Below are 72,089 nucleotides of genomic sequence, written 5' to 3'. Positions count from 1 at the left end.
TGTTCATCTTTTAGAAGTATTCTTGATATTCTGGATTAAATATGCTTTGATAATTAAGGAATGAACATTGTTATAACGCATTAATCTATACCTGCACTTTACACTTTTAAGGAAAGTATCGAACTCCACATCTAATTGTTCAAAGTGAACCTTTCTGAATTAAAAGGATTAAAAAGGCAGATCAGATATATGTGAATAACTATTACAGGGATAAAGCCTATTATCACAATTAGATGATTTATTTAGTTGCATGAAAGAGTTTCCCTATTGAAGAAAAGTGTGCTTTTACTTTCGAAGTTAATTCTTATTTTGAAGTTAAGTTGGGTTGAAGCATATTTCTGTTCGTGAAATCTATTTCAAATTTTTGTTCACCTTTGCAAATTATTTTCTTAAGTTAGCACACTCTGTATTCTTTTATGAAAGACATTTGAAAACTTGGTGCAGGAATCTATGTTCCAGTACAAGAAACAATATCTTGATACAGGAACAGAGTGCTCTAGTCCTAAGACTTAGAGCCCCTGCATGAGGACATAAATCTTCACTACAAGTGTAGAATATACTTCTAGCATATAAACTTTGTTATGGTACTGGTGCAAGAATATTGTAGGAATACAAGAATAACAGCTCAGTTCAGGGAGAAAGATCTATACAGAAGTCAGATATCTTCAAGGGTACAATCATTAATCTGACATACAACTATACTGAAGATAGACATAGATTTCCATTTCAATTAATCAGGATTTCTTACAAGAGTTTGAAAGTTCCTTTTATTTATTTCTTCACAAAAGTACTTTCTTTCATATTCCAGCACTAGAATTTCTTTTTGAATTTAAGTATGGGGGATTTTCGCAGTGCATTATATTAGATATCATTTTTGGGATTCAACTGCGTTAAGTAAGTCATTCAAAGTATGACCATTTCCATGAGAGGTAGTCGTAAAGTGACTAATTTCTCATGATTTTTGAATAGTTCACTTAGCACTCATTGCATCGGGTGATGCTCACAGGGGTGAAGAAGTGGGATTGAAACTAGTGAAATGTGGAGAACGAATCACATAGCATCAATCATCACTTCCGGGGCTTGCACCCGGTAACCAGGACTTCCCAGGAGGTCACCCATCCCAGAACTCCTCTGGCTCAAGCGCGCTTAACTGTGGAGTTTTTCCCCACAATCAAGCCCACTTAGCTTGCTACCCCATTTGCAAAACCTTAGCAAGTATTGTGCCTCATGAACCATTCAGGTAGAGATCCCTTGACTCTTTAGTGCATTATATTAGATATCATTTTTGGGATTCAACTGCGTTAAGTAAGTCATTCAAAGTATGACCATTTCCATGAGAGGTAGTCGTAAAGTGACTAATTTCTCATGATTTTTGAATAGTTCACTTAGCACTCATTGCATCGGGTGATGCTCACAGGGGTGAAGAAGTGGGATTGAAACTAGTGAAATGTGGAGAACGAATCACATAGCATCAATCATCACTTCCGGGGCTTGCACCCGGTAACCAGGACTTCCCAGGAGGTCACCCATCCCAGAACTCCTCTGGCTCAAGCGCGCTTAACTGTGGAGTTTTTCCCCACAATCAAGCCCACTTAGCTTGCTACCCCATTTGCAAAACCTTAGCAAGTATTGTGCCTCATGAACCATTCAGGTAGAGATCTCTACCTGAATGGTTCATGAGGCACAATACTTGCTAAGGTTTTGCAAATGGGGTAGCAAGCTAAGTGGGCTTGATTGTGGGGAAAAACTCCACAGTTAAGCGCGCTTGAGCCAGAGGAGTTCTGGGATGGGTGACCTCCTGGGAAGTCCTGGTTACCGGGTGCAAGCCCCGGAAGTGATGATTGATGCTATGTGATTCGTTCTCCACATTTCACTAGTTTCAATCCCACTTCTTCACCCCTGTGAGCATCACCCGATGCAATGAGTGCTAAGTGAACTATTCAAAAATCATGAGAAATTAGTCACTTTACGACTACCTCTCATGGAAATGGTCATACTTTGAATGACTTACTTAACGCAGTTGAATCCCAAAAATGATATCTAATAGAATTTCTTTGTTGTAAATTGCCAAGTGATATTTTCTTTTTGATTCTGCAATATTGTAATTAAGGAAGTAGGAATAGATTTAGGAAAATTTCATATAATTTCTGGTGTTTCCTATGCTTTGCCTATAAGTTTAAGAAACCCCTGGGTTGAAAATTAAGTGTTGAAGGAGTCTGCTTAACCACAATTCCTACACCCCAACAAGCCCGTGATAGATTCCAGGTAGGTTTCATTCTATCATTCATTTACTTTAAGGAAAGAATTGGGTTCCTTGTCTCTCTATTGTTCTAGGTTAGCCACCAAACCCAAGGGAGATAATTTTATCCACAATAATCAATCCCGTATAAAAAATTGTTGGCTTGAGGGTGCCTAACCTAGTTTCAGCGTTAGTTAGGCAAACAAATCCCTACACTACTGGCCCTTTTGGCATCATCCCGCAGAGCGTGGACTGAAGTCTCACCTGAAGCAGTATGGGGGGATGCTTGAACCAAGTTTCCGCACCCTTGAGATGGTTGTGATGTCGATTTATTCTAACTATACCTACCTTCACATAGGTGGCTTCACTCTTTGCTCTATCCTTCAGTACCTTCACGAAGTATTACAATCAGCTTTTGCGTAGCCCTAACTAGGCGCTGCAGTCCTTTCGCGCTACTAGAGCGGCGATCTGCTCTGTCTCTCAAACTAGGTTAAGTATCTTACTTATCTTATTAGAAAATCTTAGTTAGCTTTGCGTAAACAGATGTTCTTACTTGCGTTCACTTAAAAATATATATTTATACACATTTGCACATCATATAAGCATTAGAAGTGAAATTCATACCCAATATAATAGATGCATAAACAGGAAATAAATACACAGAATGATAGAAAACTTCTCTTTATTAATGATTCCTGATGGTTACAGACTTGACTCGCCCTACACACTCAGCTGCAGGGGTCTGCACACTCAGCTGTGGACTACTAGGCCTCTGCGCACTTAGCTGCAGAGCCTCTACCTACACTATGACCCAAAACTTAAACTTACACTTCAGAGCTATCTCACATACATCTTCATTGCTTAGACATTGTGTCTCTAACTACTTAGAGCTTAGCTCTATTTATATGATCCCATGGTCTGCGGACTGTGGGTAGATCTTCTACAACCGACATTACATTATCAAAATAAGGGCGGACAACCCTATGACTCTTTAACAACTACGTGCTTCGTGCCCACAAAATGCAGAATATTTACATTGGAATTACAAAACTGGACCAAAATATGGGCTGTAAGCCCTAAAACTACCCTTGGGGGATCTCGTACCCAACAGGCCCCCAACACAAACATCGTGACTCACCCTCGAGTCATTTTGTAGGTGCAGAGATCTTAACGTGAAGACCTCCTAGCTCTGTTTGGATCACTGCAACTTCAGTAGTGCACTGAGAGGCTACCTACTAGAATTCCTCCACGCATTGTTCGGTGAATGTTGTTGTTGAAATGCTACCCTGAATTCTCTCTTGATTTTCTTGCAGTTGCGCGTGATTTGCTTCAATGGAGGCTGTAATTGCATACGCCTCATCGATCCGTGGCTGTAGGTGTGCTTTTAAGACCGCTTATTTGTGTTGAGAGACATCCACCTATTCCTTGAGTGCCTTTTCCTGCAGCATCCATGCAAGCCTTTGTGTAAGGGAAACCATTTGTGCAGTCCCTTTTACCTCATCGTATTTCTGTTGAAGCTCGCACACCTCTGTCTCTAGGTGCTCCACATTCAGGTCCTCCTGCAGGGTGGTTAGGACCTCGAATGACTGTTCAAATAGCTTCATCCACTCTGTCACTGCACTGTCAACCACCGCGATCGTTGTCATAACCGCGGTGGTGCATTGTTCCTTAAATTTCGGTGGGGTTGAAGGCTGAGCCTTCAACTCTAGTTCTGCAATCTGCAAGTTTAGCTCCAGCTGAACCCTGGCCATCTCTGCTCTACCATTGCACACCCCTGTGAGAAATTTGCGGATGCACGCCTCCACCAGTTCTTCTGCCTGAATGTCCAACTACAGGGCCATCTCTTCCTCTATCACCTTCATAATCTGTTGATTCTGCTCGACTTCCTCATTGCGCTGCAGGCCCAACTATTCAATGTTGATGTGTTGATAGCTCATCACCTGTAGTGCACCACTCTCCCTAGCTCGAAGTTCTATGGTGACTCCATCCTGTCAGAGGTAGAGTGTCTCCCGAGGGAGCGTAGCCATGTTCAACCCTACCCCTTTCAAATTGCTCACCGTGGGTCTGTTGACCTCTTTCTCTATAGTAAGTGCCCCATCTGGTAGCACTATCGTGTTGGTCATCCTAGTGTGCAACATTTCCTCGGCAGCTAAAGTGCCGACTGCGAAGCTGGTGGACACTGTGCCAGCCTGTGGAGTGTGAACCTGCAACTCCTACAACTCTATCCGAAGAGCCCCCAATACCAATTGTTCTTCTTCAAATTGTTCAAGGGCCTTCACGGTGACATCCCTCATCATTTCGCCGATATCATGCAAATCCCCCTTAGTGAGGGTGATTGGGTTAAAGGACATTTTGGATGCCTTGGTCTTCTTTCGCGCACTGTCTTATCACTTGGTCAAGGACATTTGAGCTAGGTGGATGCCATCTGCAGTTCCGAGCCACCTTGTTTTGTGTTTGTCTCTGGTTCGGGTGAAGGTGACTTCTATCCTTTACGCTCTTCTTGTCCTATTTTCTGCTGCTATTTTGCCAAATTCACAGCGTCGCGCCCTACTTGGGCCTTAGCCGCTGCTTCTTCCTTTCTGCGCTTCTTTGACAACTGCGCCATCCGAAGTTTTTTTTCTTCTTTCTTTCACTGCGCAATGGACTTCTCCTTTTCCACCGTGGAGCCAGCTGGAGCATACCACTCCAGCGGCCAAGACTCAAGGACTACGAACATTACATCGTCGGTCACCAGGTATAATAAATCATGCCATGTCTTCATAAGGTCCTTCTGTGCCATGTTAAAGACATGGTGGAAATTTTCTTTGAACTCTACAAAGCTCTGCAAACTGTTGTAGACTGTGGGTGATAACTGCAGCTTGCGATTGATCCTCATCCGGATGTTCATCTCCATTATCACCCATAAGATCTTGCTTTCTCTAATCCATTGCATGTCCTTGGTCGCCCACAGCGAAGTGTACTTCGCTTCCTCTAGAAGGTCCGGCGTGACCAAAGGGAGCTGGCTATCTTCGGGCAGCTCCCATGCCACCAGTACAATTGACAACAGGAGCCATGTGTAATGAAACATTTTTCCCTGCTCTTGTGCCTCGCGACAGTTCGCAAGGAACTCACCACATAGAGACTTCACCCAATTGAACTGGACCCCTTCTGTGCACTGCACCATTAGTGCAACCACTGGCACGGGCACCTCATCCACACGACACTTCCACATCACTTTCCCTGCCAATATTTGTGTCACGACCTTAAATATAGGGTTGTTAATGCTAGAGATGACATACCCTCGCTTCTTCTTCTCCAACCTAAAATATTTTTCATTGCTTCCGCGAGGGCCAACTTGCCACCTTTTCCCTCTGAAATGTTTGTTGGGTCCTCTCTTGAGCAAGGTAGCCATGTAATCTGGTGAATTAGATGGTTTGTGATGGGGATGGGCTCCTCCAGCCACAAGCACCCATCATGCACCAAGTAGAGCAGCTGCCTGATGATGAAGACGGTCACTAGGGAATGTTGGTAATGAGGCACCCAGAGCATTTTTAGCAACAGGGCCTTCTCTACACCTTTGAACCATTTGCACGGCTCCAATTCAATCATTCCAGTCGTCATGTCGATCTTTTGTCGCATTAGCTTCTCAGTCACTAAATACGAGAACTTCTCGTGGTCTGTGAGGTCCCAATCTTCAAATTTGAACACAGGAACCTGCCCTAAGTGCGGTCCCTCAAAGATAATATCGTCTGCGAGCAACAAAGTTTGCGGAGAGCTCTTGCCCTCATCTATATCCTTCGACACCTTGGATTTACCCTTTTGTGGAGGAACATATTCAGGTAACCGGGTAATAGGGTCCACACCCTATGTTTCAACTTCCATCTCTTCATCATGCCTTCCCCTTTTCCTGTAATGTGAGTTTGGTCCTTAGTGGATTTCTAGGTGAGACACGCACCGGGATCATGGCCTGCTTATCCTTCTTAGGTCTCAGTGTTCATGATTATTTAAGGAACTCAATGATTATTCTGGCGCTCTCTGGGGCTTCCACTTCTGAAATTTCCTATGTGACTTCCTCAACTGTCACTACTCTTGTGTCCATGGCTTCTTTGGGCGCTGACATAGTGCTACTCCACAGTTCCTTCAGTGTCTCGAGTAGTTTCTCAAACAACGAATTTGCTTTCAGAGTCTTGAATAAGTCTCGATTCATGAATACTTGAGTGCGCAACAACTCAATTCTCAAATTGCCAAGTGTTGTTTGCTGGACAACCACTTGTAATTTATAGCGCATTTTGAATTTGAATTCAACCATTCCCCCTCATTCGATCCATTAATGCTAGATTGGCGATAGATTTCCAAGAATCTAACCCATAAAGTTCACCTTAAATGCCTGTCGCCTGCTCCATTTGGCTTCAAACCAACCATCAAATCATGAATAGTGACTTTAATGGTCACTTTTTGGCAGACCCACGCACTAGCGCAGCTATCTTCGCGCTGTCGTGGACCCTATGAAACTTAGCTACTGCGCGCAGTCCTGACATCGTGCAGTTCCCGGGCAGAGTAGTTTATAGTCATGTGCCTCCTTTCAATTGCCTGGAGTGCTAAGACTATGCCGTTTTCATATAGTCACATCATTGGATCACTGGTGTATGGCTTCAAGTGACTACCATTCACCTTCCTGGGAAGGGTTCTCCATTTAACTTGATCGTTGTACCGCACCTCCATCGGTAATATCCTTAATAAGATATAGCCTAACCAGTGCATCCTAAACTTTCTGGGGAATTTATCAAACTTACTATATACAACAAAACCAGATCATTTACCTTGAATGTGCACAGCGTGATATGTTGGTCGTGCCATGCTTTTTCACGCTGCTTGTGGACCTGCTGGTGAAATCCAGCCAAAAATCATTCTTCTTCAAGCTCATCCAACTACGTGAGCCTCTCCTCTAGGGCTCTGTGATCCGTCATACCTATGAGCACTGTTATGCGCAGACTAGGCATGATGTATTCCATAGGCATTACGGCTTCCACTCCATAGACAAGCCTAAAAGGTGTCTGTCCTGTTAGTTTCTTGCATGTCATCTAATAAGCCCATAACACTGCAGGTATGCATAGGTCCCAATCACTTCGTTGCGCATTGCATACCTTGGTCAAAGCATTTTCAAGCACTTTGTTGAACACCTCCACTGTCTCGTTAGCCTATAGGTGATAAGGTGTGCTCTTTTGATGATACACCTAAAATGCCTCCATTAGTGCGTTGATCGTCTCATTCAGGAAGTGTGTACCACGATCACTCATCACAATCTTTGGGCATCCAAATCACGTCAATAAATGTTCAAATAGAAACTTCGCGGCAATTGTTCCCATGCAATCCTTCACCGGCGGCGCTTCTGCGCAATGAGTCAAATAATTTGTCGCAGTGATAATATACCTCGCTCCTATCTTTCCTTGAGGTTTAATAGGTCCTACAAAATCTATTTTCCACTTTTCGAAAGGTTACAACATCATTTGTGGATTCAAAGGCATTTCATCCCTCCGCAATGGCCTTCCTATCTGCGACAAATGGTCTGGTCCCACGTTTAATCATCCAGGCTTCACAACAACTTCAAAGTCATACTCTTGGAACAATAAAATCCATCTGCAAATTCGCCCCCCCAACACAGGCTTATTGACCAGGTACTTTAGCACTAGGTAATCCATATACATCTTAAAGTGGCCTCCTAGCAAGTAGTGTTGGTACTTTTGGAGTGCATAAACCATAGCTAGCCCCTTGCGCTCAGTGGTGGAATAATTCTTCTCTACTTTGGATAATCTACGGCTTGCGAACACGATAGGGTGATCCAAGCCTTCTTTGCCATCTTGCATCAGTACTGCCCCCAACACTATACATGACGTGTCGACATGTACATGAACTCTTTCTTCCAGTTCAGGAAGACTAGAATCAGCGCAGCAACCATCTTTTCTTTCAATATATCCAGGCTTTTCTTACAGTCATCATTCCAGCAGAACGTGACATCCTTCTTTAACAGTTTTTCCATCAGTGCAGTGATCTAGGAATAGTCTTTGATAAACTCTCTATAATATCTTGTATGTCCCAGAGTAGCACGCAACTATTTCACACTTCTTGGTGCTTCCAAGTTTAGAATCACCGCGATCTTCGCGGGGTCTACTATCAGCCCTTGTCTGGAAACCACATGCCCCAATAGGTTCCCAAATGGAACGAGAAACAAACACTTCTTGAGGTTGAGTGCAATTTGGTATCTTCAACAGGTATCGAGCATCAAGCGCAAGCTCATGACATGGCGCTTAACCAACCCACATACAGCCCCGTCATCAAAATGGACCTCCATGAACTTATGAATATATTCCTTGAATGCCGCAACAATCACACGCGACAAGATAGAAGGCACATTCTTCAATCCAAATGGCATGATAGTATATTGAAAGCAACCCCGCTCAGTCGCGAAGGTTATCTTACTCCTATCCTCCAACGCGATTTTGATCTGGTGGTACCCCAAGAACCCATGAGTGAAAGAATAAGCTTCCTAACCAGCTATATTTTCCAACACTTCATCCGTGAGCGGAGTTGGGAAAGGGTCATGCACATAGGCGTCATTCAGTTTTCTGAGATCCAAACATATCCTTATCTCATCCTTCTGCTTCTTCTCTTGCACCACAATCAAACTTACCCAATCGGTTTCCTCCACAGGCTCAATGATGCCTGATGCAAGCATTTTGTCTAGATCTATGTGGACCTTCTCCTTGTATTTCAGATTTAAGCGGTAAGGCCTTTGCTTAACTAGCTTCACGTCGTGCTTTAATGCGATCTTCATCACTCCTAGATCTCCGATTATTCCTTTCAAATCCGTAAACTTGGTCGGGAATAAGCCTTGATATTCGCAGAGTAATTCAGCGACCTTATCCACCGTCGTGTCGTCCTAGTAGTCTCCGACCTTCGTGAATTTGGGTTCTGCCTCTGTACCAATGTTCAACTACTTAGTTTTCACCGGCGCGGTTTTATCAGGGTTCTCAATTTTTGGTCCTTGAACCTCCCAGTGGCCTTCTATTTTCTGGAATGTTAATATTCTGCAGATCCTCATCCTCCTCTTCAATAGTTACATTATAACATTCCAGCATGCGACTCAACTGAGTAGCCCATTCAGGCCGAATCAAGTCTAAAGGCTCCTGCGGTATCCTAAAGATGGTTGTTTTCACCTCTTGTAGCACTTCATCAATACTATCCCAACCATCCTCAAAACTGAAGGTCGTCATGAATCCTTCATGCAGGATATCCCATTCACCTGTCCCATGGCGAAGCTCTGTTTCTATATACCAGTTCATTGGTATGACATCTAGGGTATGACTGAACAAGTGCACCCACTCAAGTTTTATCTTTTGTCCATATTCCTTCATCCACTTGGCTAGATGCGCGCATGGATCATCTTGCCCATCATACTTGTCTATCAGTCACACCTCAGGCTTACCAAATCTTGTTCTCATCATTCTCCTACATTCGTGCCAATCATCAAAGCTTCTTTTGTGCGTGCCCGACCATCTTGCGGGCGTAGCGTGCAGTACCCAATCTAAGGCCTGGAAGCGTTGCTTTTCTAGCACCTCCCTTTCGAATGCATCCAAGAAGGTATCTAACTCATTTAGAACATCATAAGTAGGTATATCTCTTACTTCTGTTGACACACAGCGTAGCGACCGGGTCATCATGTTGCAATTCAACGTAGTTACTTCGTGTAACTGATTCTTCCATCGTTCTACTTCTTCATCAGAATCCGAAGTGCAATAAATCTCGTGCTCCCATGTAATCCATCCATCCTTGATGGGATTCACCCAGTCTTGGTCTCACGCTGTTATCTTGTAGATGCAGTCCAGATCATCATCACTCTCATAGTCGTGGACCAGTTCCGTATAGCGAGATCCCTCAGTAGGATCCAAGGGTATTATTACGTGCAGTGACTTCTTCTCAAAGATCATCTTCCACTTCTTTAGATTAATTACCTTGTTCATATTAGTAGCCTAGTCAATTCCCAAGGGCGCGGGGTAGGGATTTTTGTCATCAACAATCTCTATTACTTCAAAATCTGCCAACGTGCTTGCTCCCTCAATATCCACGGTTACTCCCTGCAATCGCCCCATGGGTATGATTTTCTAATAGTTCACCATTCTTAGCTGAATTAGAGACCATTGTAGCATGGGTCTCCCCATTCGCTCCCATGTCTGCTTCGGTAGAACATTCGCATCTGATCCCAAATCCAAAATGACTTGATTTATCTTGTATTCTCCGATCTGCGTGGTGAGTCTCATTTCATGCCCCATCCTTGTTTTATGTTTTTCGATCTTCCAGACTATGCGCGGTTCTCCTGGCATGGTCCCAGCACATCTGTTGATGAGTTCTTATAACCCTTTCACAGCCTTATTGTTGTGTAATACAAGTTTCCAGGAAATTTGTGAGCATGGAGGGATCCATCTCCAGCTCAGGCTTATCTTTGCTTCCTAATGTGGAGGCATTCGCAAAGCTCTTCTTAGCTTCCATGAAGGTTTCCCAAGTGCACTCCAAATCAAACTCAGCTTCTTTTGCCAGGGCTTTTCGAACCCAAGTAATGTCTTCTGGTTGTTTCCCCTTGTCATCTCCTGTTACGATTCCACTTCGGAGCACTATATTTACATTTGGATCTTCCTCACGTGGCTCAGACCTCATCATCTGCAGGTTCTGAGTCGGGGGAGGTGGTAACACTCCTTTGTCACGGACCCTAGCTATTAGCGTAGGACAATTTTTTGTCTCATGATCAAACAGTGTGCAATACTTACACGACGGGCACATTGGATCAGTGCAATAGCCGGCATAGTGTCCTGGGCCTCCGCAATTATAGAAAATCAATTGTCTGTGACCGCTACCAAGTCCTCCTCCACCTCGGCCTCTTCTGCACCCCTGAAATCTTGTCCGCGCCGTTCCTACATTCTGGTCAAGGGGCCTCATTTTGGCCTGAACTCTGTAGGTGGGCATTCTATCCATCATCAATTCATAGCTCCTGCAAGTACAATCATCATGTCCCAACGACCTAGAAAAGCTATAGAACAATTTTTTCAGAGTTTGTGTATACTTCTGTAACAAGTGGCAGTTATCTATGGCATGCTTTCCGGCTACTTGACAAATAACGCACCACAAAGCAGGTGCCACGCTAGGTCGTGCTTGAGCTTCCGGCCTTAGAGGCATCAGTCCTCCTCCTGCAAGGTAATTTGTAAATACTGGGCAGTGGTATTTGTCATGACCCTGACTCTTACATTTCATGCACCATACTTCTTCGTGCACTTCTGGTCGAGCCGTCCTATCCTCCTTCAAGCTTTACATCTCAAGGCACAGATTCTTCAGCTATACAGGAATCTATTGAACTCCCAGACTAGGATCTTGCATTAGGGTCTCATGTAGTCTCATGAAAATCTCTAGGGCCTCCACTTGAGTTGTTATCTTCTGCTACAATAGCACACTCCTCAAGTGTGGTAGTAGCGAAGCTACAAACCACTCGTGATGCTATCCATCCGTCAGATTCATGTTTGCTTCGTGAATCATACATTTCAGCCTTTGATCTAGTTCCCAAGGCATCTCACCTAGTAGCATCGTGATTTCCTTGAATCCAACAATCGACTGCGCCTCAGATTTAGGCCTGCTAAATTCCCTATTCAGTGTTGCTTCGATCTTCGCTACTCTCACATTCGGGTTATCGTTGGAGCACTTAATATACCAAGTCAGTGCGCGATCCTGTAGGGTGCTAACCAGTGTTGCTTTCTTTATATGGTCATATGTAACACCTTGAGCTTCCCATACAACCTTCACTACGAACCAAAATTTGTCCGGATCCTCATTTCCCAAGCCTTTGAACAAAGGAAACTTCACTATGCTCACCATACTGAATCACAGTGGTAGTGGAGGTGGTACAGGTGAAGTTGGAGGTGATGGAGGTGAAGCCAGTGATGGTGTAGGTGGAGGTGGTATTCGCGGAAATCCTTGCCTTATCAGATGAATATCACTTCGCGGAGAGACCTTCGCATTCCCTTTCTCATCCCCTTGCAGATGTGAAATCAAGGGGATATTCTCTGGACCCTTATTTCCTTCGTTTCTGTAAATTTTTCCACTTCGCGTAGACTCGAACATCAAGGTAACTTCATAACCTGTTTTTCACACAACAACATTTTAATCCAAGTATTCAAAGACTTTATGTACTTACCTCACGGTCCTTTGAGAAAGAGTCACTCTACCTTGTTGTAGCTAACTGAGGTGTCAACCGCAAACTCAGTAACAAATCCTCCTATAATGCAATCGAGCCAATGATCGACGATGCATGTGATCTTATCCTCCGATGCTTCCAATCTTTGCACTAGCTCCGGGGTCCACACAATAGGACCGTCAAGTTTCTACCTTCCTTGGCTAGATGTTATCTTTGTGATCCACTCGTATAACTCAGTAGGGAAGGACGCGAAAAATATTTCATGGATCTTCGTATATAGGTAGCTATCTAACCACTGTTCTTTTGACAATCACGTGTTTCTATTTTCCTGTGCCGTGAACTTGTGAATTCTTAGTTGGATTTTAATGATATGACATCACACATCTCTTATGCAGATTCTAGTCCCAGCAACGGAACCACTTGTTGGCTTGAGGGTTGTGACCCAGGTTCAACGTTAGTTAGCCAAACAAATCCCTACACTACCGGCCCTTTCGACATCAGCCCATGGAGCGTGGACTGAAGTCTCACCCGAAGCAGCATGGGGGGATGCTGGAAACAAGTTTCCACACCCTTGAGATTGTTGTGATGTCAGATTATTCCAACTATACCTGCCTTCGCGTAGGTGGCTTCGCTCTCTTCTCTATCCTTCAGTACCTTTGTGAAGTATTGCAATCGGCTTTTGTGCAGCCCTAACCAAGGGTTGCAGTCCTTTCGCACTACTAGAGCAGCAATATGCACTGTCCCTCAAACTAGGTTAAGTATCTTACTTATCTTATTAGAAAATCTTAGTTAGCTTCGCGTAAACAGATGTTCTTACTTGCATTCACTTAACCAATATATTTATACACATTCGCGCATCATATAAGCATTAGAAGTGAAATTCATACCCAATATAATAGATGCATAAACAGGAAATAAATACACAGAATGATAGAAAACTTCTCTTTATTAATGATTCCTGATGGTTACAGACTTGACTTGCCCTGCGCACTCAGCTGCAGGGGTCCGCGCACTCAGCTGTGAACTACTAGGCCTCTGCACACTCAGCTGCAGAGCCTCTACCTATGCTACGACCCAAAACTTAAACTTACACTTCAGAGCTATCTCGCATACATATTCATTACTTAGACATTATGTCTCTAACTACTTAGAGCTTAGCTCTATTTATACAATCCCATGGTCCGCAGACCATGGGTAGATCTTCTATAGCCGACATTACATTATCAAAACAAGGGCGAAAAACCATATGAATCTTTAACAACTACGTGCTTTGCGCCAACAAAATGCGGAGTCTTTACATTGGAATTACAAAATTGAACCAAAATCTGGGCTCTAAGCCCCAAAACTGCCCTTTGGGGATCCCACACCCACCACAAATTGATTACCATACTGGGGAACGGTGTCTTCGCTTAGTGGTTCCTTTGTCCTTTGCATTTGATTACCTCCTTGATAGACCTTTTCTTCTCTACCTAGTGAGGAACAGATCTAGGAAGTGATTTCAAAGAGTCTCATTTGAAATTATTGTGGGTGAATCCTCTATCGCTGGACCAGCGCACCCTTTGTGCCTCCGATAGAGCGGTTCACCTCACCTGGGCCCATTATGTGCCTATGTTGTAAGGCACTGGTGCCTCTTCTGCACTAGCATTGACCCCTATTTGTGCACAAAACTTTCCCTTGTTTTGAGTGTCTCTTTGATCAACCTACTTCCAACTAACGTTCCCTGAGTCTTGATTGTCTTGTAGTCTCTCTAAAGCCTCCATTTGGTTTTCATTTGTGTTTAATTTTCTTTGGTAATAATTGATTTTGATTTTTCTTTGTTCTTATCATTTTGTCATTTGCAAACTGATTTTGTTTGGTCATTGAACGCTTGGATGACTTGTTTATTTAGTCCTCATTCTGAAAAGTGCATTTAAATCAGTGATTAAACATTTTCATCTTAGTTTTCTCCATTTCGAAAATTAAGTGTGTTGAAAAGATTTTTTTTTCCATTGGCATTTAGTGTTTTGTATGTGCATTGATATAGGAATAGTCATATTGAAAGGGAAATTACATCTTGCATCTTTTTTTCTACATGTTGTGTGTTGCATACTAATTGTTTCTTCCCTTCCTTAGCTAGATTTTCATTGAAAGAGAAATATTTCCATTTTCTCATGCTAGATTTGCATTTTAAGATATTTAGGTGACATCCATGGCAAGCCAAAAACTGAAACTTAATCAAAGATAAATAGTAAAATTTATTGAATCAACCTAAGGATCATTTGTAACATTAACGCAAACATTTAGAGGTCTAGGCTAGAGACTTTTTCTGGCATCGTTAAACGTAAGAGTTGTCATTTTTTTCCAATGTTGTATCCCCGGGGTGAGATTTTGTTCCATGTATGTGAGTGTATAGAATCGTTCTCCACGTACCTTTGGGTATATTGGAAGGTGAACCATGCACATAAAGTATATGGGAACGCTCTCATCGAATGCTTATGCATTAGACAAATCTACTACAGACTGTGGTCCCACGTACCATCGAGTATATTTTGGGAGCCCCCTATAGGTTTCTATCCATCCATAGGCAACGGAGTCTGTCTCCTTGTATACCCTGATACACTAAACAGAACATTCAGGGAGATTGGTTGTTGTGTCCTAACTCCTTGGTTCGCCAAGGTGCATATTGTAGTTCACGGTTGCTTGCTAAACCTTTATGTCTAGTTACCCCTTTTTTTTTTGTTTTTGTCTTTAATTTCTAAAATCAATTAATTGGCCATGGAACAACTCCTCAGTGGATCTTAGGTTGAGACTAATGGTAACAGTTCCAGAGTCTACCAATCAAGGGAATCCCTCTAATGAGAATCTTGTTCCTTTTCCTTATTTTATAAATATTGGTGCTCCATATATGGCAACGTTATCCCTTCCAGGATTTATCTTTGTTTTTCCAGTTTGGTTATCTTCAACCCCTATGGTTCTGAATGTCCAAAATGCTTCTCAACCAATTTCTCCTCCACCTGAACAACATCAACCTCATGTTGATCCTAGAGTTGACCCTTTTCCTTCTTCACCTTTTGTGTCTTCATCCCTTTCTTCCTCTTCACCTGGTGAAAGTCTTGATTCTAGTAACTAGGAAGCTAAGAAGAAGAAGAAACGGAGGAAGAAGAAGAAGCAAAATAAGCAGGGGGCAACCAGAAACCATTTCTACGGACGCAACTAGTATGGAAAAATTTTCCAATCAACCTCATAAAGATAAATTCCCTTACATGTTATGTAAGGTTAACCACCTTCTTAGAGATTATCCTAGTATTCCCAAGGTATTAGAAGTGTGGTCCACAGGCTCACATCGACCTTTTTCATCAGCTTCTAGATATCATGCTAGTGAAAAATCCTCAACTAAGGATAGTAAGGTCCATGGGAAAAAGGGTAAATTCAAATATACCTGTAAGTTATGTGAAGGGAATCATCCTATTCACCTTTGTCCTTATATGGATGAAGCCTCAAAAGTGTTGGAAAAATTTACAACTTCTCAGCTGTGAATTCCAGTTGGTTACCGAAAGATTTCTCCTAATCCTCCACTAGTTGATGAAGTGATTGATCATGATCCAACTCTAGTGAATCCCACTCTCTCTGAACATCAATCCCATGAGTTTTTTCCTCACTAACCATTGGTTAAGAAAATGGTTGACTCGATTCCACCTTCATTTGATCGTACCTTTCCCGTAGAGAGTGAACTTCATACAACTCAAGTTCTTCTTGTTTCTTCATGTTCCAATGAACTCGGAGATAGTTCTCCCATTCCCATGGCACAGAGAGGAAATCCTCCTATTCCCAAAAAATTGGAGAGCAGTTTTCCCGTTCCCATAGCACAAGGGAGAAATTATCCCATTCCCACGACCACCCCTCCAAGCAATATGGTCACTTCCTTTGATTGGAGTTGACTGACAGGATATCATCTTCCTCCTTACGTGCCCTTCCAAATCATGGTACAATATTATAATGTGGTTGTACCTAGAAAACTCTTAGATGAAGATGCATATGTTAGTATTCTATCCTGCAATTTTTGGAAAGATTTAGGTTCTCCACAACTTATGCCTATTACCCAAAATTTGTTGGCTTTTGACAGAGGAACCTGTCAACCATTAGGGATCATTACTAAGTTTCCTATTACTTTGGGAGGAAAAATTGTCTATATCAATGTGATAGTAGTCCAAGGCCCTTTGGATTTTAATTTACTCCTTGGGCATGACTATGTTTATGTCATGGGAGCTCTTGTCTCTTCACTCTTTCATGTGATATGTTTCTCGCATGAAGGAAGAATCATGACTATTGAGCAGCCTTCATTCGTTGGTCCTAATTTGACTCCCATTCAACCAACTTCCCTAAATGGTATTTATATGCAAGCAATATCTCCCCTGCCACAGATTAATTATGTCGCAACCTGTTCCATGCCAACATCTACTAATGATATAATAGGTGATGTAGTGAATCATTCATAGGGGGCATTGGAGTATGATATTTCCATTCGATCCTTTGATATGTATCCCTTCTAGAGAATTTTTCTTCCATGTGATGCAAACCTCTTGGAATCCATGGTCTCTTGGAGGCTACGATCAAGATCAGAGCAAATTTCCTTTTCTTGTGTCAAGCTCCTTAAAAAATGAAACAAGCTCCTATGAGGATAGTTCTTTTACTATGTCAGCCTCATTAGAAAATGAAATAGGTGCCTATGAGGGTAGTTCTTTTACTATGTCAACTTCGTTAAAAAATTAAATAGGTTCCTATGAGCATAGTTCTTTTCCTGTGTCAAGCTCATTAAAAAGTGAAAAAAATCCCCTTTCAATTAAAGTGTTTGATTAGATATCATAAATTCCTAGTAAAGTCTTCCACTTGATCTTGTAAATGAACCTTCATTCTAGCCACTTATTAGTACCTAGTAGTCTACTTAGGTGCATGGAATGAAGCTTGGGGGGCATGTACCTTGGATTGAGTCATTATGTTGGGGGCATGAAAACTTATTTCAAGCATAGTTTCACATGTATCAAGATTGTGTAAAAAAGAAATCAATTTCAAGCATAGTTTCCCATGTTTCAAGCTTCTGTAAAAATGAAACCATTCCCATTTTATCCCTCGTGATTTCCATTTTTATCATATTGTTTTTTCCAGATGAGCCTTGGTTTTTCCATTCCATTGTCACCATCTTCTTGGTTGATCATACGCTTTCACTTGGTTTTTACCCTTTCTTGAGAAACCACTGCGATGAGTGGAATTATTAGCCATCCTCTTGACCTTTGCATGTTTTGAGCAGTTTCGTCATGGTCAGAACTAGTTTCTACCCTTTCTATCACTCATTCCTCAAGGAGTCATCTTTTAGCTCTTTTCAGACTCCCATAACATGAAAAGATCACCGAGAAATTTTCTTTTCGAACTCGTAAAAGTAAATGAAAAGATGTATACTCAGTATAAGTTTAACACTTTTTTAGGCTGAGATAGACTATTTATGAAAAATGAATACCTTAATCGAACATGACTAAGAGATTATCTTGGGTATTTTTAAGAACCTTTTCAGACTTGAGAGACTATCTACCAAAAGGGACATCTGGAGTCTTCTTTTTCGCCTCTTTTTCGAACTCTCTAAACATGAAAAAGATGTCGAGTTTTACCTTCGTTGGACTCATTAAAACATCAAACAACGATGGAATTGCTAAACATGACAAGGTCAAACCTCTTCTTCTTAGGTTTTGTTAAATATACTAGAATGGATTTATCTGAAGGGTGAACTTACATATCAAGCATATGTTATCCTCCTCAAGCTTGTTAAAAAATAGAGAGGTACTGACCAGTATGGTTGGGGAAATTGGGAAAACAAGGTATTCCATTTGCTAATGGTAGTGTGTCACTCTTCAACACGAAACTCTTCCTCTTCATCATACCATTTTCACAGCCTCCATTTCAGTTTTGGTTCAATGCTGCCAACTTTGTTCAGTGTCACCAGTGTATTCAAGATAAGTCATTCAGTTGATATCTGTTACAATACTCTTATGCCTTCATTCCATGTTTTCCTTTCCTAATCTAGTTACGTATTAACATCATTCTATCTCAATCATAATATCTATTTCATGCAATTGATGGGGGATACATCAATGCCCTCCTGCAATGGGTCGCTACCTGTCGATATCAGAAAATTATCCAGGAAGTTGACTTAGAAACAACCCTTTGGTACCTTGGTTCTTGTATACATCAATGGAAGGTTTCCTTGCTCTCCAGGACAGGTTTACATCAATGGCCTTCAACCGAAAGAATCTATGTCGTGTTTGACATCAACTTAGTTATTCACACCATACAGATTGTACTATAGTACCTTAAGAGCCATTAACGTCATCGGTGATTTCTCTCGCATTGGTTAATGACTTACATCTTCCACCAGTAATCATATCGTGTGTACCATGTTCGACCTCAGCTCATTGATTCACATGGTTAGAATTGTACGTTGGTTGGTCATATGAAGGATATAGAAGACCCCGATCTAGTTTCATCCATTCGGGCTGCAATTTCAAGAGTTATACAGAGATCACAATGTATGATCGATATGATCATATAGACAGTCATCCATTCATGGGTCCATCAGTTATCATCAACGGATGTGTCTTTTAATCATTGTACATGTTATGATTAGCTTATGTGCTGAGTATGGGTATGCCTCCCTCAACAACAAAGACGTCATGATGAAAATGTATTGTAACAAATTAAGCTTGTCGGTTTTTCTTGATCCCGACTTGTCAGAAGGTAAAGCACTTCAGTCATCAGTCATCATTTCTTACTTTTCTCTTTAGGGTAAAATATATTATAGGACATTTTGTCACATATAATTAATATTCCTCCTAATGGGATCAATTAACATCCTATTCCCCCTTATCGTCATCTTTCACAAAGCCCTAAGCATGCCTCTTTCATTCCCCAAAGTTTCTGCCTAAAACTGCATCATTTGAGCCAGTTTTAAGACCAACACTCCCTGACGTCTTGTCGGAAAATATTCACCTACAAATTTCTCCAATTTGGCTTGCGTTAATCACCTACAAGTTGGTCCACTTTGCACCTGCGTTGGTTCTAGAAATTTGGGAAAAAGAGAGAAAATATGGAAACCTCCTCTTCCAGAAGCTTCCATAATTTGTTATAGCCATTTACCTCAGATAAAACATTTGGATCCTATCCTATCCTACTTTGGAGTTTCCATCATTTATCCTTTGATCCCATCTTCCCATCAAAGGTGGATCTAAAACCTTAGATTTCTAATTGGATAATAACTTGCAACTTACCCCACTCCTCTATATATTTACAGCCTTCCATATGCAAGAGGTTGTCTTTTGGAGAGTGATTCTACCCTTATGATGTTTTTTGTGAGAGGTTTCATTTCATTCATTTGGGGTGATTGGAGGTGCACATTGTGACAAGGAAAGGACAAGTCATCCTGGAAGAGCTCTTCTACAAGATCAACACCTATTTATGGTTGTAAACTCCTTCCATTTATATTAATGAAAATAATTCTCTATTTTCCTATATGTGATGTTGTTATTTCATGCATTTCAATACCATGTTTATCTATTGATTAGATTATTTAGATGATACTGCATAGATCTCATAGTTTCTTAGATCGTGTTATCTGACCTTCGAGGTGCTAATTTTGGCAATCGGAATTGGAATTGGATAATTCATTCCGTCATCTATTTACTTTAAGGAAAGCATTGGGTTCATTGTCTCTTTGTTGTTCTAGGTTAGCCACAAACTTAGGGGAGATACTTTTGTCTACTATCGTAAATATCGTATAGCATAATAATATATGGTAGATAATATATTTTTTTTTCCCAAGAATCACTGAGCTATATCCTATAAAAGTTATGGTTTTGGACTATCTATAAAAATATTATCAAATAGGCGTTATGGGTAAAATAGTCATATCTACTTGTTTAAAGATCAAAATTAAGTGACGCCAATGGAACTGAAAATAAGAAGGCCTAAATTATGTTAGGGAAACAAATTTAGAGGCATATATAAAATATTGGACATTTAGCATTCCATACAAGTTCACTCCTTATGAAAGGCTGAAAATGATCAATTTTTGGGAAAGCTACGACAACTTTATCTTGGCACATAAAATTTTCTTACACATATTGCACTATAGAGAAGACATAGAAGAGTACCATAGAATGAAATTTTAGACTCATAAAGGCTGAAAATTTAGAGATAGATTAGGAGGAAAATCAACCAAAGGGATAGTCTCCAAATTAGGGTTTTCAAATGTAGATAGCTTATGATTGGTAGAAATTTTAATTGGAAGATATATTTTTGGTGATTGAAAAGTTGTCATAAAAAATAGTATTATTATTCTCATATGGAAAAAGGTTCTATTGGTACTAAAATTAAAAAATCAAACATGAAATTCGAAGAAAGTGAAATCTTAGAAAATATGTTAACTCATTTAAAGAACCAAGTTGATGAAATGAGTGGTAGTATGTTGGAACAAGTGGATTTATCATGTTATTGTGAATAAATTAAAAAAGAAATGGAAGATCAAATGAGAAAAAAATATGGATGAGATGGAAAATAAGTTGGATGAAAATAAATAGGAAATGAAGATATACAAAAATACATGAAGGAAGAAACACAAAAATCTGTGAATTTTATAGAAATGATTCTCTTATAGAGGTTCCATAGATGGGATATGAAGATCCAAGGAAATCATGAAAATAAGAAGAATAATTATGTTGACACTTAATCACATATGAGGAACATTTTATCACATTTGGAGAGCACAAATATTGAATCTTAGTGTTATGAACCAAGCACCTAAATATGATAAAATATCAATGAGTAACAATCCACTTCGAAGAGAAAACCTCCTCTTATGACCAATCCAATGCACAAGGCAAGATCTAATATCTATCTATATATATATATATATATAATAGATAATTTGACATGATGTAACGTAACACTAGGCCAACCTAACCACTATTAGACCAAGGATCACATTGATATAGAGGCGGGGTGAATCATTGTAATGGAAAACTGGTCATTTCAAAACATTTCATCAATATTTAACCTTGTAGCAGTGTGTCATAAAAATGTGCATTATGACAATGAATGAAACTATGCATCAAGAAGCCATCATCACATCAACACAAGAAAACACAATCTTTTATGTGGAAACCCTTGTGGGAGAAAATCAAAATTTCTTTTTTCTTATTCTTTAATTCATTTACATAGATTTGCAAGCACCCAACTACTAGAGGCACTCACCCCCAAGATGTACAAGCAATAAATTGCAATAGGATACAACTTGATTAAGGCACCAACCTTGAAAATGTGTAATAACCCACTTGCAATAGGCTACAACCTAATTAACACAACAACATTGAAAATATGCAAGCTTCGACTTGATGTAGGGTTCAACATGATTGAGGCACCAACCTCACAGATTTGAAAATTTTGACTTTCTATAGGCTTCAACTTGATTGAGGCACAACCTTAGTGGAGGCACCCACCTACTTCTTCAACTTCATGTGGACTATTTTTCAAAATATTTTAGACTAGATCCACATGCACTTCAAACAATATAGATATTCAAAAACTAATCATTTTTTTGTTGTCACAATGCTATCATATCATGCTCATAGCCTACTCTTTTCATTACCAATCTCTTTATCAATTTGGTACTGTGACATGTTTCCTTGATCCTAATTTGGCTATACATACACAACCTGATGCAACCTACTCATAAACTTTGAAGCATCCTAAAATCAAGAGTATATATTTTGGACAACAAAAATACATCACCAAGGCTCTTCAAGTCTCTTGGACTAATGGGAACTTAATTTTTTTCTTTAGTGATCGGAGAATCCACAGTAAGAACGATTTTCTGCCAACGTTTCGAATCCCAACCGGGATCCATCATCAGGACAACATGAATGCTTTGATAGAAGAAGAGCAGACTATTCTGGAATTCATTTTGGCTTCATAATGACCCCAAAAATGATATAAAGCCAAAAATTAAATTAAAAGTTCAATGATATAGCACAATCCAGGTGTATTCTACAAATTCACATTTTTTTGTAGGATATACAAAACGTACTCTTTTAGCCTCTTAACTATTCAAAAAAATGTACTTAGGAAAAACAAAAACAATAAAAAATCATTTTTGACCTAATAAATGACCAGATTCGAACCCATGATCTATTCCATATTAATCAAGTGCATTACCAATTGTTCAACATATTATCCCTTATGACGCAATGCTTATAAATTGATTTTGGTATCACATGGTTGAACTAGCTCCATAGGGGGGCATGGGACTCGATCCTCCACTTACTCCATGTCATTTTTCAAAATGGATTATGAACGTAGCCCTTTTCCTACTTGATATTAATTCTTATATTTTATTCTCTAATGCCTGCATATTATTGTATACATTATCTCCCCCTTTTACATCAATGGAAAAGAGTCATGGTTTCCTACCAATGCTCCATGAATTTTCTTGAAATTTCCTATGGTATAGATCCTATTGTAAATGAAATCTCCCCATGAGAGTTTGATTTCATATCATGTGAATCTGTTCCTATCAATAACATCTATTCTTTCATAAACTTGTTGGTGTTCATGTTCTTTGAAGTTAACCTTGACAAAAATTCCAATCAATTTTTCTTTCAATTGTATAACGTTTTCTGATGGTGGACCTGCTTCCTTTATGCATAAGGTGTCTACCAAATCTCTATAACTATTCCTAAGAATTAATGTGGACCTAATTATTTTGCAAATGAAAACTCCCCCATAGACCATGCTTTGTTTTTATGTGAATCTCCCCCTATTGAATGATTTTATGTCACTTCCATCATATCAATAATTGTTTCCCTTATTTCTTCCTATTTCATTCTCAACTGTATTTGGAGTCCATTTTTGTCCTTTCTTCAAATTTTAGTTTCACATCATCCACATCTAGAGCTTCGTTGGCACTATCTACGTCATGCTTATTAGGGATTATCTCCTTCTGGGAGGGAGCATTCCAATCATACTATACATTTTATCTTTGAACACATAACTTCTTCATTAGGTAGAACTTCAAATAGCAAAATCATGGATTCTATCTTATAGAACATAATTGATCAACAAATCATATCAATGCCTTGAGTACTCAAGGAAAGTTCATGATGATCATTTTTTGGCCCAACCTATTTTCTTCTCCACATCATAGTGTGACTTTCTCCTTGCATGGTAAAACTCCTTTCTTCCCTGGTTTTCTCAAGTAACCTCTTCATGTTGCATTCTCCTGAAATATGACCAAGATTATGGCATATGAAGCATTTTTTATTGTACTTGAATGAAGGAACAACTAATGTATAATTTCTACGGTTGAAGCCATTTGGATCTTTCCTACCTACAAAATTGCTTCTAGAGGACTAATAATGACTCTTATAATAATTTATGTCATGGCCTTTGCAATCACTAGCCTTATGCCAAAAATTTGTACTAGAATAGAAATAACCAAAAAATATACTTTAATACTTAGATGAGAAAGATTCCCTTGAATATTGTTTGAAGATATTTTTCCTTGGAGGAGGTTCGATCCTTTGTTGATGCTTATCCCTCATTACATTTATATCTTATTTCTTATGGGGCTTCTTGAGAACATCGACATAAATTTCTGGAGTGATAGCACTTCTAATATTTCTCTGACGTTCACTTTGATTTGGATTTTGAAGAATGCCAACTTTTTCTTCTAGTATAACCTTTGAAGACTTGGAGCTTGAGTATTTTTTGCATGGAGACTTACATGTATAACCAAGACCTATTTTGCTACATGGTGATCTCTAACAACTAAGAATGCCATCCAATACTTGTGATCTCCTCAAGTTCTTGTAGAGCTTGTCAACTTCAACCCTCAATGAAATAAATTATTCTTTAAGATTGAGTCATATATTCTTCTTCTTTCTTCATTATCTTAATATTCATTAGTTCCATTCCTTTTTCTTCTTCAAGCTGGGATTTCAAGGAGATGATTTATTATTCAAATTTTCTTTCTTTTTGACCAAATTCTTCTTCAAGTTTCTTCAAGTCCTCAAATATTTTCTTAGGATGACTTGTCAAAATCTCTTTTATCTTTCCTGCTTCTTTCACCTCAATCTTTAAGAAACCAACTTCTTCTTCCACTCTGATCAGTTTGCGATTCTTCTCTTTAGAGCCTTGCATTTTTCTTTCAATTCATTCACTGATGATCCAATTGGATATTGGTGGCCACCTGTTTGCACGAAAATGATAGCAGGGTTGAGACCCTGGGTTCAGGCACAAGGGGCTAACAAGCCTCAGTTGTATTCTAGAGAAACACTAACATTTTCACCTTACCCAAAGAGGATAATGAGCCTCACCAGAGGTGTGTCACGACTTAAGTTAGATGAGGGTGGAATTAGGCACCAGGGGAGTCATATCGAACAAAAGATACCAAAACATAATAGCTTAGCATCTATATTAACCCGGTCATAATGATATATTCATGCTATATCGAGAAACTATATAACCATATGCATTCATTAAAATTTTTAAAGAGTCAACATAATGCTTAAAGACACAAGGTGGGTCTGAACTGTCTACTCCATTAACATAACATAAAGTAGTACATAAGGCTCAAGGCCTAATCATCAACAGTAGGAATAACATAACCATCATAAACAGATATGAACAAGACCATGGAGTTGTTCACATTACTCTATAAGCCAGGAAGACTATAAATATCACAGGCTCACTCGACTGACCATCAATAACCATCATTCGCTCTTTCTTATATTTTATCCCCTTCCATTCACTCGGACTACGAGTTATGGCTTCCTTTTGCTTGGTTTCCTTCATTCTCGGTTGCCTTTTCTCTTTCCTCACTCAGTTGTCCTTGCTTCCTCCTACCACCTTTCTGGGACTGCCAGTCATATTTTAATTTCTATTCTTCCCTCAACTGTCAACTCCAATGGTCATCTTTGCCACCCATCATTAGCTTCTTTCTCCACGAGTGTTGCTTGCAAGGGGTCGGTGATTGCCACGAATTGTTTGATGAAATATATCGTCATGCTAGAAGTTGGTTGGGTTGGTTGATTACTCAATAGGGAAGCCCACTCCTCCTCCATTTCTTCACTGAGCTCTCGCATGGCGTTGACATGAGTTTAGACCAGTGGTCAGAGATCGCAGATCTTTTATTTTGTCTTTGTGATCCGGATTTAGACAGGAACGCAACAAATTACAGAGATAACCATAAATATAGAGATGATATAACCATAAATACTGAGATGCGGCGGAAATAATACTTCATTTCATTACTGTAAAAATATTCTTACAACCAGAAATGGAAATAAACCAGCTAGGGCGATGGTAGCTTATCTCTGAGAAGAGATGTGGCGGCTACATGCCTCTGAACTGTTCCGAACTGAGTTACAATGAGGCTCCAAGGCCTATTTATTGTTGAGAAACAATGGAAAACCCTTCACATCCCGAAACCTAACCCTAGAAGATGAAACGCCAAATTGTGGGCCCCGTTTGGGTAAATTGGTACATCAATTTCCCGGGGTCGTAACTTTGGCATACGATCTCTGTTTGACACGTACGATAGCTCGTTAGAAAGATCTATCCGAGTACTACCACTTTGGGAGGCAACATCGGTCCATGGACCCATGTTGCTCCAGATTCCAAAAAAAACGTCGTTTAGGGCCCCAAAACGGCTCTGGAAGTTTAGGACCCAAAAAACCTGCTAAAAATAGTAAACTGTGCTGCAATTTAGGAAATTGAAAAGACTGAAAGAGACAATTGTGGGGGTCCAAATGGGATAGATGGGTGGCCACCAACATCCACCTGGATCATTCCTCCCCCCTTAGGAAGCAATGGTCCCCATTGCGTTGAGTTCCTCCATCTGCTGAACTTGGTCCCTGGTGAGCTGTTTTGCAATCTCTGATGTGTTCAGAAATGGTGGGAAGCATGGTCGACAATGGTCCACATTGAACATTTGGTGCAGGCGAAGGAATGGAGGAATGACGTGCTCCAAAGCATTGTTCCCCATAGCCTTGGTACTGCTGTAAGGACCATGTCGGAGTGGTCTGAGCTTCTGATGGGTTCTTGTAAGGCATTCTTTCTGACGATGCAACCAGACTTTGTTGCCCACCTGAAACCTGTGTGGTACCCATGTGGGTGAGGAGAAGTTGTTCATGTGTTTTTTCATGACCGTGTCCCTTTTCTGTTGCTGCTGCGTGGAGGAACCCTTTGCAGGGGTCATGGATGTAGCAACGATCTTCCCCTTACTTTGGGAGTGAACCAGACAGATGAATTTCCTGGTCTGTGATATGAGCTTGTTGCCTTTTTTGGTAGTGATCAAAGATGTGGCGGTAGGTGGGGCTACCTCCGGTATCCTGTATAATGAATTATTCAAAGAGAAAATGACAGCACGAGGCCTTGACTCATACACAGCATGTCGCCTCCACAAGTATGGTTGGCCTAGTAATACATCACAAACATCCAGAGGTGTAACATCACATAATACCTCGTCTGTGAATGGTTTGATGCTATAGGGAAGGCGGCACTGCTGGCGAACTTTGAGATCTCGTCCTTCATGAAGCCACTCGATACTGTATGGCTGCGGGTGTGGTGTAGTCGGTAGGCCCAACCGCTTCACGACCTCTGCTAAAATGAGGTTCTTTTGGCTGCCACTATCGACAATGAATTGCAGCGGTGAACCCTTCACCCACATCTGTGAGTGGAAAAGACGCTCCCCCTCGTCTGGATCTGTAGGTTCATTCTTCTGGATCTTAGCGGTGGCAACAGTGGCACTGGGATCCGCATCAATGATCTGCTTCCCTTTTCCATTCCCCTTGTCGGGTTCTGGCTCAGGGTCAGAACATGCATCTGATTCGGAAGCCTTCAGCTCAGCCACCAGCGACTGCTTGGTCCGACACTCACTTGTGTTATGAGTGGGACTCTTGTGGAACTCACACCACTTCCCTGTGTCCTTCTTCGTCTTCATGGTGTTGTTCTTTTCTTGCGGCTTCGATGGGTTGTCTTGGGTCACCCCACCTTGGCTTTGTCCTTTGGGCTTCAGATTTGTAGATCCAAAGTCTCGCTTCTTCTGTTTGAACTTTTGCTCGATTTTGACAGCGTATCGGTATGCTATGCCGAGCGAGGGGATGTTCAAGAACCCCCATCTCTTCCTGGATGTATTTGTGTAGGCAGCCGTGGTATTTGAGTACCAGATGCAGCTCAGAATCTTTGATACCCAACTGTGTGCAAAGGGTATGAAAAATGTTTGTGAACTCTGGCACATCTTGGTCTTGTCCCTGCCGCAGTGTGGTCCATTTGATGTATTTGTACTCATAGCTTCCAACAGGGTAGTACTGCTCCTTGATGGCATCCCGGAAGTCATTCCAAGTGGGTGCAGCTGAAAATAGTGAGCCTGTACTTTCATCCTTCTGTTCACAGTAGGTTTCCCACCAGTCCTTGACGTGGGGTGCTGCTTTGAGAAGGGCAAAACAATCTTTTCCCGACTTGAAAATTCGTGAACAGAAAAATACCCATCTAGCAGATTTAACCATTTATCTACGGCATCTGCGTCTATTTTACCCTCGAATATGGGGATTTCAAAATTAACTTGTACCTTGAAGGGTGTGGCATTTCCAGAGTCGTTGTTGGAAGCCGATGCGTCACCTCTGGGTAGCCGTTGAAGGATCTGCGCAAAGCTATCCATCATCGCGTTCCTTTGCCGCTTGAGCGCTTCTTCGAGCAAGATTTTGACAGGATCTCCTACCCCCTCGTCTTTCTTCTCATCCGCCATGGGAGGCCGTCGGGATTTGCGAGGCTGGTCTTGCAAAGGTTCGACCAGTTCAAGCCCTAACTCCTTATATCCCGACCTCGTTGGGGACATGCAAAGAAAAACAGAGAAAAATCAGACCGCTCTGATACCACTGATCCGGATTTAGACAAGAACGCAACAAATTATAGAGATAACCATAAATACAGAGATGATATAACCATAAATACTGAGATGCAGCGGAAATAATACTTCATTTCATTACTGTAAAAATATTCTTACAACCAGAAATGGAAATAAACCAGCTAGGGCGATGGTAGCTTATCTCTGAGAAGAGATGTGGCGGCTACATGCCTCTGAACTATTCCGAACTGAGTTACAATGAGGCTCCAAGACCTATTTATTGTTGAGAAACAATGGAAAACCCTTCACATCCCGAAACCTAACCCTAGAAGATGAAACGCCAAATTGTGGGCCCCGTTTGGGTAAATTGGTACATCAATTTCCCGGGGTCGTAACTTTGGCATATGATCTTCGTTTGACGCGTACGATAGCTCGTTAGAAAGATCTATCCGAGTACTACCACTTTGGGAGGCAACATCGGTCCATGGACCCATGTTGCCCCAGATTCCCAAAAAAACGTCGTTTAGGGCCCCAAAACGGCTCCGGAAGTTCAGGACCCAAAAAAACTGCTAAAAATAGTAAACTGTGCTGCAATTTAGGAAATTGAAAAGACTGAAAGAGACAATTGTGGGGGTCCAAATGGGATAGATGGGTGGCCACCAACATCCACCTGGATCACTTTGCCAACTCATGCTCAATTAATTCGACACGGACTTCCAGAGAGGCTACCTTTGCTTCAAACTTATTCCACAAATCTTTGGCCTTAGAGATCCTGATGTTGGAGAGGAGCGACTGAACTCACTGGCAGAGAGAGTAGACTGGTTGATTTTTCTTTGTTAGACTGTCAGACTAGTCATGGACCTGTTGTATCAGTGCATACCCATTATTTAGAGCATCAAAAATGGAGGCTTTTAGAGCGACAAAAATAGTAATATTTTGTTCAATATCATCAATATAGGTTGTAGAAAGATCTGGCAATGCCTTCCTTATAGCCTCGATGCTCTGTTTGAGTTCTTTGTTGGATGAGATCACCCTATTGCATGCAACTTGGATTTGGTCACAACATTCAACCAGGGTGCAAGTGGAAAATTCCTCCGGAGCTTCAATGAATACATTATAAATGGCTAGCCAAAGAATTTAGAAATGTGAAGTGATCTAATAAACCTATGCCTATAGTTTTTTATTGCTTTGGCAGAGATGGTCTCATTCGGCCGTAAGGGAAGTGATTTGTTGTTGTTGCTTCTCATGGTCAGTGACAATGTCATTGTGAATTTATTCAACTCATTGTGCAGCTTGTTGTATGAAACTAAATAACTATTCTGACGACCAGGTCTAGAGGTTATCATGCTGCATAATTGATGGATTCAGGAATCACCTCTACAAAGGCTGCCCACTAGCAACAAACTTATCAGAATGGCTTTGGGGAGAGGTGGATTTTTGTGAGAGCTCTGCAAATTAGGTTGTTGCTGGTATAGAAACTAGATTTAGAACAACGGGGAAATTTGAAGTAAAGGGGACCACAAAGGGCTCGATAGTTGTAAAAATTGGTTTTGAGGTGATGGGCATTGCACTCAGTAGTGGGCTCGAATCTAATAGCAGGGATATCATGGAGGTGGTGATGTTTTCTCCACTAGGGGCTATCAAGGCGGCATGAACGACAGAATCAACCTCCATATCCTCTGTGCCTAGCCATGTCCCCGAGGGAATGGTATATGTCAGGGTTGCGGAAGTGGACGCAGTACATGGGGATGGATCATGCAAGTTTAATGAAACGATGGAGGTCGAGGGTGGGAGTTCTTCTACGATTAGGGAGGTCGTGGCATTCTAGGATCCGTCAATGGTGAGGTCGACTATTGGCACTAGAGGGTATACCTTTTGCTTCTCGGTTACCACTGGAGGCTTGGCGCTTTTGATTTTCCAGGGTTTGGGGAAGTCAGCTTAGACTGCGAATGAGGTCCTACATGTGGTATGGAAACAACAAGGGGTGTGGTGATCAAAGGCATATGTTGCATAAGACCTTGCAATTCAACAGAGTTAGGAATCGAACCTGATGAATTAATTATGCTCACAATGGTTTTCTTGAGCGAGATCATTTTCTTCTTCATTTGAGTGAGGATCGACTACAACTCGTGCTCCGCGAGCCACTTCCTAGTGTCCATAGATGTTTCCCCTGGTAACGACAATGGTACCATCCCCTCAAAGAAGTATAGGTACTTCCCTTCTCAAATTTCCCCTACAACCCTATACCATGACCCGACCTCTACATGAAAAGCTTCAGCTAAGCACAAATTTCTAGGCCAGCATCTGAAAGGTGTGCGAGTGAACGCAGTATGACCTAATGAAGGTATTCCTGTAAGTAGGCCCAAACCAAATTGATTCTAGATACTCATCTAGCAATGACTTGGGGATTCTCTCGGTGACTCTGATGACCTCGAGCATTTTGGCATACCAACCTCCAAAGGAATCTTTATTGATCTCCTTGCTGCTCGAGTCTCCCAAAGTCCTGCATTATACATACTAGAGAGATAAGGGTTGGTCATCTGAAATTGGCGCCAGGTCCCTACCCTCTGGTGGGCACCACTTCCACATCACTAGAGCCACCACCAGATAGCCATAGATGAAGTTGGTGCTCTTCTTGTAAACATATTTGCAGGCCTCAAATAAATCATTAAGTATAAACGTGCGCCATTTTAGTTGGGTGCCCTCTACACAATGATCCACAACTGATATTGTGTCTAGCGTGCACCCATTCCTTGAAAAATGGTGCATCAACTTCCCTGCGATGATGTACCCAGAAAACTTAATATTTTCCTTGTTGATAAGGTCGATTTTCACTCCCTTCCCTCCTCTCTTGGTATTGTACTTGGCATAGTAGTCGACATCTCCCTCATTCTTTTCTCTTTTTGAGTTCGTCTAGAACGCTGTCAAAACCGCATCCCCCGTTGTTGATAGACCTGTGAGCCTCTGAATATCAATCACATGAATCAAGTACTCCTTGTCTAGCCAGAGTGACCCGCCATGCATCCTGCTGATTAAGAGTGTAGTGCACTACATTGCCGTGACAATCATTCCAAACATGGGTAAACTCCTCAAATTTAACACTGTCGATCATTGAATTCTCCTGTATACGACCTTGGCCTTGAATGTTGTTGTCCCATCATCCTTTGTGACCATCTCTATATATACTTCCTGCCTCAGGGTTGGGAATTGAAAAGAATCTGACAAATCATTGTCAACAAGCATGGCCTTATCATATTTTCCATAGAGCGGATCTGTAATTGAAATCCTTGCATCCAACCTGACTTCAAGAACAAAAAGAATTGGCTTTCTCATACTAGAACATCATTGGTAAACTGAAATTACCAGTGGCTGGTAACGAATTCTTGGGTGAAAACACTAAGAACTTGACTGCGACTTGAGTGACTCTATCACCTTAGCTTCAAACTCTGAGAACTTCGACATATCCATGCAAAATAAGTATACCAACTCGACACAACGTTTCTGACGAGACTCACTAACTAATTACTACAAAAAATTTCCCTATGTAGACTCAAACATGTTAATCCATCGTCGGCTCAGTTGGAGCTAACTTGGATGATGTACTTCTGGAAAATACAAGGTGGAGTTGATGGGTAATTATGCTAACATAATGTTAGAAGTTTAGGAATTGTTTTTTTATATAATGGGAAAGATTTTACGGAAATACGAGCTGACAACAACATTATTGTCTAATTATTACAGAAAATAATCCTAGCACGTATGACTTAAGCCCCTCGGCAACAAACAGTTGCGGTGTGATGACATGGAAGCCGCAACTGAACTAACATCCCATATTTTTTTAGTGGAAATATTTTGACAGCTGGCTAACTAACTAACTAAACTTATCCTAAACCGATGAAATGACTCCTACTGACTTTCCTAACCCTACCTACGATCTCTTTTGATAGACCCAATCACTTTTCAAATTCAATATTTTATGTGTGGAAGATTTTTAGGTGTGTGCCATTCACCCAACCTAGTAGCAGTACTCCATTCAGTTGCACGAGCTTGACAGCTCCAAACTCCCTAATTTCCACAACTATGAACGGCCCTAGCCAATGCATCTGTAGCTTGCCCAAAAACTTCTAGAACTTGTTTTCATATAATAAAACATGCCTCCCAACTATAAATTTTTCTTCTTGATGTGTCTATCATGCCATGCTTTCTATCTTTTCTACTCAACCGACTAGTGAAAATCTGCTAGGAACCTTGCTTCATCTAGTTCCAATAGCTCCTCCAATCACTTATGGAGTGATGCTTCCTCTGTCATTTTTGTGGCATGGGCGATAAATATGCTTGGGATGACGAACTTTGCCTGCACAACGGCTTCTCATCCATACACCAATTGGAAGGGCATCTGTCTGTGTAGTCTCTTTGCTATTGTGTGATATGCCCATAGCGTGGTTGACACCCTTTCATCCCAATCATCTCTATTGGAGGAACACACCTTGGTTAATCCATTTTTTAGAAATTTTTGAATGCTTCTATAGTTCCATTGGCCTGCGGGTGATATGGGTTGCTCTTGTGATGTTGTATCATGAAGTTTTGCAACAAAGAAGCAACTGTTTCATTGATGAAATGAGTTCCTTGGTCATTGGTCAGGCTCCTGGGGCACTCGAACTATGAGATGATATTTTCAAATATAAACCTTGCAGTTGTATCTGCTGTGAAGTCCTTCATCAGTGATGCTTCAGCCCATCTTCCAAGATATTATGTCATTGTGATTATGTACCTGGCCTAAGTGTGACAAGATGGTGGATTGATCGGCCCCATATAATCAACTGCCCAATTTTCAAATATCTGCAAGGCATGTACCAACTATAATGGGAGATCTTCATGATGTGATGGTTTCCAGACTCTCTGGAACACATCACATCTCTTAGCATACTCTTTGGCATCTTTATAGACTATTGGCCACTATAGCCCTGCCTACAACAACTTCTGTGTAGTGGCTTTCCCTCCTGTGTGGCCACCCACAACTCTTGAGTGGCATTCCCATAAGACGTCTTATCGCTCGTGATGGAGGAAATAGAAATGTAACAACTCGTCTAACCCCATTTTGTAGAGGTGCCCTGCAATTAATTAGTAATCAGTTGCTCGTACAACCATGTATCTTTTTTCTTGCACGTGTACTCCTCTAGACATTTCCTTGTGGCTAGGAAGGTTGCGATCTCTTTTAAATAATCTGGTATTTCTTCTACTCTAAATAAATCGGCATAGAGTAGCTGGTCATCCAGGGAACCCCCGCTTTCTCCCAATTCCAATTTTGAAAGGTGATCAGGCCTAATGTTCAACCGGCCTGGTTTGACGATTACTTCAAAAGTAAATTACTGAAACAATAGCAACCATCTACAAATTTTCCCCTCAAGTACAGGATTTTTGACCAGGTATTTCAATGCAGAGTGGTCTGTAAAGAACTTAAATGGTCCCAAAATTAAGTAGTGTCTAACAGTTTGAAGAAAGTAGACCATAGATAGTGCTTCCCTCTCGGTCGTGATGTAATTATTTATTAGAGTTGATAACTTCCTGCTGAAAAATAGATTGGATGGTCCAGGCTTCCTTCTCCTGGTTGTGCCAATACTACTCCCAAAGCAATACTGGATGCATCAATATGGACATGGAATTTCTTATTCTAGTTGGGATAGACTAAAATTAGAGCACTTACTAGCCTCTCCTTCAATATGTTTAGTGCGGCTTGACACTCCTCCGACCATGCGAATGCTTCCGCCTTCCTTAATAACTTCTCCATTGGCACAGTGATGGAGGCGTAGTTGCAGATGAATCTTCAGTAGTATCCAGTGTGCCCTAATGTCGATCTGAGCTACTTAACATTGGCCGGTGGGTCCATGTTGACAATTGCCGTAACCTTGGTAAGATCTACACATACCCCATCCTTGCACACAATATGGCCCAGAAGTGTGCCGAATGGAACTGCAAATATGCATTTCTTTAGATTCAAAGATATTTGTAATTGTCTGCAGCGATCAAACATTATCCTGAGTAGGCTTGAGTGTTTCTTTAGCAAGCTGTATACTATCCAATCATCCATGTATACCTCCATGAACCTGTGGATGTAGTCTCAGAATGCCGCAATTGTAATTTTGGAGAATATTTCGAGCATATTCTTAAGACAGAATGGCATCAAACAGTAGGCATACGACCTCCACTCTATAGTAAATGTAGTTTTCTTCTTGTCTTCTTCAACTATTCTGACGTGATGGTAACCCGAGAAGACATCTGTGAAGGAATATGCCTCACTCCCCACGACATTATCTAGGACCTCATCGCTGAATGGTGTGGGGAATGGGTTGTGCACACAAGCATTGTTAAGGCTGCGATAGTCTACACAGACTCATATCTCTGTAGCATCATTTTTGTTCTTTATATCTATTGGTCTTAACCATTCTGCCTTGTCCACCGGGAAAATAAGTCTCGTCTCTATCATCTTGTCTATTTATTTCTTTGAATTCTCTTTGACCCTTGGGTTCAACATGTATGGCTTGTGCTTCACCGGCTTTGCATCGGGCATTAGTACAATTTTCATTTCTCCTATGTCTCCCTTAATCCCTTTTAGCTTTTCAATTGATGAGGGAAATAGATCTTCGTACTCCCGTAGGATATAGAAAATTTCTTTTGTCGTATGTTCATCCCAATAGTCTTCGATTGATGCCAACTTAGGTTTATCCTCCATGCCAATGTTGTGCTTCTGCAACTTCACTGGGAGCAAGTGCAGAGCATCCGTTATAGGTACCTCCTATATATCTCTCTCCCCTTTAGTTTCATGGAATGTCAAGTGTCGTAACCCTTCTAGGTCATCCTCATATGGTTCTTTGTCCACCTTCCCATAGTTCATCACCTCCGGATATAAGGAATCATAGAAATACTGTAATATTCTTTGGTCTATGCATCCATCCCAAAGTTGGCCTGATGTAAGGAGGACATGTTTGATAGCATGAAATGCCTTGGTTAGCCTTCTATCACTATCCCTGAAAGAGAAATTACTAATAAATTGTTCTGCCAAGGCATCCCAATCTCCCGTTTTCCTCCTTATTTATTCTTACATCTACCAGGCTTTAGGAAATGTACCCAATGTGTGTGAACCCATGCACCAAAGTTCTTTCAGAACCCCCTCTCAGTTTCATCTTTCCTTGTATTTTTCTATGTGTTGCCAGGGATCAAATTTCCCCCTATATTTTACAAATCCCTACGGGTATTCCCCCAACCGTTTTAATATTTCTTTCATAGCTCTCTTGATTCTTTTCCAGTATCAGAGATAGTTGTGGTGGAGCCCCACCATCGTGTTGGGGTCGCTTGCAACGCAACATCTAATAATGGTATTCTTTGTTCCTCCCTTACGGTTACATCAGCTTTATTAAGAAATAAATCCATTGAGTCTATACCATTGAAAATGGTAAATTTTCTTACCTCTGTTTCGATCCAATTGATGTGGCATACCATAGCACAATGTATGGTGTCGACCTCATATCTACCTTGCTGCCAAGCATCCCATGCAGCTTATGAACCAACATAAGAGCTCTAGATACTCCTCCAGCTGACCGATCCTTCAGCTATTGGGTTTATGTAATCTTCTCTCTAACCCTCTGTTAATCTGTAGAGTTGATCTAACATCCTTGGATCTTCTCTATCATCTACAAGTTCTATGAATCTGGGCCCCTGGTACAAGTCTAGTGGTTGGATGAATCTTACTCCCTCTACTTTAAATATTATCAACAACTTCTTTAGATCTATAATGTCATATTTTTCATAGGCTCAGTTGATACCTAGCAGTGCTGGATAAGGGTCTTTGTCGCCCATTATATTGATCACTTCAAAATCTGTATGTATCTTTACCCCTGCTACATCCACCTCCATGCCCTCTAGCCTCCCAATCAGAAGTATACAATATTGATTAGCCATCCCAGCTAGATTGGTGATAATGTTACTTGAGGTTTCCCCATTTCCTCCCACGTCTTTCTTGGTAGGATGTTGACGTCAAAACCTAGGTCTAACATAGTGTCCTTGATTTGGAATTCGGCAATATGAGCATCAATTTTGAGTTCCATGTCCATTCTCTTCTTATTTCTCCTTACTCTCCTGGTGTGCCTTTCGGGAAAGTTGGTAGAGATTTCCCCCCCTTCAGTTTCTTCTTCTAGTATGGTTTCCCCCAGGATTTTCTGTAGTTGCCCCAACATCTGCTCATCGTTGAAAATTTGTAGGAATAGCCTGAACCATTTCTCAAAAGTCTAGCATTGGTGGATTTTGGAAGATCTGAATAATTGTCCTTACGAGACTCTATCTATTCTCTTAATGGTCTAGTGCCTTCAGTTAGATTGTCAAACAATTTGGTTGCTTCTTTGTAGTATCATTTTTGTTGCTCAGATTTATATGGATGCTTTGGGGAGGTTACTCGCATGAATGTGGGTTGGTCTGGAGCACCCTGGTCAACTCCAGTCTTCTTGTCTTCATGGGTAACTATTTTTATGTTGGACAGTGGGGCTACCTCTATACTCCTGGGTTCTTCATTGATTAGATTCCCCCCCCCCCCCCCCGGTTTTTTGTTCTGCTCCTCCCACCATCGTGTTGGGGTCGCTTGCAATGCAACATCTAATAATGGTATTCTATGTTCCTCCCTTACGATTACATCAACTTTATTAAGGAATAAATCCATTGAGTCTATACCATTGAAAATGGTAAAGTCTCTTACCTCTGTTCCAATCCAATTCATGTGGCATACCATAGCACAACATATGGTGTCGACCTCATATCTGCCTTGCTGCCAAGCATCCCATGCAGCTTCTGAACCAACATCAGAGCTCTAGATACTCCTCCAGTTGACCGATCCTTTAGCTATTGGGTTTATGTAATCTTCTCTCTTACCCGCTGTTAATCTGTAGAGTTGATCTAACATCCCTAGATCTTCTCTATCATCTAAAAGTTCTGTGAATTTGGGCCCCTGGTACAGGTCTAGTGGTTGGATGACTCTTACTCCCTCTACTTTAAAGATTATCAACAACTTCTTCATATCTATAATGGCATAATTTTCATAGGCTCAGTCGATACCTAGCAGTGCTGGATAAGGGTCTTTGTCCCCCATCATATTGATCACTTCAAAATATTCATGTATCTTTACCCCTACTACTTCCACCTCCATGCCTTCTACCCTCCCAATCAGAAGTATACAATATTGATTGGCCATCCCAGCTAGATTGGTGACAATGTTACTTGAGGTTTCCCCATTTCCTCCCATGTCTTTCTTGGTAGGATGTTGACGTTGAAACCTAGGTCTAACATAGTGTGCTTGATTTGGAATTCGGCAATCTGAGCATCAATTCTGAGTTCCATGTCCATTCTCTTCTTATTGCTCCTTACTCTCCTGGTGTGCCTTTCAGGAAAGTTGGCAGAGATTTCCCCCCCTTTAGTTTCTTCTTCCATAATGGCTTCCCCCAATATTTTCTGTAGTTGCCCCAACATCTGCTCATCGTTGAAAATTTGTAGGAATAGCCTGAACCATTTCTCAATAAGTCTAGCATTGGTGGATTTTGGAAGATCTGAATAATTGTCCTTACGAGACTCTATCTATTCTCTTAATGGTCTAGTGCCTTCAGTTAGATTGTCAAACAATTTGGTTGCTTCTTTGTAGTATCATTTTTGTTGCTCAGATTTATATGGATGCTTTGGGGAGGTTACTCGCATGAATGTGGGTTGGTCTGGAGCACCCTGGTCAACTCCAGTCTTCTTGCCTTCATGGGTAACTATTTTTATGTTGGACAGTGGGGCTACCTCTATACTCCTGGGTTCTTCATTGATTATATTCCCCCCCAGTTTTCTGTTCTGCTCCTCCCATCTTACAATCAGCTCTATGAAATCCTCGATCGCGTGGGCATTGACCTTGTACAGTGAGCACCAAGGTCTCCTCAATAGAGGGTAGTGCTGCACGACATGTCCCTCCTGGACATAGTTGTAACAGTGAACGGGTCCCCTGCCCATAGTCATTCCTCCTCTCGTTCCTCCTCTTCGCCTTCCACAAGCAGTCTCATTGACCCTGAAGGTCGAGCGTCTAGCCGATCCACTAGCACATCCAACGCTTGGCACTGGATAGTCATTAGGAGAATTGTGAGGTATAAAATGGGCCTCCTAAGAAAAATGTACAACCAAAATAAAATTTATAAGATCCAATAGGATTCAAGATGATGATGTCAACCATGGGGTATGATTCACCATTTTTGGAGTAAAAAAAATAAAAATAATAAAAAATAATAAAACTACTTTTTCAACTTGTATTTTCAACTTATCTCCCTAAGGTTTTACTCAAATTTCGTGTGGGAGTACTCATTGGATGCAAAATTTAATTCCTCATACAAGGAGTACCAATATTGCATATTTTTTATGGACCCCGCTACACGAAAAATGACAAATACATGAAGAAAAAAAATTGTGATTACAATAACGTTTTTCATTTATTTCTCATTTTTCGTGTAGCAAGGTCCATCGAAAGTATGCAACATGGGTATTCCTTGGATGAGGAATCAATTTTTGCATCCAACAAGTGGTGCAACTTGAAATTTGAGTAAACCCATAGGGAGATAAGTTGAAAATATGAGCTGAAAAAATAGTTTTTCCTTTTTTCCCTCTAAAATTTGATGATGTAATATAATCTTATTTTATTATTTTCACTATTATTTTATAATTTCCTTAGGAGGCCCATTTTAGACCTCAAAAATCTCCTAATGATGGTGGGTGGTGGATGCACAAAACTCACAATAGTTGTTATTTGGGACATTCGAATACTTCTGCAATATCAAGAACAAACTTGGTGGGTGTCCATACCCCCTACACACTTTGCGATACTCAGGTTGGTTGCAGCTTGGATATGTGCCTTGAGACCCTACCTCTACAACTCTTGCTATAGGCGGGGCCCCCAATTGTCCTCCGAGCCCTGATGTGGGACCTGCGCCCCTTAGCCTCAGGCACTCTATGGCAACGTGACCCTCCACTAGGCAGTTGGTACACCACACATTCGGTCTTGCTGGAGGGTTGGTTGTAGATCTTTCAACTTCTCCATTAAACTTGAAATTTGGTCTATGGTATAACAGAGCTTACCAATTGCATATTTAAACCTTTGCATTACTTCTCAGGCGGTTTCTCCCTCCCACTGCTTGATTTCCCACGGTTCTAACAACCCTTGTTGATCCATCTTGGGAAATTTGAATTCTTGTACAAACTCTTTTTTAATCTCATTCGTTGTTGCATTTTGGTGTACCTCTGACCACTTGATGAACCACCTCAGGGTCCTTTCCCTGAGAGTGGCCTACGATTCTCTCAGCTTTTCATTGTTAGGCATCTGGAGAGCCCTCCAGATAACCTCACATAGGTACTAATGTTTCTCTACATCTTCATTCCCTATACCAGAGAATTTTGTATATCTTGTAAAAAACCCCACCATTATAGGCTGGGTTCGCACTAAAATCACAAAACCTTATGATCCTGGCTATTGATATCCTTGTAAACCCAAATTAATCTTACTACTATTTCCACTACTCCATCAATACCAATCTTATAATTAGCATGCACACTATGCACTCTTATCATCTTAAGCAACTTAGAAAGAAATTTACTATGGTTGTTGTAGAGTACCAAGATAAGGTTAGGGGGAATGCTACTTGAGCCTCGTGGGGTTGTATCTTTGATTCTTCCAAATACATCATCCTTCGCGAATAGTCTCTTCATCACAAAGAACATCTCATTCTCCACGTCTTCCTCTGAGCCAACATGACCAATTTCATTCAACCCCTCCTGTGCAATTGGTGAGGGAGGGCTGCTATCACCCCTTAGAATTCCAGCAGTCCTAGTTGTCTCTATCCCTTTCACTGAGTTCTTCTCCATCCTGTCTTCCTCTTCCAGGCTCCTCAACATTGTTCCTGCTTGGTGTAGGTCCTCTGGTTTCCTTTTAATTTCCTACATGGCCCTTTCCCACCATTTCTTTACTATTTGTGCCCCCCTCTGCCCTCTCACTTTTCTGGCCCTTTGTGAATCCTCTGTGTCCATCCTTCTAATGGCCTCATGATCCCCTACTAGGTAGAATTCATCCCCTTAGATCCTTCCCCCATTATTGGGGGTTTACACTCCCATGCTTGGGCTTTGTAATATAAGCAAGCCTTTTTCCACCATTAAGACTTTAATCCAGAGAGTTACTTCTTTCAATAACTTCCTTCTTAACCCTGCTCGAAACACAACATTGACTTTTGAAAACGACTGGCAGCTCTTTACTGTGAACTCGAAAACGTACCCCTCTAGTGTAGTCTACACCCAGAAATCTACTACTCTTGTCAGATCCATTTTAAGACGGTAGAGTGTCGCGAGATCCGCTGGAGTCCAATCATGACGAGGCAATGTTTGTCCTCCCAACCTACCCTTCACCTGCAATCTCCGCAACCGGTTGTAAAATTCTTCTCGGAACTTACACCAGAAGATCATGTACTAATCACTTGCAGCCTCTGAGTATAGAACCTCATCTTTCAGTTTCGCAACAACTCAACAATGAAGTAGATCTTTCTGAGAGACAAACCGATCCACTTGCTTGTCCCAACGATTTCGTATTTCCTTCTTAAAAATCCTTGATACCATATTCTGAATCCTCCTTTTTTATTTCAGGTCCCGGAAACAAAACCATTTGTTGGCATGAAAATGACAGCAGAGTTGAGACCCTGGGTTCAAGCACAAGGGGCCAACAAGGCTCCACTGTAGTATAGAGAAACACCGACATTTTCACCTTACCCAAAGAGGGTAAGGAGTCTCACCCGAGGTGTATCATGCCTGAAGTTAGATGAGGATGGAATTAGGCACCAGGGAAGTCATATCAAACAGAAGAGACCAAAACATAATAGCTTAGCATCTATATTAACCCGGTCACAATGATCTATTCATGTTAAATCAAGAAACTATATAACCATATGCATTCATTAAATTTTTTAAAGAGTCAACACAATTCTTAAAGACACAAGGTGGGTCTGAACAATCTTCTCCATTAACATAACATAAAGTAGTACATAAGGCTCAAGGCCTGATCATCAACAACAAGAATAACATAACCAACATAAACAAATACAAATAGGATCGTGGAGTCGTTCACATTACTCTGCAACCCAGGAAGACTCTAACTATCACAAGCTCGCTCAACTAACCATCAACAACCCTCATTCGCTCTTTCTTCTACTTTTTATCCCTTGCCATCTGCTCGGACTGCCAATTCCACCTTGCTTTTTCTTGACAACCTTCATTCTTGGTTGCCTATGCTCTTTCCTCGCTCAGATGTCCCTGCTTCTTCCCACCACCTTTCTACAACTGCCAGTCATCTTTCAGTTTCTATTCTTCCCTCGACTGTCAACTCCGCAACTCCAATGGTAATCTCCACCACCCATCATAGGCTTCTTTCTCCGCAAAGTATAAAAACGAAGGCCCCAACACAAACCACTTATTCGACCTAGACCTTCAGTTGGTTTCATCTGTTTCCTGGTTTATTATAGCATTTACTATTTTTAGTCTTTTTTCGGATCTTAAACTTTCAGAGTAGTTTCGACCCCCTAAACGACATTTTTTTGAGGTCTGCAACAGCCCGTAGCCATAAGCAAAGGTCTGTCGCAGATCTTGTGGTATTCGAGGAGATATTTCCAACAAGGTATCGTACGCGCCAAATAGAGATAATATGACCAAGTTACGACCTTGGGAAGTTGACTACCCAACTAACCCCAACGAGGACCACAAACTCTTAGTGTTCCATCTCCTGGGGTTAGGGTTTTGGTTGTTTAGGGTTTTCCCTTGTTCAATAATAAATATGCCCTTGAGCCTCATTGTAACACAATTTAGGGGCATGTAGCCACCACAAATATTCTCAGAGAAAAGCTACCATCGCCTGAGCTAGTTTATTTTTATTTATGTATGTAAGCATATTTCAGTTCTTTGATATTAATGAACTGTAGTTTAATTTCTGCCACATCTCTATGTATATGGGTATTTCTATATTTTGTTGCATTCCTGCATAACTCTAGATCAACTAAGGTATCCTTATTCCTTTTAGATTCTTCCAATTGTATTTTTAGAGAAGTAGCTTCATAGTCCCTGATTTCCAATAATTCTTATTTCCCTTTTCTTTCATTCATCATCTGATTGTCTCTCAAGGAGTTATTATCAATTTCTAGAATTTTATAATGGTTTTCTTTTTATTTCATATTTCTTTGCCACATTTCTTTTTTCCTTCTTGCTTCTTCTAGATGTGCCTCCATAACTACTTTTTATTGATCTTAATTTTCATACTTCTTCAACATTAGCTTTTTCTTTCTATTCAGAATTATGAGACTTCTTATTTCTTCTAGAGTAGAAGAGAGCTTATTTTAAATAGATTTTTGTAACATTACCTTTCTCAACACCATAAGTTCCTCTTCACGATTTTCTCACTGATCCATCAAAGCAACTTCATCTTTCCTTGCATTTTCCAATTAAAGCTTCAAATTGGTGACTGATTTCTTTTCAGGGTTTTCTTCTTCAATTTTGCTTCCAACTTCTTCCTTTGAGAAGGTAACCTTAACTTGATGGGGAACATCATCTCTATTATCTATAATAGTACATGGACACATAGAAGTGTAATGAGTTTCATTATAACAATTGAAGCAATATGCAATACTTGATTCCTCGTTTTGGTTATTTTTTACATTTATGACCATGAAGAAGATATCTTCTTTGGAATCTTATGTATTTCTCGCATAATCACAACCCTTCCTCTTCTAAGACAACTTCTTTTTACTCTTCCCCTTACTGGAAATAGCTCCTTTGATCTACCTTCCAACAGTTAATTGTTCCTGAAGGAACCTACTCTGATACCACTTGCTAGACCAAATATCACATTGAGAGGTGGGGAGGTGAATCAATGTAATAGAAAACTTGATATTTCAAATATTTCATCAATAATTAACCATGTAGTAGTGTGTCATAACAATGTGCATTATAACAATGAATGAAACTATGCATCAGGAAGCCATCATCGCATCAACACAAGAGAACACAAACTTTTACACGGAAACCCTTACAAGTGAAAGCCACAAAATCATTCGTCTTCTTCTTTGATTCATTTACATAGATTTATAGCCACCGCCCTGGTGGAGGAATCCACCTCCAAGATGTACAACCAACTACTTTCAATATGCTACAACATGATTGAACACTAACCTTGAAAATGTGCAAGCACCAACTTACAATAGGCTACAACCTGATTGAGGCACCAACCTTAGAAATGTGCAAACTTCAACTTGATATAGGCTTCGACCTGATTGAGGAACCAACCTCAGAGATGTGGAAGCTTCAACATGTTGTAGGTTTCACCCTAATTTAGGCACCAAACTCAGTGGAGGTACCCACCTCCTTTGATTTCATGTGGACCACTTTTCACAATATTTTAGATTGGATCCACGTTCCCTTCAAACAATATAGGTCTTAAAAAAATGATCATGCTAATGTTGTGACAATGCTATCATAACCTGCTCATAACCACTCTACTCATTACCAATCTCTCCATTGATATGATACCATGGCGCATTTCCCTGATCTTGATTTGGTCATACATACACAACCTGCTCATAAACTTTAAACTTTGAAGCATCCCAAAAGAATTATTATAGATTCTAGACATCAAAAACACATCATCAAGGCTCTTCGTGCCCCTTGCACTAATCACCACTGAATTTTGGTCATGATGCTTCTTTCGAAATACAATTTGGCTTCATGATATCCCCAAAAACCAAAATAATAGATTAAAGATTGAAGAGAATAGCACAATTTGTGGGCATTCTGCAAATTCAAGTTTCCAGGTAGCAGATCGACAAAATGTACTTTTAACGGGAAATTAACTATTAGACAGAATGTACTTTTAACGGTAATTAAAAGAAATAAAATTTGATGTTTAACCTAATGAGTGATCAGATTCGAATCGGCCATCTCTGTCATATCAATCAAGTGCATCAACATTTTACCACAATGTTCATAAACTAATTTTGGTCTCACATGGTTGAACTAACCCCATAGGGAGAGCGCCGGACAAGATCCTTCGCTGACTCCGTGTCATTACGATATATATATATATAAACAAGGGAAGATCATAAACGAGGATTAGATTATGTAATTAGACCAAAAACACGAGCAGAACTCGACCTCCGTTATTGTAACCATTCCATAAATAGATCAGACTTTCGACCTCCGTTATTGTAACCAGTCCATAAATAGATCAGACTTTCGACCTCCTCTGCTATAAAGCAAGAATATTGACTTCGTATATTCTAATGCACCTTGTCACATATCGTGGAATATTTTGGAGCGGAACCCTCCGTAGCTCAATCCAAATCAGGTTTTAACCTCAGAGGGACCACGCCACACTACCCCTGTGATATCTAATGATACCAACTCCATAGCCAAATGATAACTAATGACAAGCAAGAAGAGTTTTGACCTTATAATCATGCGGTGCAGAATAAAATAGGCGCCATTCCGACTGACCGAAGCACCTTGTCACATCGAGGACGAATCCTTTCGAAAACCAATAATACCAACGAATAAGAACAACGAAACCAAAGTTCACTTTTGACACCTTTACAACCGGATATCTCAGAATCTCATTCCTTCACCCGAGTGTTGTGCCTATCTGATTGAAACCACATCATAGGACAAACCAAGATCTCCACTGCAAGATAAGCCAACTACCGAAGCTAGACTTCGTTTCTTTTGGTACAAAAAAATTGTGTATATAATGGAATCATGGTCATGTATATATATATATATATACAGAGTTATGTGGACCTGGGTGCATAGGGGCCGGCATTGAAGCCAACCCAAGACTTAACCAATACGACTTCTCTTAATCTTTATTCACGGGGATTCCCATGTGACCACCTTTGCTGAACAAATGGTCGTTGTCTAAGCCAAAGACAAAAAGGAACTTAGCCCTTTTCACCATATGGCCATGAGACCCAATCCTTAGGGGTTCGTGGCCATCGACATGCTAACATTATCATGTCATCATCATGCCACATGGTGGCCCTCAATTGGTGCCCTATGTCATACATTTTCAATCGTTTGATCAATAAAAAATCGTCAATTGTACTTGCCACTTGATGATCCCTAGTGGTGCCATGTCACCCTATTGATGTCATCCTAGTGACATGGCATGACACATCATCACCACATCATCCTTCATTGCCACATCATCATCTTAGATCAACCAGAACTTGCCATGCGTTAGTGTTGCCACATCACAATTGACTATGAAGGGCATCCACATGGCATTTGATTGAAGGGTTTATGTGGTGTTATGGGTCTGTGCCAACATGGAGGGGCGACCCTTCTTCTATCTTTGGCAAGTTGAAACATCATCTATGATTTATGAGAATCTCAATGACCATGTCCTTTAGAAGATGCTCAATTGTTAATGGGTTAACCAATGTGCATGTTGAAATAAAATTTTCCTTTCATTTCTTTATACAACTACCATATCAGTGAAATTTGTGCACAGTTGCACAACCTTTAATGATTTTAAACATCATGCAAGTTAGGGCACTATTCTCCATCAATCTTCAAAGGACCTTGATCCACTCTCGAACATGTGTGATGTTTAAAAAAATTGGGATTTGTGGCTTTTGCCCCATTGTTAAGGTCATTTTCCCAATATCGATATTCAAATGGCCATAACTTCTCATATTGGAGGAATTTTTTAGAGTGTGATATACCATTGGAAATGTCTCAGAGATGAATATCTAAACATACCACCCATAGACTCATTAGGCTGACATATCTTTGACAAAAACTCAATAAACTTCAAACCTCTTTGACTTCCCTTGATAAGGGCATGCAAAAGATCATGCTATCACACCACTTCCTTTTATTCATGAATGACACTACTACTTCTTTATGCATCCCATTTGACATCAACGACAAATTTTGTCATGAATGACAACATAATGTGTAACAACCATAATTAATAAAATAGTAACGAGTGCTTGTTAGGGCCTTGACATAACACCTATCTTTAAGAAATCATTTCCCTCAAATCTTGTAATTGAGGTTGGTTCTTCATGAATTGGTCATTTCCCATGTAGCAAATTCTATAGGAATATTCCTACTTGATTAGGTTTGTCATAATGTTTCTATTCCAAAAAGATAGAAAACATTAATATATAACTATTTTAGTTCATAAATCAACTTCCCTTCTTCATCTAGTTTGAAAAGTTCTATTTGCACTAGTATTGTTTATCCCCAAACCATATTTTGGAAAGATGCGTGAAAAACCTTATGAATGTGAGATGAATGAAAATATAACACATACCTTACTTGTCCAATATTTCAAATAATCATGTAGGTCCATAAAATTTTGGAGCTAATTTTTGAATCTTTTTTTCTTTGAATGTAGATTGTTTATAAAGTTGTAGTCTCAAAAATACCCAATCACCTCCTCAAATTGTGTTTCATTTTGATGTTTATTTTCTTGTTTCTTCATCATGTTTTATGTTATTTGAAGGTTTTCCCTAAGAATTTCCAAAGCTTATTTAGTCGTCTCCATATGTAACTCTATTACATGCACTTTGGACTAATCTTACAAACATTATGAGATATTAGGTCATGGATATCCATATAGGGTCTCAAGTGGGGACATTTTAATAGATGTGTGATAGGTAGTACTATACCATCACTTTGCTAGAGAAATCCACTTGATCAATGAGATTCCATATATGAATAATAACATAATAGACAACTTTATAGACATTTGTTAACTATTTTTGTTTGACCATATGTTTGTGGATGATATGATGAACTCATAATTAGTGTTATTCTACTCATCCTCCATAAGTCTTTCCAATTTTTTCTTGTGAATTTTACATATTTATCATTATTATTCCCTTAGGAATTCCATGAAGTCTATGAATTTCGTTCATGAACACTTATACCACTTGGATTGTTGTATATGTAGTTTGAATTCTACAAAAATGTGAATATTTTGTGAGTCTATCCACAACCACAAAAATAACTTCCTTACCTTCAAATTTTGGTGAACTTGTAATGAAGTCCATTGGTATATTTTCCCATATTTGATTAGGAATGTGTAATGACTAAAATAAATTGCTTATTTTGTCTCCTTTATTCTTTGGAAAAAAATTCAATCTGCTACAAATATTTGAATATCTTTCTTCATTAATCTTTTTTTTTTCTTTGATATTTTTTAAGGAGCCTTGAATGTCCTACCATCAAAGGTTCACGATATTCCATTGACATTTGTTGCTTCAACTTTTATTGAGGGAATACAAATATTCTACACTTGTACCAAAGTATATCTCCCTTCCACTCCCAAAGTTGCATAGAACTCATCCCTTCTTTTATATATTGTATTTCATTTTTCCATTCATGGTGATATTCTTCCAACCACACAAGAATAGAAGATGTAATAGAATATAAATTTGAAGATTCTTCCATATAAAGGGCGTGCACTCTTACATTCTACTTCCCTTTTTTGTAGATTATTTCAAAATCAAACAAATGTGTTTTTGCTGCCAATTTTTTTTGTTATTCTAATGAAAATCATTGCTCCAAAATATACTTTAAGTTATCATTGTCTGTCTTGAAATTTAAGTGTCTCCCAATGAGATACAATCATGATTTTTTATTGCATTTAAATTAACTTCCATTCCTTTTTAATATGTATATTTCACCAAATCTTTTCCATTTTAATTATTTACATTCAAAATAAAATGATCTCCCTTCTTCCATCAATATCACTCCAATTCCTTGTCCTGATACATCACATTTTACTATCAATGTTTTACCAAAATCAAGAGTAGTCAATATGGTGTAGAAGACATGGCATCCATTAAGAGAGAGAATGCCAAGGTAGAATCATCATTCCATACAAATGAATTTCTCTTCAAGAGATATGTGAGTGGACCTACTATGTGTGCATAATTCTTAACAAATTTCCAATAATATCCTATAGGACCCCAAAATCCACTAAGACTCTTGATGTTTTAGGAATAATCCATTTTGTAATAACTTGAGTCTTTTGAGAGTCCACCTTAATCTCCTCGAAATAATGTGACCAAAATACTCTACTTGTTTTCGAGAAGCATATTTGGATCTTTTTACATATATTTAATTGTCTTTGATAGTTCACGAGACTTTATCCACATGTTTAATGTGGTATTCCCATGATTTGCTATAGATAAGTATATCATTAAAGAAAACCAACACAAATTTTCTAAGATGGGATTGAAAAAATTTGTTCATAAGGCTTTGAAAAGTAAAAGGAGCATTTGTCAACCCAAAAGGTGCGAATAAGAATTCATAGTGCCCCTAATGTGTTTTAAACGATGTTTTAGGAATGCATTATTTTCTTAAGTGGATTTGGTTATATCTTAATTTAGGATCTATCCTTGTAAAACAAGTCACTCCATGAAGTTGATAGAATAGATCATATGTAATGGTGATTTTGTTTAGATATTTACAATTAGGACACAACCTCCAAGAATTATCTTTTTTTTTCTCACCATTACTATTGGAGCTAAAATTGGGCTCATAATAGGTTGAATAATACATGAATGGAGGTATCCCTTTAAGAATTTGTTAGAAAACCCTACAGTGATTTTCCAAGTTGTCTTTTATTTCTTGTAGAATACTTTCATCTTCATGCTTTACCCCACATAATAATGTATAACCACAAAGCCCTTGCTACCCTTTTTTATGAGCTTTTCCAATCTATGAGAGATGACAACTTGAAAAGATGTATATTTTAACCCTTTGAGTTCATACCAAATTCATTCCAATTCAAATTATATATATATATATATATATTCATGAGATTTGAATTGGATATATATGGGCCTTTTATTAGGAGGAGTATTTCCAAGTATTCAATTTGAGTTTATAATATCTAAATGGATGTATCCCTTTAAGGATTTGTTGCAAAACCCTACAATGTTTTTCCATGGTGTCTTTTAATTCCTATAGAATACTTTTATCTTCGTTCTTTGCTTCCATAGAATAAAGTATAACCACAAATCCCCCGCTATTCTTTTTTATGAGCTTTCCCATTCTATGAGAGATGACAACTTGAGAAGGTGTATATTTTAATCCTTTGAGTTCATAACGAATTCTTTCTAATTCAAATCACATGAATAATTACTTATAATTTGTAAAAATAATAATTATCATGGTTTTAATTGATATATCAACACATAATCATAAATTCTTAAGGGTGAATTTACTCCAAACACTCAATCATGCTCACATGACTATGGATGGATGATGTCCTATGATAGTAAACTGCGATTTGGATTTAATTTCACATTCATTTATGGTTTATGATCTATGTGATATTGGAGTAAATTAAATCTAGAATGTAATCCTAAAGATAACTCAAGTTTTTATACTCACTTCATCTTTAAGGATCTCTCTCACACACAATATTGTGCCACCCATGCTAATTGTACACTCTATTTTAAATAATTTTCATCATTGTATTAGGAATAAATCCACACTTTAACCACATTTGTATTCTAGTACTTTGATGTTTATTTTACTTGATTAATCAGATGTATGGGATGCCTCATTAATTTTAGGGTTATATTCAATACTTCTAATCCGTGGTGGAGATGTTCTATTTTGCTAAATGTTCATTTTTTAGAGTTATTAATTTTGAGTAACATTATGGCATAAACAATCTAAACTTTGATTTAATTTAATGGAAGGCATATTTTTCATGTTTTAACTTAAATGTGTTAAACACACATTTAAGGCTTCTACATTTGATGAGTCAAATGTCTATCTTTATTGATTAATCATTTACTTATTCATGGGCATATTTACCTTGTTGTATTTTAATTTCATGTTGCATGGTCAAGTTGAATCTCTTCTTAAACAAATCACACTTACACTTATTCACAACACATAGTAATTTGCAAAACTTGAATGAACTAAAACCTAAGCTTTCACTAATTATATAACAATTGCTCTTAATTGATCCTTTAAGGGATAACTCCCCAAGCTAGGGATCCTTTCCTTTCTATAAAGTGAGGAGGAAGGCCATTGAGGTAATAGTGGGTGGCTTCTACAATAGTTTCCATTAGGTGCTTCCTAATTGTGATTGAGACTTTCACGCCTAGAAATTTGAGCAATAATGGATACAAAACGCTTAACTTCTTCCATAGCTCCTTACGACTAGCTTCTTTTGAGACATTCAATAACATGAAATCTGAAAGGCATAATTGAATAATATCATTTTCCTTTCAATCCATGTTTTTCCAATCTTATTTTCATACCCATAACTTTGTTTTCAAGCACAGCCCCACCCACTGATCTTTGTCTACAAGAAGATCTTCCATCTTAAGTTTCCATAAGTTGAATCTTTGGCCATTAATTTTCCTTATTACTATTATTGAACTACTTGTCATTTTTCACATACAATTCAATTATACAACTCTCCCATTGAGAAACTTGTTTACTACATATATAAGACATTCTTTCTATTTATGAAATGAACTAAATCCTATCAACAAAGATTCCCGCTAAAACTATTAACCTCATTTCAATACCAAATGAAGAGTTTCATAAACTTGTGTAATGAAAAAAAATTCTAACAAAATCTAAAAACAAAACAAAAAAAACATAATGAACCATACATAGTATATACAATATTCATTTTAAAAACCCTTAATGGGAAAAACTAGTTTTGTTAGAGCTACTCATTTCTCTATTTCTTTATATTAATTCAATCATTTTAATTACCATATTTAAATATTATACAACTTTAATTCACCATAATCCATTAAGTCAATTACAACTTTAATCTTTTAATCAAAACTAAATAACAATATAAAAAAACCATTAACTATAATAATAATAATAAAAATACAACCCCCAACGGGGTGACCCTCCAGGATCACACTTGTCATATGAGTGTCCATTGGGGCTTGTCCCACCTCCACGCACACATTCAATTCAAGATCATGTGTCGGCCCCACATTCATTTCAGGCGAGTGCCGAGACTGCTCGCACACTCTGTAGTTAAATACATAGGAAGCCAAGTATGGTTCTTCAATTATGTTGTTTGGGCGATGAATTTTGGTAGAGAGGAGAACAGAGGTGAGCGCGTTGGGTTCCATGGCAACTCAGTGGGGTCACGACCTTGGTTAAGAAATGGTGTGGATTCCTGCACTAGGTTGGTTTGGGTCAGAGTTGGATTACTGGTTTGCCCCTGGGATTTGGGAACATGAGAGGTTGGGGTGTTGTATTGTATTCACGCCTTTAGGACTCCATCGAGGAATCTAAAGCTCTAGGAACTCACGCTTGCTATTTAGGTAAGGTTTATGTGTATGTAACCTCTGTTGCTTGCCATCACAAGAAGGGGGTTTCGTCTGTCTATATCTGGGCTCGCCCTGTTGTCTATTCACTACAGGGAATTATCTTTGGTTCTTGTCCATGGGAGGGTGTTATCCCAATTTTTGGTCAACCCTTCTGGTGGTTTGGGTTTCCATTAGTGCTAGGGGTTACTGTTGCTTTTTATTTGTCCTCTTGGGGCTGTGTTGTTGTATATAGTGGGTTAAGTGGGTGGTGGAAGACATTTACCTTACCCAGGCCCTGAGACTGGGCTGATGCAGGCTCTCCCTGTGCTACTGATTGTGCCTTCTGGTTACTGGTATGTACTCATCTGGGGTAGCAGATTCATGGTTTCAGTTATAGTTCTTGTTATTACAAGCGCAGTGAGGTCTCTTCTCCGACCCTCCCTTTCTGTCGGTGGCTTTGTCGTGTCACTCTCAGCATGCCTCGCCAACGGGGTCGACCTCGTTGAGGGGGGGGGGCATCTTTTCCATGTAGGGCATCCCAAGCCAGGACATATCTTATCCTCAGACAATTCAGCCAGTTGAGAGACAGTGGAAGCTGCCACTATCTCTCTAGCTCGCTTTCCAGGTCACATTGTGTCTCCTACCACCATGGAGTCCATCGCTGAGAAACTTTGGAATATCCAAATCAACATGGAAATTCTCAGGGACCACCGTTATGAAGACCACAATGAGCTCGCGGCATACATAAACAACACCCAATACGGTCAAAATGAAATTATGGAACAATTGGATAGCCTTCATTGTAGCCACTGTTGCACCAACGACCACCTATGCAGCCTACAAGCATGGGGGAAACACAGATTTTCATATGCATGATCATGTAAACTACTTTACAGCTCCCCCTCCTTGATTGTTGCTCTCACTACTAATTATCTTTTTGTCTTTTCCCAATATGCTAAGGCTACAATACCTCTCAGAAAAATCGAAATGCGAGAAAATCCTATTAAAATGATGTACGCACTGCTTTTCTAAAAATTTAATAAAAAAAAAATTGAACAAAACAAAAAATACAAACCAAATTCACATGACATATTAATACCCACAAACAATAATACAAAGATGTGACTAAATCTACCACAAATAATATGATAACATATCCGACAACACCTGCAACAAAAAAAGAAAAAACATTATTAGGTCGATAGGACTTCCTATTGAATCAATTCTGTCGTCAACACTTTCATTCTCCTATTGACATCTAGCATGGTTTCTTACTTGACATCTGGTTGATCGTCAACCTTTTCAGTTTAAACGTGACATTTGTAAACCATATGAACCTGACATCTGTCCAATTCAGTTCTAACATTTCGCTCTTCCTATTACGCTTGCTAGGGCCGATCCCTGCACCTTTCAAGCAGATCCCTGCACCTTTCAAACACATTTCAATTGGGATAAGCGGAGCAGACACTACTTAAACATCATCATCCTCCATAGTACCGATTGGAAGAAGCGGAGCATGCAACTTTCAAACACCCTCGTCCTCGCTAGACCTTTCAATTGGCAGAAGCGGCGCAGGGTCTTCGTCTTCGCTAGAAGGACTGATCCCTATATCCTTAACCGAGATGGAGATTGGGAGAGTCTAGCAAGGCCAGGTGCTCTACGGAACTCTCTGCATTTATGCCTTCAAGACAATCCTGGTCATGACCGTGCTAGAGAAGGATAATGGCCTTGCCGTCAGGTTGCACATTCAATATGACCGTCATTTGTTGGCACAAATCAATATGATTTACCCAATGGGAGCGAAGGTGGGCATCTGGTCATGACTGTGCTAGAGAAGGATAATGACCTTGCCGTCAGGTTGCACATTCAATATGACTGTCATTCGTCGGCGCAAATCAAGATGATTTACCCAATGGGAGCGAAGGTGGGCATCCGGGACCCTTATTTAATGTGTGTTCTTGACGGTACCCATTTGATGCAATGTCGAAATCCCAAAATACAGTTGTTGAATGATGAAGAAGTTCACAGGAAATGAATGAATAAGAATAACAAATATTCGACCCATTTGATGCAATGTCGAAATCCCAAAATACAGTTGCTGAATGATGAAGTTCACAGGAAATGAATGAATAAGAATAACAAATATTCGAAGTGTCAAGGTCACTCGGAAAATTTACTATGTACTGTGAGTGTATGAACATGACAGTGTAGATTTATGGATCTTGATTTTTATTTTTGAAATTGTTTGGTCGATGGATTTTGAAATTGCTTGGTTCTCTGATCTTATTTTTAATTTTAAAATTGCATGGTTCATGGATGCTGATTTTATTTTTGAAATTGTTATGGTTCGATCAAATTTACTGGGCAAAAGAAAAAGATCAATCGGAAAACTAGCCAATTCTTTGAATACTGGTATTTGTTGTTTGTTGTTTTTCGTATTTGTTGTTTTTATTGAAAAATGATAGAGATCTTTCTATCTTCTATGCCAAACAGTCTGTTAAATGGATTTGTCAAAAGAAAAAATAATAAACCTAAATTCTATTTTCTAACATATATTACAAGCAGATGGCTAAATAGACAGTCAAAAGGAACAAAACTCTATTCTCTAACATTTATAATATTTCAATATAAAAAATATTAAAGACAAATCTATGCCTCTATCATTTATAATATTTCAATATTAGAAATATTGAACACGCTGCATAATCTCGAAGTTTTCATTGATACTTATCACAATATCTCAGTGTAGCTTTTGGAAGTTTTCATTGATACTTATTACAATATCTCAGTATAGTTTATGCAAGTATGCAAACAATTTTATATATTTACATGAACAAAATTTATTTAAGGATAAAAATATGAAAAATCTAGTAGAATTTTATTGTAAAGTTAATCAATTAATGGGTTGAGATTGCACTTTTCATTTACTACTGGAAGTAGTTTGGGCAGTTTAATTGTTTTTTTATTAATTGGTGTTGTATCCCCTTGAAAGGCTGCTAATATCTAATATTTAGATGCTGAAATTTAAAAATATTGAATCAAATGTACATGTCTTTGAAATTATCGCAATTTAAAAATCTTATCAGCCTCTCTTTGCACCTTTTGAATCAATTGCTACATCCTTCAAACATTCCATAAAAGACAAATGACCACAAAAGGAGAAGGATTACGCAAGGGCCAAATGGCCCGTGTCCAGGAAGGTGAAAAACAATTGCGAAGACGTAAGTGTCTGTGATCGTCTATGATCAATGATGTCTCCCAAACCTTTCTCGCTGATTGGGCTCTCATTTGCAAAGTTCTAGACTACATACATGGAGCCATCACATAACCAGAGCCTAGAAGTTCTGGCCAGTTACATGTCTCGTACTCATAGCACTGGAACTATATAAAGTCAACATTGGTATATCAGGAAAAGACTGGTATTCGGCGTTCGCTACAGAGAACAAAAGTTATGGTGCTGTATTGCACTTTTTGCTCAAAATAATGACAAACCAGAAGTAGAGGCCAGTTGTATCACTCGGAGTCAAGTCAACATTGATCAAGACTCTGCTATTCTCCACAAACAACAAACGTGATGCTGCATCATGTCGCAATTCCATCCTGCCTGTAAACAAGCACACAGAATATCCAAAAGATAAGTTTCATTCCAAAGTGAAAAACCTAGCAGGCGGGATTCCCCTTTTATTTAAGTGCCCAGAGGTGGAGGAAGGAATTTATAGGATGACACAAGAACTGCGGCAACAAAAGCAATTTGTCATTCTCTGGTGGCGGCAAGCAATCTGTCAGTCAGTTCTGGTGGGTGGTTACAGATCCAATGAGCAGTGGCTGGAGACCATTTCCTTCTCTTTTCAGGCATTCGAAAACAGCGAAGCCACAAGAATGGCCGGATGAATTCATTTGCCCGATATCGAAATTGCCCATGGCCGATCCTGTGATAGTGTGCTCTGGACAGAGCTACGAGAGGAGATGCATAGAGGCGTGGATGAAACTGGGGCAAACCCGCTGCTATGTCAATGGTACCCAGCTCCTCAATTCCGCAGTCATTTCTAATCTCGCACTCAAGACTGCCATCTTCAATTGGTGCCAGGCCGCTGGGCTTGCCAAGCCCAGCGCCCCTGATCCAGAGGCTGCCATGAGTTATGCCCTGAAGTTGCTCAATCGCAACACTTCCTTCAGTTCTGCAAATGGGTACCATTCAACATCTCTCTTGAACGTTGGTCGTTCTCAAGCTAGGTCGGAAAATAATGATGATGCCAATGTGAGGGTTTCAGAACCGTCCTCAGGGTCATCACAAGACATTTCTGTACCCTTTCCTCTGGCCACCAAACCCTATAGTTTTTCATCTCAGCCCCCAGAAGCACATGAGGTGAATGAGGTCTCTTGTGATTCTGAATTGTTTGCCAAGTTTGCAGCAAGGCTTCGGCAATCCCAGGCTCTGGAGCAAGAGGAGGCAGCCTCAGATCTAAGGAAGCAAACTAGGACAAATTCCGAGACTCGGGTTGCTCTGTGCCATCCTCTGCTGCTTTCTGCACTTTTACCTCTGCTGACCTCCAGATACTCAGGAATTCAGATAAATGCTGTTGCTGCATTGGTCAATATTTCACTGGAGAATGAGAACAAGGTGAGTGTTGTGCGAGCAGGGGCAGTTCCATGTCTAATTGAAGTTCTGAAATCAGGTCATCCAGAAGCACAGGAGCATGCAGCTGGAGCGATCTTTAGCCTTGCCTTGAGTGATGAGAACAAGATTGCGATTGGAGTGTTGGGCGCCATTCCCCCGTTGCTTCATATTCTGAGAACCAATGAGGAGAGAGGAAAGCAGGATGCTGCCATGGCCCTGTACCACTTGTCATCTGCTCCGAGCAATGGAAGCAAGCTAGCGAAGGTGGGTGCAGTCCCAATTCTACTGGGTATTGCTCAAGATGAGAGATCCAAGATTGGCAGTAAAGCTTTAATAACCCTTTGTAACATTGCTGCCACTTCTGAGGGACGCAAGGCGTTATTTGATGCCAATGCCGTCGCCACTTTAGTGGATATTCTTGCCAAACACCAAAAGAACAGAAGTACAGCCAGCGAGGAAATGCAGGAGCAAGCAGTTGCAGTTCTTTTGTTACTCTCTCAGAACAATCTCCGCTTTGTTTCTCTAGCGATGCAAGCAGGTGCTGTGGACCTGCTTGTTTCGCTCTGTGAACATGGTAACTCAAGAGCAAAAGAGAAAGCCTCGACTCTGTTAAACATAATAAGAGAAATATCCTCAAACGAAGAGGAATGCTCAGATTCTATCCTTCCAAGGGCTCAGACTAGAAGATGGGGACGTGCTGGTTTGACTGGACCAAATTCAACAACATTTTGATTTTTCTTTTGATTGGTTCCCTATAGGCTACATGGATTTTGCAGCTGCAGTAGACATGTCCATGTCCCAGGTAGTGATGGACACTGTATTTAAACTAATTCCAAGTTCCAGCATAAAAATTATTTTGAAAAAGTGCAGTACATGGTTTTTTTTTTTCCTTTCATATAGATATCGATTCTTCACAGGCTTCAAACAAATTTTGAAAAGCTTCTGAGTACGAAGTTTTAACTAGATTGTATATTTCATATGCCCTAGAAGTTGGGCCCTTTTATAATGCCTTCAGTTAAAACACACAGCGTTTGGCTTTCTAGGATGGGGAACTCCTTGTAGTCCTGTTTTCAGATTGATCATTTGATCTCACTCTTTGTTCCATGATATAACACTTTGTTCTATGAAGTAACATTCTCAGAATAATTGAAATATTAAGAATTAATACTATGTCATGGTTGCATTACTCACAGGTTTGCAGCATATTTCATGCTGTACTACTACATTGGAATCTCATCTGTGCAGGCATGCATGGACACTTATCTAGACAGTAATAAAATTCTAATTATGGTGATCCGAACAAGATTAGGCAGCATTGTTGGTATATATAATCTATTTATGATTAGGCAACGTTGTTGGCATATATAATCTATTTATGTTGATCTTTTATGCCAACTCAACCTTTCTCTTATAAATCACAGCAAGTGCAAGGCTACGCCAGTGCACAGAAAGGACACCAAAACTAATATGTTCCATTTTGTAACAGGAATTGTCGATTGTAGAGGCTGGGTAAATCTATCCAAATCTCTGCATAGCATGTTCCCCAATAGAGAAATTATTTGTTTTTCGTGCCTGAAATTGTCAAGCAGGGATGTAAAGTTGAATTTCTTTTCTAACGAGTGTATTAAGAATATAAATGACAGTTATAGAGCCCTTGCTATCGCATTTTTGACTGCTTGATACCCAATGATTTTCTCATGAGAAGCGATGATGCGAGTAAATTGGGACACGCAAGAAAGGAACATCTAAATCATAAAATACTTTTACTCATGCCTTCCAAACAATACAGAAATATCTCAAAGAAAATAGTGTTATGTGAGAGTTAATGTGGAAAGTTTTGTAAGTGACAAATCATGGACAGCTATAGTTTCTATGTACAACTTATTTGTCATGCCATTATAGGGTTTGTACAGATTACAATTTTTGGTCATCTTCTATTATCATAGTCTATATATGATCTATAGACTACTGTGTGAATATAGTATAAATGATAACTTTTTTAGATTCAAGTTCTATTATTACTGATTTAGTTGTTATATATGCAATATATAAAATGTGGAAAATAGAGAATAGTGCAATACAAAAACACACTAATCACAATGAATACCATGATATGATTTGGGAATTTTTTTTGGGAAAAACCCAATCAGAAAGTGAGATTACTTTGCTCTTTTTTGTCTAGAATGGAAATTGTGCAAATACAAAGGAGTAAGCAATCTCTATGGATTTACTTGAATCATGTGGCCCATTGGATGGTACAAAATACAAACCCCCTCTGTTATGCTCTCTATCCACTGTCAGCTGCTCTACTCTATTATGGAACAAAATGCACTCAAATAGAACGGAACCCTTTTTCCTTCTAGTAGTCAATTTATATTATAGCCTAATAACCAACTAGGGGTTAAATTTGACCCATTCAATTGTCAACGTAAATTACAACTCGATGCTTCTCGAATTATGTTGGTCAATCATGATAGGTCAACTTTCTAGAGGCATAACTTTCTCATATGAACTCCTATTGAAGTGATTCTTACATTGTTGGAAATGTATCAATGTGTATATTATGGAATCTAGATCCATAGTAAGTTTAGGACAACAAAACATGGTCATTTAAGGCTTCAAAATGGCTCCTAAAGTTTGTCACCAAGTTTTTCCAAAGTGGGATTGTTGGTAGAAATGACCTTGCAAGTTTATTCCTCTAATGTTTCCACTCAAAAAACATTGAGATGGATGACCATAATAAATGATCCAATCCAGATCAAACCTCCCAATTTTGGGACATTTTTGGTCCCCAGAAGCTTTTACAAAATAAGGTGAGAAAAAATTTCTCTACCTTCTCCTTAGAGTACCATTTAGCCTTGTCTGGAAGTTAGCCTTTCAACCCAATCTGCCAAAGATCATGCCCCCACTATCTTGTAGTTTTGGACCTATTTTGCAAAATTGTATCCTTTATCAACTTTGTCTAAGCATTTGATTCTAAATCCTCTATAGAAGATATAACATACTCCCCTTCCCAACCTAGCATGGAAGACTCGTAAAGTTTCAAATTTTCCACATTCATCACCAAGTAAATGTGCATATGTGGGGGTAGACTAAGTTTATAAGCATTATCTCCCACCTTTTCCGATATCTCAAAAGGGTCATATAATAAAGCCTTGATTTTCATACCAGGACCATATAGTCTCTCCTTGTTCAGTGATAACTATACTATGTCTCCCACCTTGAATAACTTCTCTATCTTTTTGTTAATCATGCCCACCTTTGTACTTTTCATGTGATTTCTTAAGTGTCTCACGTATTTTTTTTTTCCCACTAGAAAAGACCAGAACACTCTTATATTAATAGGAATGTTTTACATATTCGATCGGTCTTTAACCAGTGGTGACAACACTTCTTACTAATGTCCATCAGAGCAAGCAACAAAGATCTTCAGTGCCAACAAAAAATACCCTGCCTCTCAATGAGGCATACATTGCAAAGAGTAACAGTGACAAAAGAATAGAGACAAAGAAACAGAGGAGTGGCTTCAGCTCATGCAAAATCCTAATGGCAAAAAGAAAATAGCAGGGGGCAGAGCTTATAGCTCAAACAACCCCTATCCGCAGATCGCTCCACTTTGAAAGACCTCGAAGAACATATACCCAGGAAGCATGGGCACCCCATGTTTGGAAAGAAGGTCTGCTTCAAAGTTTTGCTCACGGTAGATATGTTGGAAAGAGACCTCCATGAAGGCAGACCTCAGCTCCGAGATCATTTGTGCCCAGTTGCAAAGTGAGGGGACATCTAGAGTATGTCGACCTTGAATCCATCTGATCACCGAGAGGGAATCTCCAACAACCAGAAAATTGTCTAAATCCAGCCATTTGGAGCATTGGAGGGCACCCCATAATGCCAACAACTCAGCCCGACAGTTATCCCCAACACCAACAGACCAATAGAATTTGTAGTGGACAAAGGGATCCAATTTGAGTAAGACACCACAACCACAGTCGCCATCTGAGGAAGCACCATCAAAGAAGCAAATCGGGAATATGCCATCCAAATCAATGAATGAAATGGATCTGGATGGGGCTTTGGGGTACCAAGGCCGACTTCCATGAAAAGGGTCACGATCCAGAGGGAGGCATGCATAGTGTTGGAAGGCATGCCTTCGAAGATCATCTTATTTCTAGATAACCAAATGCCCCACAAGACATAAATGGGGACAACTCTATAAGTAATGGCTTGAAGAGACCAAGACTCAAAATAGGCAAGAAAGGAGGAGCAATCATAATGAATATTGATACCAAGGAGGAGAGGGACTGTAGTCCATATGTCAACAACAAAGGGGTAGTGCAAGAATAGATGGAGACAGTCCTCAGAATCCAACTGGCAAAGAGAACATCTACCAGGCCCCACAAACCCTTTTTTCAGCAGTTGATCCCAGGTGAGGATGCGATTGTATAAGACCAACCAGGAGAAGCATTTAATTTTTAAAGGGATTTCCCATAGCTAGAATTTGGAGGTGCAACCTGCAAGAGGAAGAGGGGGAAGCTGGAGGAAATATAGTCATGCACATCCTTGGCAACAATCTGCCCATTCAAAATCCGTCCATCCCAAACAAGTTGATCAAGGCACATAGTGAATGAGATGCCAACCTGAGTGAGAAGATTGTGAAAAGATTCCCATTCAACTACCAAGGCATTTGGAATGCCTAACTGCCGAGTATGAGGCCATACTGAAGCACGAAAAGGGAAGGGAATGTCTGATCTGAGGTTGGCCAGATTATGGAACTCGAGCTGGATGAGAGTGTGAATCAAGGGGACCGATAATATGTGGCAGCCCACCATACCTTTAATGGCATCCTTGCCAACAATAATTTGTTTTCGATCACCCACCAACCACTAGAGATTGTTGCAGAGACACGGAACAACATGTCTGAAACTACGCCAGATACATGATGCATTGGGATTCGATGGAAGTGTCTCACATACTTGCAGATGGATCTTCCTGATCTTGTTAATAAATTCCTCCACCTTTAAATCATTACTTATGAGATCCTCCCTCACTCCTTCCTATCCATATGCAATATTCTAAGGTCAAGGTAGAAACTGTCCAAATCAAGAGTCAAATGGAGACGTACTAGATGGAGTGTGCAATTCTTTGTTGTAAGAGTGTTGTATATATATCATATTTCATCCCAAGTCTTCGGATGCTTCTGATTATAACCCTTAAAAAGTTGTATAAAATCCCAGAGTACTTATGTTTTCACATCTGTCTATGGATGTTTTGTAGACCTATTCAACTTTGTGCCCATGTTCTCACACACTGTAGTCCAAAATGTATTAAGAAATATGGCATCCCTGTTTGAAATAATGCTCCTTAGTATCCCAAAGTGCACCTAGACCTATCTAAAGACCAAGTTTGCTATTTCTTCCCTATTGATGGTGTTTTTACAAGGCAAGAGAAACAATGTAAACTTTGAAATGAGAACTTATACGATTCCCTGTTTCGTCGAGGTAGAAAAAAGTCAACCGATTTTGAAAAGTGGTGATGTAGAATACATATATATTTTTTTCCGGAGCATATTTTTGACTCTTTAAATTTTCGTATGTATCAAATATAAATATTTGTTTTTAAATGTTAGTGATTTTCGCTGATTTTGAAACGTGTTGATGCAGTATCAACCCCTTTTTTAGAGGGCTTATTTTTGACACTTTATATTTTCAATGTATTAACTGTGGATATTTTTTTAAAATCTAACATTTTTTGACACTTTAATTTTTTTTTATGTCCAATTGTTTTTTAAATGTTGATTACTTAACGAATTTTCTAGTCTTATTTTTTTTTTTTTTTGTTAATGTTGATTACTTAAAAAAATATATAAAAAGACAAAAAAATACATTAAAAAATGTGATAAAAATTTGAAAAAAAACCATATATATATATATATATATATAAAATCAAAATACAACCATTTAAAAAAACTATTAAAAAAACTGAAAAAAAAAAAATTAAAATCAAACCATTCAAAAAAAATAGAAAATTAACCCAAAAAATAAAAAGGGCTTAAAATTTTTTAAAAACAAAATTGCAACCAAACAATTTTTTTTTTTAACTATAAAAACTAAATTTTAAAATTTTAAAAAACATAAAAAAATAATAAACCTAAAAAAGCAAGAAAAAAAGGAGATTAAAAAAAAACAATATAATTAAAAAATTTAGAAGTCAATGTTAAAATCTTAAAGAAAAATTATTAAAAAAACTTAAAAAATATATATATTAACAAAAAAAAATTGAGGCATCCCTACCCACAGGCTTGGGGGGTGCGGCCAGCTCCGCTTGCCTAGGGCCGCTCCCCCCTGTGCCCATAGACATCGATGTTTTGATTTTTATTTTATTTTGTTAATATTTGTTTTTTCAATTTTTTTTAAGATTTTAATATTGTATTTCTAAAATTTTTAATTATATTTTTTTTTTGGGTTATTACATTTTCTTTATGTTTTTTTTTTTTTTTTTTAAGTTTTAATAGTTTTTAAATTTTAATTATTTAAGATCTTTTCAATTTTTTTAGTTAATTTTCTAGTTTGTTTTTTTTTTTTTTTTTTTGTAATGGTTTGTTTTTAATTTTTTTTGGTTTTTTAATAGTTTTTAAGATTGTATTTTTATTTATTTATTTTTCTAGTTTTTATTTATTTTTTTGTTTTTTTCAAAATTTTATTGTAATTATTATTATTATTATTTTATGTTATTATTATTATTACTACTATTATGTTTGGTTTGACTTTTTTTATTTTTTGTCCTTTCTTTTAAATCTATGTTTTTTCTTTAAATATATATTTTTATTTACTTTTTGTTATTTTTTTTTAACTTTTCTTGTTTTTGTTTTTTTTCATTGTTTTAATTTTAATTTTTTATTTTTAAATTTATGATTTCATTATTTTTTTGAAATTTTAATGTTTTTCGGAGTCATGATAAAATCTTTTACGTAATTTTTTCAAAATGTTGAAAATTTATCCAAAAAAAAACAGACATTATTTCATCATCAACACATCAACACTTTTCGTTTTCAGGGTGTTTTTTGCACAAAAAATTGGTTTTCATTGTCATTTTTAAAACATGTTGAAAATTTACTTTAGAAAAAAAAAAGTGATATTCCAGTTTTTTCATGTTTTTGAGGGATTTTTTGATTAGATTTCTAGTTTTGAGTTTATAGTTCCTGTTTCAAAGTTTACATTGTTGAGAACACACATCTTGTTGAACCTATCAATTACCATGAACCGGTAGCCATGTGCCTTCTTGGTTGCTAGTTGATCGGAATCTAGATTAGGGGCAAAAATTTTCTCAAAAATCAAAGTGCTTGGAATTGCTCAAAACTTGAATAACCGCATCTGTCTCGGCGATACGATCCCAACACAACTCGTTTCACTCAAAATAGAGTTCGTACGAGAAAGTTAGAGCCTACTATCTGTTTTGTCAAACATGCAAATTTTGGGTACAGGCTGACTGGGATGCTGAGTAGGCATCCGTATAGCCTAGTCAGCAAAAAGAATATTTTGAGAATATTCCTTAGAGCCTGCTGTACATTTTGTCAAATAGACAAATTTTGGGTACATGCTGACTGGGATGTTGACTAGACATCCGTATAACCCATTCAGCAAAGAGAATATTCTCAAAATATTCCCGCAGGTGGCTCAATCTGATTTTGTGATGCAGGAGCATCTAGTTCGAGCCAACAATGTGACGGGGTGGTCACATGTTGTGGCTAAATGCAAGACTTGAGGAAGACTTAGTTGTTAAATTTGTGTTAATTTCAATAAGGCTAGGTAGTTAAAAGTGGTCTAGTTTAGTTAAATGATGATAAAGATTGAGTTATAACTGAATAACTAATTCTTTCATGTGCGGAAAGTAGTTAGCTATGACTTATGTATAACTTCTTTTTCTGGAAAAAAAAAGGGGAGAGAGGAGAGGTGAGGCTTGGACAACCAAAGATATAAGCCTCCAGGCAATTGGAAGGCCATGAATGTTGAATATCTGGTCAGGAAGAAAAGTTTGTAAGTATTTTCATTATTAATATGATAAGTGTGTTTTAGAGCTTTATTGGTGGATTTAGAAATTGGGTGTTTAAATTTCTGTAACTGGGAAGTCGAATTGCCTAATACATTTGTTAGAAACATTTTAAGACTAAATTTATGAATTAAAGAACTGTGTGAAGAAGAACCAAAGATAGTTCTGATTTCGTGGTGAACTGGCAGAACTCTGTTCCTGTTGGATTGAATTCGGTTGGCTGTTGACCGCGTTATTAAGTTGAATGTAGATCTGGAAATCGAATGATGGCAAGTTGATGTGGAATGTGTTAACTTTGTTAAAAGTTAAACAACGTTTTAAATCGGGTTTGATAAGTTAAGTTCTAGCTTGAGATTGAATCATTGACACGTAGAACAGGGTAATGGAGCAGCGCTGGCTTAATCGAAGGTGTAGCTGGATGTGCCATCGAATGAGGTGTTCGATCAAACAAGTTGACAAGTCGTAATGTGATAACGCAATGTTTAAATCCATGTGGGAACTGAAATTGATGTCAATTGTATTTATTTCCAGACGTGATAATGCAGAGGTCAAATTATATAATTGCCGGAATCATGTTTTGCAGAAGTGGCAGGTTCGACGGATGAAGACAGATCGATTTACATAAATCGATGCTAATTTGTGTTAAAATTCCTACACAAGGAGTCAAGGGCGCAGAGAAAGAGCTGTCAATTTGATGATGGATGAATGGTAAGTCACAATTCAACGTTGGGGAAAATTGGTACAGAATGAGTACCATAATGAAGATTTTTGAGTTTATGACTTTTAATTGAGGAGCTTCCGCAATTGAGGTGTGTGCAAATTGGCAGGGATTGAAGTTATATTTGGGCACTTATTTGAGGTGCATTTTTTATAGGAATGAGAATGGGAAGATTCTGGCTTTTGCAGGGTTTACCCTTGCATCAAGTGGTATCAGAGTAAGAATAGCTCTGTGTGAAGAAACAAGTTTTTTTTTCTTAATTTGAGTTAATTGCATGTGATGAATGAATGTCAGATTTTGAAACTAATGAAGATTGCAGCACAGGGATGCAGTGCAGTTGAGGAAGGAAGCAAGATCAATCAATAGGATCTTGAAGGTGAGCTAACAAAGTATTATTTAACTCTAGTTGAAGGTTATGCTTGAACAATTTGGTTTATAGGCATAGTGAGGAAAGTCTCAGTGGGAAGAAGCAGATCACAGCTGTAGAGCAGTGATAGAGGAGTCCAACAAAGGATTCTAAGTGAATGTGGTAGAACCTGAAGATTCAACAGAGGTTGAATAAAGTTGCAGATGAGTGAAGCCTGAAGGAGCAGTGGAGAAATGCCCGAAAGGTTCCAGTAGAGGACCGGGTGATTACCAAAAGACCAGATCCGGAGGAAGGGATTGGTGAGGTAAGTGGCAACAGAAGATTTTGCTGTTGCAAAGGCTTGGTGCAACTCATGGGTGAGAAACTCATGGTGAAGGATATGACTATTGAAAGTCAGAAAGGAGAGAGCAGGGGTTCAGAAAGAGGCCACAGTAGAAAGAGGGAGAAAGAAGATGCCAAGGTAAGTGGCATAAGACAGCAGTTGACTGATGAAGAGTATGAGAAAGAAAAAGCTGAGATCGCGGTTCATCTTGGGTTATTGATGGAACTGTTACGGGAAAATATGAGAGACCAGAGACATGGTTGGAATATGAGGAAGAGAGTGAAGTGGCAGAGGCTACAACAGAAAAGAGATCAACAGATAAACATGCAGTTAACAGAAGAGTTGAGGAAGCTCGAGCAGATGATGAGTATACAGTTGAGTCGTGAAGAACTCAGAGCAGCTGAGTTGAAAGTGGAGGTTTCCATTGGTGAAACAGAGGAGGAGATCATTGATGATTTCTTGGGTTATTGGGCAGATCCAGATCAACTGGATGATGTAAAATCTTGTGTTTTTATAGCTGACAATTGTGATGTGATTACAGGTTTTACTGAGGAGGATGCACAATCTTGTGAAGCTGTCACAAGTATGGAGAAGAATCTTTCAGGAGATAAATACTCAGAAGAAGAAAGCAGCGATGCATTTGTACTTGAAGCTGTTGTAGTAGAGAGAGGAGCTCAAGAAGAGAGGATGAAGACAAAGATAATGGAAGATGCCGTAGGCAAATTTGTTCAGAGGAAAATGCTTGAAGAAGTAGGGGAAGCCGACGAAATAGATGAAGTTATCTGCAAGCCAGAGGAAGGAATATCTCTAGATGATGATGAGGAAGTGGTGAGATCGTATGAGGGTCTCAAAATTTCAGAAGATAACTTGCATCAGCATACTGAAATGTTGACAGGAAGACTAGAAAGAAATTAAGAGAAACATGTGACAGAAGATAAAACTGATGGAACCATGGAAACACAACCTTGTGGGAAAGACGCAAATAAAATAGTTAATGTTCCACATAAGCTTCCAACATTGCATACACCGTTGTCAGAAAACTTGGCTACAATGTTGCCGCTCGAAGGAAGTTCAGGTATGCAAGAAGGCTAGATGAGCATCAAGAAGAGTATTTTATCAGTAGAAAAGAACTCGTTAGTTCAAGATGTAACATCTAACAAATATTTTGTAGAGCATGTGCAACTTTCCAAGAGCAGCCTGAGAGAGACAGAAGAGGTCAAAGAGGGTTTAAATGACGTGGAAGTATCGGTGCGACAGGCAGGGGAAGACAAATCAGCGTTTAATTTTCTATTTGTTGGCCAACGGAGACCTGGCGGAAATACCATCAAAGGTAGGGATCAACCTTGTTCTGCTCCCATGGTTTGGGATGCGTATCACACCGGTTCCCTTGAAAAGTTAGCAGGCGGAGACATAAAATCAATTGGAGGAAGGGTTAAGTTGCCGAAATCTTGTCTTCACGATGATAGAGGGTTGCCCATAGTTGGTAGAGACGTTTCTTGGTAGGAAGCATGTGGTCCTGGCTATTGTTCCTCTCCGCCCAATGGCTCCTCAACATTGTTTTCAAGCGATTCAGCGACACCCGCATGGAATGTAGCTGACAGTCCTGGAAGAGAAAACTGCATAGAAGATGGGAGCCCAAAGATATTAGTGAAAGTAACATATAAAGGTGAAAAGGGACAGCCAACAAATATTGTCAAAGAAGTTCATGAAGAAAATACCATGATTTCTGAAAACTTAGCAGAAGATCATCATGCTGTCATGATGATAGGGACGATTGAGTCAGCCGTGGGAGATGTTGAGTTGATCAACCTGAAAAACGTACCTCAAAGAAGACGACATGAAGCAGAGGTTTACCTAGCAAAAGGTGAAGAAAAGGAAGAAGCACTGACTGACAAGAAGTCAGCAACAGGATCAAGGAGGAAAAGGAAGCAGCGCTCATCAAGAAGCTAATGTATGGGAGAAGGAGCTAGAGTTGCTGGAGAAATGGCTAAAAACACCAGTACCTGATGAATACTGCAAGAAGTTTGCAGTAAAAGAAGCAGAAGCAGGGGAGGAAGTTCACAACTGTGAACCTGGGCAAGGAAGCCTTATTAGAATAGATGATGCAGGGGAAAAATTTGAAAACTCTTTGAAGGAGTTAAATCAACACACTGAAGTGTTGATGAAAGAAAAAAGTCCAGAACAACAAGTTGAAACTCTGTTGGAAGGAGGCACACAGCATAGATGTGTGAGACAAAGGAAGATGCAGCTGGACATCAGCAACTAGCTAGAGCAGGAAGGAAGAATTAATGAAGAAGATCGGCAAGAAGATCGAATGGAAACAGAAATAGAGAACATAAAGAAACTGATGTTGAAGCAGACCAGAAGGCAAAGGCTGGCAACATTAGAAAAGGTGATCAATCAAGTACTAAATGATTTTCAGCAAGTTAAAAGAATTTGTCCAAATGGTCCTAATGCAACCAAAAAGCTTGAAGAGATCGAAACAACATTAAAAAAAGTTAAATTTATTGAGGCAATCTCAGTGGATGATCTTGTGAATCATTCTGTTGTTGAATCCAATGATTTTCATTCAATAAAGGTGGAGCGACAACATGGAATAGAAGGAGAAAATATAACATTAGAATTTATAAAGAAAGTGATGGAAGACTTCAAGAATCTGGAAAACATACGCAGAAGGCGTGCATTTCAAATATTACTGCAAGTAAAGGATTTGCTGGAGGCGATGCCATCGCTGGTTGACATCGATATTCTGAATGGAAAGCAATTTACTGTTTGTGATGAAATCCATGGTCAGTATTATGACCTTTTTAACATCTTGGAAGTTAGTAGGCTTCCTTCAGAGGACAATCCTTATTTTTTTAATGGTAATTTTGTTGATCGAGGATCATTTTTAGTTGAAGTTATACTTGTGCTATTCGTATTCAAATGCATGTGTCCAATTGAACTTTATCTCGCAAGAGGAAATCGTGAAAGCGGGAGTATGAACTAGATTTATAGTTTTGAGGGCGAAGTCAAGTCCAAGTACAGTGAAAACATGGTTGATCTTTTCTCTGAAGTGTTTTGCTGCCTGCCTTTGGCTCATGTCCTCAATGACAAGATTTTTGTTGTCCGTAATAGTCTTTTTAGAGTTGATGGTATAAAATTGGATGATATCAAAGACATTGTTCAGTTCCGAGAGCCACTTGAAGAGGGTCTGATGTGTGAAATACTTTGGAGCGATCCACAACTCCATAAAGGGCGTGGACCCAGCGAACGTTAAGTTGGTTTGTCTTTTGGAGAAGATGTGACCAAAACATTTTTTCCAAGAAAACAATCTTGTGTAGGTGGTCAGGTCTCATGAAGTTAAAGAGGAAGATTATGAAATTGAACACCATGGAAAACTTATTACAGTGTTTTCAGCTCCAAACTATTTTGACTAGAGAAGGAAGATGAAGCAGGAAGCAGCTGACATGCTGCCTAAACGGAGGAGCAGAGCAAATGGACAACTCTAGGACAAAGTCTGGGATCCAGAAGGAATTTTATTTTTTCTTCATTCCTTTTTGAAAGCACATGATCAGGAGATCATGAATGTTTTCAACTGTGAGAGTCTGATGCAGGAGCATCTAGTCCGAGCTAGCAATGTGACGGGGTGGTCACATGTTGTGGCTAAATGCAAGACTTGAGGAAGACTTAGTTGTTAAATTTGTTAATTTCAATAAGGCTAGGTAGTTAAAAGTGGTCTAGTTTAGTTAAATGATGATAAAGATTGAGTTATAACTGAATAACTAATTCTTTCATGTGTGGAAAGAAGTAGTTAGCTATGACTTATGTATAGCTTCTTTTCTGGAAAAAAAAAGGGGAGAGAGGAGAGGTGAGGCTTGGACAACCAAAGATATAAGCCTCCAGGCAATTGGAAGGACATGAATGTTGAATATCTGGTCAGGAAGAAAAGTTTGTAAGTATCTTCAGTATTAATATGATAAGTGTGTTTTAGAGCTTTATTGGTGGATTTAGAAATTGGGTGTTTAAATTTCTGTAACTGGGAAGTCGAATTGCCTAATACATTTGTTAGAAACATTTTAAGACTGAATTTATGAATTAAAGAACTGTGTGAAGAAGAACCAAAGATAGTTCTGATTTCGTGGTGAACTGGCAGAACTCTGTTCCTGTTGGATTGAATTCGGTTGGTTGTTGACCGCGTTATTAAGTTGAATGTAGATCTGGAAATCGAATGATGGCAAGTTGATGTGGAATGTGTTAACTTTGTTAAAAGTTAAACAGCGTTTTAAATCGAGTTTGATAAGTTAAGTTCTAGCTTGAGATTGAATCATTGACACGTAGAACAGGGTAATGGAGCAGTGTTGGCTTAATCGAAGGTGTAGCTGGATGTGCCATCGAATGAGGTGTTCGATCAAACAAGTTGACAAGTCGTAATGTGATAACGCAATGTTTAAATCCATGTGGGAACTGAAATTGATGTCAATTGTATTTATTGCCAGACATGATAATGCAGAGGTCAAATTATATAATTTCTAGAATCATGTTTTGCAGAAGTGGCAGGTTCGATGGATGAAGACATATCGATTTACATAAATTGATGCTAATTTGTGTTAAAATTCCTACACAAGGAGTCAAGGGCACAGAGAAAGAGCCGTCAATTCGATGATGGATGAATGGTAAGTCACAATTCAGCGTTGGGGAAAATTGGTACAGAATGAGTACCATAATGAAGATTGTTGAGTTTATGACTTTTAATTGAGGAGCTTCCGCAATTGAGGTGTGTGCAAATTGCCAGGGATTGAAGTTTTATTTGGGCACTTATTTGAGGTGCATTTTTTATACGCATGAGAATGGGAAGATTTTGGGTTTTGTAGGGTTTACCTTGCATCATTTTGACATTTGTCAGCATGTGATTGGTCTATGGAATTTTGGGTGGACCAATGAGAGGTTGACACGTGGTAAGCCCGGAGGCTGCCACGTGCCCTCTCAAAGGTCATTTACAAGTTTATTGCCAGGTCAGGGAATCGAACCTGCGACCTCGCCCGCACAATACCAATGCTCCACCATTATGCCACCATCGTATGTCTTAACATATCATGGGTGCACGTTTCATTTAAATGTTAATGCTGAAAGTTTGGAGGTAAACCATTAATATTAACCTCCACATGTGACCGACCTCGAAACCTTAACTGCTATCATTAAGTGCTAACTACGCTATTAACATGCTAAGTGGGTTTAGCATTGATTAAGCCATGATTATCCACTAATTAGGCATAGTTTAACTTGACAGATCTTTTGGCGGGTTCGATAAATTAGGCGTTAACTCCAAATTTTGTGGGGTTAACTGGAGTTTCTCTAGATTTGGTGGAGTTTTCTTAGAGAAAACTTAAGAGACCATAACTTCTTCAATTTTCGACCAATTTTGGCTGAGAAAGAGTCATTCCTAGATGATTTAGATGCTCTAAACATAATGGAATAGGTTGCAGAGGAAGAAATGCACCTCTGTATGTGATTTTTTTACGTTGAAGTTTAAGGAAGCCTAGGGCCACCAAGAGATGAGGTCAAACCTAGTTCAATTGAAGTCCAATTGCAGAGCTTGGAGAGTCATTTTTGGGGTTTTATCCAATGGAGAAGGTTGCAAATCCATTGGAGCACTTTAGGTGAATGTAATATGATAATTTACCATTAATCCAAAGAGGACCTAGCCATTGAAGTAGGTCCAAGGAGATGTAGCCTAGGAGGGATGAACTCCTTTATCATCTTTATTATGAGTTTGTTGTGTTTTATTTCTCTACAATTTTACTTGCTATATATGTGTTTTAAACAACTAATTAATCTCATAAATTTCTCATAAAAGACACTAAATACTTGACACATAATCCTTCACATTTTGGTTAATTTGGGACGATCCTAAACACATATTTTTAATACTGATGAGGGAGCTTGCATAGAATTAACAAGTTTGCCCAACATTCAGATCAAGTTGGTATCAGAGCACTCTTAACTCATTTTAACCCTGAGATGGTTTGCTAAGGTTAGCTAGAAAATTAGATATTGGTTTTGTATTTGTGCAAGGAGAATTTATCTGTGTGCAAGTTTATGTGTGAAAGCTGAAGAAAAGAGATGGTTTGAGATGCTTCTTTGTTGCGAATTTTTTTGAAGCTTTTTGATGCATTACAAGTGTGATGGCAGCTTCAACATGTGATGTTTCTAATCCATCTTCCTTAGCAAGACTCTTTGATTTCAAGATGTCGCAAGAGCTT

General features: G+C 39.2%; 1 protein-coding gene and 1 pseudogene across 1 annotated transcript; both read left to right on the top strand.

The window, feature by feature from the left end:
• The first annotated feature begins 54,913 nt into the window (after window positions 1-54,913).
• LOC149185661 (U-box domain-containing protein 38-like) lies at window positions 54,914-57,504 on the top strand. Its single transcript, XM_089412454.1, has one exon. It carries the CDS (start codon window positions 55,591-55,593, stop codon window positions 57,124-57,126), a length of 1,536 nt encoding a protein of 511 aa, XP_089268580.1. The 5' UTR covers window positions 54,914-55,590; the 3' UTR covers window positions 57,127-57,504.
• Window positions 57,505-68,161: 10,657 nt separating this feature from the next.
• LOC149185660 (serine/threonine-protein phosphatase 5 pseudogene) lies at window positions 68,162-68,836 on the top strand (annotated as a pseudogene).
• Window positions 68,837-72,089: the final 3,253 nt, after the last annotated feature.

Source organism: Pinus tabuliformis, chromosome 3_1, assembly GCF_031772625.1.
Source record: "Pinus tabuliformis cultivar Carrire ecotype Pingquan chromosome 3_1, CPIR1, whole genome shotgun sequence".
NCBI classification, from domain to species: domain Eukaryota; kingdom Viridiplantae; phylum Streptophyta; class Pinopsida; order Pinales; family Pinaceae; genus Pinus; species Pinus tabuliformis.
This window is presented reverse-complemented; position numbering and strand designations above follow the sequence as displayed.

Bases quoted from the DNA above. Each gene is read 5' to 3' on its own strand.
- LOC149185661 (XM_089412454.1), top strand. From the start codon at position 55,591: ATGAGCAGTGGCTGGAGACCATTTCCTTCTCTTTTCAGGCATTCGAAA.